Source organism: Megalops cyprinoides, chromosome 11 (assembly GCF_013368585.1).
Source record: "Megalops cyprinoides isolate fMegCyp1 chromosome 11, fMegCyp1.pri, whole genome shotgun sequence".
In the NCBI taxonomy this organism is placed as follows: domain Eukaryota; kingdom Metazoa; phylum Chordata; class Actinopteri; order Elopiformes; family Megalopidae; genus Megalops; species Megalops cyprinoides.
Window position 1 is genome coordinate 15,559,227 of NC_050593.1, and position 61,803 is coordinate 15,621,029.

General features: G+C 45.8%; 2 protein-coding genes across 2 annotated transcripts; one reads left to right on the top strand and one right to left on the bottom strand.

Moving 5' to 3' along the window:
- Positions 1-2,137: 2,137 nt before the first annotated feature.
- LOC118785704 (B-cell CLL/lymphoma 9 protein-like) lies at positions 2,138-54,344 on the top strand. The gene is given in 12 exon segments (XM_036540580.1): positions 2,138-2,488; positions 6,296-6,510; positions 20,628-20,708; positions 31,921-32,267; positions 35,807-36,141; positions 41,421-41,531; positions 42,581-42,767; positions 46,979-47,078; positions 47,530-47,586; positions 47,588-49,823; positions 52,120-52,404; positions 52,880-54,344. Coding segments are annotated over 9 exon segments (4,740 nt in total). The 5' UTR covers positions 2,138-2,488; positions 6,296-6,510; positions 20,628-20,708; positions 31,921-31,974; the 3' UTR covers positions 54,016-54,344.
- Positions 54,345-57,422: 3,078 nt separating this feature from the next.
- On the bottom strand, positions 57,423-61,083 carry LOC118785874 (cystatin-like). The gene is made up of 3 exons (XM_036540820.1): positions 60,916-61,083; positions 58,270-58,383; positions 57,423-57,530 (listed from the first exon to the last, which is right to left on the bottom strand). The coding sequence occupies exons 1-3, from the start codon at positions 61,081-61,083 to the stop codon at positions 57,423-57,425; spliced, it is 390 nt and encodes a 129-aa protein (XP_036396713.1).
- Between the last annotated feature and the right edge of the window lie 720 nt (positions 61,084-61,803).

Sequence of the window (61,803 nt, forward strand, 5' to 3'; positions counted from 1 at the left end):
CATACTGTACTTGCATTTTCATCTTCTACAATAGCATGGATAACGCACAAATGACGATCTGTTGTTGTTGCCTTTTTCCCACGTAACTGATAAAAACATTTGAAGCTTCACTCTGTGTATTCTCAGGAAAACAGGGAAAGCATATACATAGAAAACCAAATATTTCTGATTGTGGATGCTGCCTTCTGTTTTCAGAGTAATATAGCATAATGTGGGCAGTCATAAGTACAGGATTTTGGGCACTGCCATAGCCAGATGGTTGTGGGTTTATAACCCAGTTATCATAGCATTGCATTGCTACTTCCAGCAAATTGATTTGTATGAATTGTTCGAAAAAACCGTCATTTTCTTCATTTCTTGATTGGAGATTCATCTTATTCGGTCAATGACAGATCCATTGCATGTCCTGTCTGTCATTCGGATTATTGTGTAATGCTGGACGTACTGTCACTTCTGTGTTTGAGGCCTTGGACCATTCCTCATGGATTTCTCAAGACCAGGCATACACAACCTCAGTCTCTAGAGGTTTTTCTTTCCACCAAATGGCTTCCAGGCTTAACCTCCAAAACCTGTCTTGTCTAGATGGATGTTGTATCTCCCCCATGCTCTGTGGAGCTTTAAACAGAGCTGCACCGGAAACATCAAATACCAGGATTCAACACCCCCTGTTTGTAATTGTTTCTGTTATGCCCATTATATTGTTATGTTATGCCCATTTTAGTAAACGTTAATTGATGCAATAAGAAATTCTTTCACCTTACCGCTCAAGCCTGTTTGATAACATTAATTACCCGTAACTGTAACACAGTATCCTCACAGAAGCCTTATAAAATGTGACTTTTTTGACGTTTTAAAATTATTACTGCGATTGCTGTTTAATTTGGTTTGCATTTTTCCCCAAATTTTCATGCCATATATTTGTATTCAGCCAGACCCTTCACAGAAAAAATAGCTAAACATAATTATTACGTCCTTAGATAATGAAATAGTAATGACATAAAGTATCATCAGCGTTTGACCGCATTACATCCAGTCCAGCAACGAATTCTTTGTTGCTTGCTAAACTGGATAGACTCTCCCGTGCACTGATTGCGAGCATTTAATGTATTCAATGGCACACAGACCTGACCTAGAATTGCTACTTAGAATTTGGGCTAAACCAACAAGCAAAGCCAAACAGGGGGAGAACGGCAGAACGAAGGAACGATGTATTCCAGCATGAAATTAACCCCAGATTACGCCCTTGTTCTTTTAACGTGCTTTATAATAACACTTTCGCTCCGTGTATCCGCGCTCGTCTGCGTGGGGTGCGAAGGAACGTTTTTTGGTGAGGGCTCCGAGAGGGGGGGGGGAGTATTGTTATCACCTCTCGGGCACAGTGTGCGATTCCTTCTCCATGAAAACGACTAGCGACTCCCCCCTCCTAACCACCCCAGCACAGAAGTAGGGGTGATACGTGCGTGCCGTACGTTCGGTGTGGAGGAGCAGAAAACACGACGGCGAGCAGAATGGATGACTGAAGATTCCAGAGGAATATACCTCCAAATATCGATGCGCCCTAACACAAATACGCGGGGGATGGCGCTAGCAAGGATATGGCTTGGATTTTTGAAAATAAAATATTTGCTTCTTGTTTGAAACATTGCAGCCGTAGTGATAACAAAATACATCAATGAAACAGAAGAAAGGCGACGCTTTTAATGGACATACTTGTATGTACTTTAAAAGGATAACTGTACCGTACCTTTAAATCACTTAATATTACCAAATTATTGCACGCCAATTATAGCATGTGGAAAAAAGAATTGGAAAACGCCAAAGTACTAAGTTAAATATTGAAAAACAAATAAATAAATAAAGTAGCCGTGGATCACACACCTTATTATTATCAGCCTGAAATACTGAAAAATAGGCAGAAGGGTTTTACCGTTCAGTTAAAGGTGTATATTTTGCCATTGCATGTAGCCCATATGCAGTTTTACCCTAGTGGATCGGCACCGCTTTCGTTCACCTACTCCTTTGAGAGCTTTGTCAGTACTGTCTAAGCTTTGGCTTGCAGACTTTTGTGCGCTGGCTAAGGTTGTGAGCTTGCTGAAAAGCTCCCCTCCCCCAAGCTTTGGCGAAACAGGAACAACTTCTCTCAAAGAAAAAAAAAGTTGCACAAGTTTGAAGCGTCTTGGAGATTTTTTTCTTTTTGGGTCATTTGGCGTATCCTCGTAAAGCGCTGAGATTTTTTTGGATTGCCGCTCTTGGATGTTACAAAGAAAACGTATTCACAGCCTGATTCACTTTTATTTTACTGCATAAGATTTTATTTACCTCGAAGATTATAATTGAGTGAAAGCTTTGTGGAACAAGAAGCTACCTCTTCCTAAAGAGCGAGGATGGGATTCGTGATGCTGCGATTGGTGATCTGTACATAAAATCTTTCGCTGGAATGGAGGATCTTTCTTGTGGAATGCGGACTTAATTTGTTTGGCACAAATGGGTAAGTTTTGTTGTATAGTCCCTATCCAGCGCATCCACTTTATCTTTTTCCTGACGCCTGCTGGCCGGCAGTAAACACGCCTGGCCTTACTCTCTGAGAAATCGTTTGTTTAGTAACAAAATTAAACTATATTTCCAACATTTGAAAGTGGATGTTTTATTCTATGTGAGGTAAAGGTCCAACGTACAATCTCTAAAATGGATGGAACCTTTTGAAAGGGGTAACGTTGATTGCATGAGCCATGTTTCTAGTGACTCGGGCTATCAAATGTTTCAGGGATATGCAAGAAATCCATTATCTGGCTATCCAGCCAGTAGTCTTCAGCAGCAGTGTTTCTTTTTTCACTTCGCAATCAACATCGATGTGAATTATTTTTGTGTTTTGTTTCTTTTCAATAAATATTGGGCCACGTTTGTACACGTGGGTTAAATCAGTGCAATACACTGATTGCAGGCGAAACGGAAACTTTTTTGGGGGAGAATGTTTTGTTGTCGCTCTTCGGTTTCACCAACTTTGTTCTGGCCGTTTTTTGTTCTCCGTGCGGTATTTCATTTTACTGTGAAACTGGGAGCGCAAGGGTAGTATTCTGTTACAACCTTGTTCCTCCGTTCATCAGTGTACAAGCTTTTACAGTGGGGCTGGAACTCGTTATGAAACAAAGCAAAGCGAGCACACAGTGGAGGCGAAACTTAGAATGTTAAAGGGTAAACATGTTGCATTCCTAGCGAAGTCTAACTGTGGATACTTTGCAGTTCTAAACATTTGCTGTTGATTAGCATATCCAGTTGTTTTTTTAAAGAAGGGGCAAACGTCTCGTTTACCCGTCTTTACTGGTGCTTAAATGTGGATTTAATGGTGAGAAATACCAAATGAAAAGTTACTTGATTTAATTGCTCTTATATTGGAGTATTCGGTAGAAGAAGGAAGAGTTTAGTAATTGATTCACTTAATTTACGGAGTTCGATAAACAAGTTTGTCATTATCTAAAAGCAGCTAGATTAACTGACAGATTGTTCTACATACTGTGTTAGTTTTTAGTGGTACATTTTCAGAAACAGAATCGTATGATTACCCAGTTATTACTGGTATTACAAGTTGAAGTGGCACAAAAGAAAAACAACACAACCAAACTGGACCCCAGTCTTTCAAGGTTCACTTTTAAGAAAAAAAAAATCATTACTTGCCCCTCTGCATAAAACACTACTTGGTACTGTGAACTCCTTATAAAATGAATCCCAAAATTGCAAGCTAGGCAAAGTTGTTGATCTTCAGATGTAACATGGTGGTCATTATATGACACAGATACCCAACTGTCTCTGTGTGGTGAAATTAGGGTTGATCAGGTTGGTTTGTGCACCCTAATCCATTTAAACTGAACATGTTCACCATGTCAGCATAGCTGTGCTTTGAGTTTGAGTTTGCTGTTGCCTTTTTTGGCATACCTGTTGAATATATACCGTTCCTGTTTCACCTGTGGTCCAAAGAATTCTGGGTAATTGCCACCCTAGGTGTCTCAGTTGAGTTTAGGTAGATCCATTTCAACTTCAAGGCCTACAGTCCCACAGGTTTTCCTAGTCCTCTGTAAAGCTGCTGACTCTCAGACCTGGAAAGTGAATCAAATTTGTGTTGCTGATACCCAGAGCTGAGAATTGAATTGAAACAATTTTGGTTAAGAGGATATTGTATTAGAAATTGCTCTGATGAAACAAGGAGTACCAGAAGCCTGGGCCCTCTGGTATGATGGACTCTGTTGCACTCTTAGGCCAGGTTCTTAATCTGAATTGCTGCATCTGAAATTTCAAGCATAATTGCTGTATGATGTGTGAGATAAAAGGTACATAGGAGAAAGGAAGAATTAAAAACAACAGTGGAGCTTGACTTGGGCAGTTTTTCCCACCTGAGCCTTCACTGTCAAACAAAGGATTAATCCCAAGCAAATCATCGTCTTCAGCTACTTTTCATTTGGTCCAACTCTAGGGTTCAAAGCATCAAAATAGGACTTTCAAATTTGTGATTACATGGTTCAGATTTTGTTTTTGGTACATATTTCTGAACTGAGTTACACAAAAGTGTCCAGTGCAGATGATAGTCTGTCCATTCTGTAGTCCACACTCAAGGCTCCTTGTGGCAGTGACTTGTGAAAGAGTGAGGCTCTCGCACAACTTTTTCTGGCTGTTACTAGACAATCTTTATGTGGGTGTTTGTCAAAATTCTGTTGTCAGTTTCCGTGAAGAGTGCAGTGAACTTGTGACTTCTCCCTAACTGAACTGGTGAATTACTGGAGCTTGATTGGCGGTTCAATTTTATGATGATTTCAGAAGAGAAGATACAGAGTTCACCTCTCAGGCTGTGATGTTCTGAATGTTCCTGGTAGCAAGGATGGCAGTGGTTTGACGCTTGGATTATCTCTGAACGTGATTTGGCTGGGCTGATCTCTGACAGTTGTATCTTTTTGTGAACACACTAACTAGAGCTGAAAATAATGCATGTTATAGTATCTGCTTTACTTTATTATGGGATCCTTATTGTCTGATGTTGTATGCAGTCAGCAGAACCCAGGTGGCTGATGTGAGGAACTCTCACAACTGACCTGAGGTCAGGTGAAATAAATTCACACAGAAGTGCAGCCTGTAGATGGAAATGTCTGTTTTGGCTAATTGTGCTCACTTGTGGTCCATTCAGAACAGAGCTGGCTTGTGGTACATGCTGCAAAAGTGTTTGTCCAAAGGTGTTTGTCAAAAACTGCTAATAATAAATGTTATCATATTGTATTGTAGGTTACAGCAAATATATACATTTCATATTTTATTTATATGTCTAGCATTTTTAAAATTAGTTTAGCTTGAACTCTTCTATTTTTAATTGCTGTTTGTTATGTCTGAATGCACCGTCAGGATTGCTACTCAATTTCTTTGTACTCTGTGCAATGACAATAAAGGAATCTATCTGTCTATCTTCAACTTTAGAATCACTCGAGCCCTTCTCAACCCTACAGTCAGATGTGCGACTTTCAGACCCTTCCCTTACACAGTCCATCTTATATGACTCTTACTCAAGCATTTGCACCTTTGGTTTCTGTACACCCCATAAATGTGGGTAAAATTGTTGTATGTTATTTGTTGCAAAGGTGCAAACATGGTGCATCAACTGTCCATACTCCACCCACTATACATGTAGAAGATACTTCCGTGTCGTTGGACATCATGTCAGACCCTCATACCCTCATACGTGTGCCCTAGTGAACCACCTCTTGCTTCCACAGTTGTTCCAAAAGAATTTGTGTCAAAATATGTTCAAAATGTGTTCTTATACCTGGCAAAAACAGATCCAGAAGACAAAATCTGAAAAGAGCAAACAGAGGCTTTACTAAAATAAGGAGAAGAATGAAGCATAGGGATCACACATTTATAAATGTGTATTTATGGAATGATTTAGTGTAGTGGAAAGCTGGGTGTGTAATTGATATTAAATCTGGTTGTTATACCTTATGACCCGTAGCTGAAAGAGCTAAATAATGTCTTAAAATAGATCTACATCTAAATCTGTGTTTTCGCTTTCGGTTTGTGTTGCTTCAGTTTGCTTGCAATACATTTCTTGTCTTTATTTTAATTTGATGAAATGATTAGTAGTGTCACAGCTGAATTTTTAAATGACTGCACAGTTTATTGTGATGCTGTTATTAAATTGAAATTGAAATTCTACGTCTGAGATGCGTTGACTCTGCCATCGTTAAAATTATTTTCCCCAGTTTCTGCAGTCTGCTTTCCCTAACTAGTACTCACTCACTGCCCCTTTCTGTCTCTCCAGGTTTGGGAATGGGAGTTGTGACCTGCTCTTAAGGAGGAGCTGTGGTACTGGAGGCTGGGCAGCGGCAGCGACTTGCGGATCAGCTCTAGCGCACACAACCTTCCTTTGTCTGCTGGGGAAGGGTGAGAGGTCAGAGGTTGTGGCCCAGGGGACCTGTGGGCAGGCTCTCCCGATGAGGAACAGCCTGGGTCTGTGAGACCTGGGGGCCATTCAAGGTAACGACAGACGCATGTACACTCTCGCTCACAAGCGAGTGCACACACAGGCTCATATGCACACACACATTTTTTTTGTCTTTGGTGCTGTGTGGTACTTCCTTATCTGAGATGAAATGCAGAGACTGTGTACAGATGATGGCAAGCAAGTGAGCTTGTTTTGTGGGATTTTCAAGATGGTGGATGGAGTTCAAGTCTATGAAGAAGGAACCGCGAGGCAAACATGCTCTTGATCTGTTCAGTTTGGTGTTTGTGCTGGCAGAATGGTAATGTGCAAAAATCGTGAGAGAGTGCATTTTGCCTGGTGTATGCAGTATACTGTTATTCTGCAGAATCATTGGGGTCTCAATAGTGTGCATACCTCACAGGTTTTGAAATTGAATCTTTTTGTGTCGCCACCTCAGCCACTGTTATGTGCTGTGGTTCTTCAAGAGGAAACAGTTGCTCAAGCATTATGCTGCCGAATGGTAATTTTTTGTTGGCTATTGGCAGTCCTTCTTGTAGGCTCAAATTTTTAATCACAATTCATACATGCTTGATAGAGCAATTACTTTAGCTCGTAAGCATCTGATGCACAACAAGCTTTGCATTGTGAAGACAATATAATTTCAACATGCATACACAGAGTTTCAACAGTAATTATGGCAAACTCTAAAACAAACTATTGTTAGAGCTAAATCGCACTGTATCTCAGGCTTCATCAGGCATGCTGTTCTTTACCTGTAGTTCTTGTTCACTGATAAAAATGAGTGGTTAAGTTCTGATTCTTAATGCCAAGGTGTTGATTCTCAAATTGTGAAAGGGCACATTTAATAAATAGCAGTTAGGTTTGAATGTAATCTGCATAGAGGTTTAGATCTGTATTAGAAGAATTAGATCTGCATTACCCAACTCGAGTTCAGCTGGACCTGACACTAGCGTTTGGGGTGGGTGGGTGTTTCACATTTGTTACTGGAGCTCAGCTCTGGTCAAGTATCACTTAAAGTTAGTTATGTGTTTACATGAAATCAAAGTGATGCAGGGCTAGTTTGGAAAAGTCTAAAAAAAGACTTGAAAAGTTAAGCTACTAAATATATGTATAGCATGCCTTTTTACAAGGAAATGCCATTGTAAAGGGGGGAAAAAGCAGACACTAAAATTTAGCACTAGCATCAAAGCGAAATGCATGCTGGTGCAATCAAATGACAGCTCTCATAAGGGAGGTAATTGTGCTAGTGATCCAGATCAGTAAGTCATCAGTTTTGAAGATGGTTCCGGTTAATGTGTCGGCTAACATGGCCAGCCCAAGGATAAACAATAAGGAGAGAGTGGGTTAGGTAACCGTTCACCGCTAACAGTTGGTACATTGCCTCTGAAGATACTGGGTTGTTTGTTTTTATGTTAGCCAACAATACTGGTGTGGATATTGTGTTTGCGTTCTGGTGCGGATGTCTTGTTTTCTCTCTTATCCATGTTTTTCTGCCATTCATTCTACTTTTCCAGTTAGCTGGTAAGATAATTTTAAGAAAAGAAAGAAAAGTGTTTATATTTAGTATGGTGCCTCTGGAGCTTGTTTGGCTGGGGAAAATACCTACCTATCTTGTCAATCTATGGTTTTCTTTTCTCTTTCATATGCATAAATATATAACATTTCTGAGTGATGATCCGAGTGAGTAACCCAGTCTCCAGGCAAAAATGTAGGTATGATGTGGATGTCCAGGACCCAAAAACATTGTAATGGTTGTGGAAATGCTACTCTGCCGTGCTGCACTTCCTTTTTGTCAATGCCGCCTTATTTGTTACCATCTTATGGTATCTTACGGCCAGAGATCCGTGTATGTACCATTAATTACCGCAGTAAAAACTCAGCTGTATACATGGAGAAAGATGTTAGAACATTAACACTTCATTTACTCTGAGTATGAACAACGTAAGGGCAAATGTATTGTAATTAAGTCAGGGCACAAAGCAGGTTTTTTTTTAGCCCCCCCCTTTGACAACTGCTCGTTCATTACATCAGAGCGAGGAGTGGCCTCGACCAGAGGGTCGCTAGTGGCCCATGTTGCAGTTTTACGTTTGAGCAAAGTACTTAACCTGATTTGCCTCAGTACAGAGCCCTCTCTATAAATGGGAGATATATTAAACGTAAGCAACGTCACTTGTTATGTAAAGAGGACAGGGATACTAGGATGAAGGAGCAAAGGAGTGTGGGAAGGGAGCTGGGCTGTTTGTTTCTCCACTATCGGATGTCCCTCGTTTCATCCAAAAATGACAATGAATCAGAAGAGGGAGAAAGTCATGAAGATGCAGAACTGTGGGAGCCTTAACTTTGGATAATTACCATTTAGAACCGCTTATTATATTTCAGACAGTTTGTTTATTTGACCTATTTTGACATTAAAACCTCGGATCATGGTTTAACTTCTGAAATTAGTGAGAAGTTTGAGAAATGTTGGCAGTATTCCTTTTAATGGAATATAAGGACATAGCTCAGCGGTGTATTAGTGTAAGTTTGTAGTCAATGTCATATTAACAGTGCTGGCTAATTCAGATTAGTGTTTAAAAGCAGCTACCTGCTGTGAGTCTCAGTGCTTGCGCTTCATAAACAAGCTACCTTCCCAAATAAGAGTTACCATAAATTGTTCAATTTGTCACCCTGTGTCCTCAGGACAATGCATGACTTGCATAGAGTAAATATACATAGTATGTAGAATAATAAAAATGATCAAATATATTTATTGCTTCTTTTTCTGGTAAGGAACATTAGGCTTACAGTAATGTACACAGACTTGCCTTTTTGTACGAATAGGCCAATGTATATTTCATTGTGTTTTTAATGATGCACTAACTGTAGTTCGTGTCAGCTGTGGGTCAGCATGGTGATTGTGTGTTTGTTTAAAATTTATTTTAAGGAATGGCAGGTTGTTCGTAGAGAGGATAACTGTGTAACTGATTGCAGCTGTAAGATACGAACAGGGAGAGACACAACAGCTGTGACCGAAATGTTCACGCAGTATGTGGGAGTATTTTTCTTTAATGCACGAGCTTCTGAAATGGAAGCTTGTTACTTTTTATGTTGTATTTGCTCTTTTGATGCTTTAGTTTGATTAAAATTGTGTTAAAGCAGCTTTCGTATGTCTCATGGATAGATAGGTTGTTTACACAATCAAGGTTGCATTTGAGAAGGGAAGGTTGGGCTTTGAGTGCGTGTGCCATGGAGGGTACCTTTCCCACCCCTCTGCTCTCACTACAGCTGTCAGGGTCAGTGTGGCGTCTCTCTCTCTCTCCTCTCTCTCCTCTCCTCTTTCTCTCTCTCTCTCTCTCTCTCTCTCCTCTTCTCTCTCTCTCTGTGGGCTGAGTGTGCCCATCAGTGGAGCACTCTGTTTTTCCAGGCCCTGGGAATTGGAAGGTATCCAGGAGGGTCACAACACCCCTCCCCTCCTTATCTGTCTGTATTAGCAGGGGTGAATGTGTCAGAGCCTTTGCGGCCTGCTGCGTGTTCCGCTGGTATTGGCCCCTTGGCTGTAGCAGAGTTTCGGCATGCCCCCCCACCCCCCCCACAGCCCCTCCGCAACTCTCACAGGCAGCGGGACAGCATGCGGCCGAGCCCTGGGCAGAGGGACGAGTGTCCCGCGGATCCGACAGACGGGCCCGGTCTGCGGGGCCCCGCATTCATTACTGACAGAGAGGCCGCGGCGGGGCAGACGCATGTGGAGACATGGCCGTGAGTCACACGTGTCTTTCTGTTCAGTGGCCACATTCAGGTCTGGGCAGATGGTACCATGAGGACTCGGAGCCATTCAGAATGGTAGTCTGTGTTCCCATTTAATTTCTGTGGATGTGCCTGATTCCAGAGCTAGTCCAGCAGCGTCAGGGATTTACTGCCCCTCACTCCACCCTGGCTTTGCCCCTGCATGCCAGCTGTTAAGGTGACAATAGTGTTTTTGAATTGCATGCAAACTGTTTTCGGTTGTCTAGATGGAAGCTCGTGTGGAACCTAATGAGACACTAATACTGAGGCAGAAAGAAAATGATTATGCTTTTGCTCCTCTGCCTTATTTTATGCACCATTTTGATGTGTTTTGTCTATTGATAACAGTTGCCATGCTAAAGTTAAATTGAATTCTAATTAAGTTATAAGCAATAAAATTGCGTGTAATTATCATTTGAGTGTAGTTTGACAATTTGTTTGAGGTTTGTTTAAATTGACTCGCTTGAGGAAATGAAGGGATTTAATGTGAAGTAATTAGTTACATGAACATTTTAAGGAGCGAGTTTTCCACAAATACACGGGCATACACAGAGCTCCCATCATTCAGCCGCGTGTCTCTTATACAGTGTGCAGAATGTGCAGACCCTGCAGCTGTCCACCTACAGAATAATACCTTATGTCAGTCACCTGTGTGAATTCAGCCATGAAAGGAGCCCCCTGTATCCCCGTGCGCTCGGAAAAGCGTCATTCGCATACAGTGTTACATTACCATTGCTTAGCCGAAGCTCTTATCCAGAGCTACTTTCGTGGCGCACAATTTTTTGTTAACCTTGAATTGCCTCAGTAAATTTCCAGCTGTATAAATGGATAAGTACCTTGCCCAAGGGTACAACAGTAGTGCCCCACCAGGGAGTCAAACTTGCAGGCTGTTGTATACTAGCCCTGTTTCCTACCGCTGTACCAAACTGCTTCCAGTGTGTTTGCGTTGCTGAAAATTCTTTTCCGTGTACTTTATACTTCTCTTTCATTTTTCTATTTCTTGCTGTAATCACATAAAATGCAAAGACCTTTCTTTGCTGTGTTTATTTTTTAGGATGCATGTGCGGACGGAAGCGTCTTAATTCCTCATTCCTGGGGTCAGGTTTAGCTGGAAGTGGAGTACATGCAATGACAAATCCTGGTCACGCTGAAGTATAGCTAATCTTGGGGTGGTGTAACCTGTAATCACCGTCATCACCCTCCTGCTGTCTACTGTCTGACCTCACAAAGACTCTAATCAGAGGCCATATCTGGCAGCCTGATAGTACAGAAAAGGTGCATTTGTCTTCAGGAAGGTGAGTGCATGTGAGTATTCGCCTTTGCTTTAGTGTATGTGTGAATTTTCTTGGAGGTTCTAATGGCACAAGCTGGAATGTCGTGTGTTGGGCTGGTAGATCATATGACGTGTGTCTCTGAGAGCGTAACTCTTTACGTACAGACATGTACATTTTCAGTGCAGGTGCCCTTCCGTGCTGGTTGTCGCTGTCAGTTTCTTGTTGTACAGTGTGTCTGTAATTGTGCCCATCACGTGTGGTGTACCCTACAGTGCATTATGTTACTTTATTGATTTGTTCAGCATAGCTTGCGCTTTTACATATCCATTTGCACCATCTGGGATTTGAACCTGAAACTCGCTTGTGAGTCCAGCTCGACTGCGTAGAACCAGGAACATCAATTGGTGAAATCTGGCTCCTCCTACTTGTCCACTGCCAGGCAGGAATACAGGCATGCGTAGTATTACATTGTTAGTTCATTTCTGTGCTAATGGAGCTGGTGTTAGCTGACTGAAGTTGGGAGACATAGGCAGAGTTACTCCAGTCTGCTGCAAGGCACAGCCAGTTTGGTGAGACCGAGAGGTAACAGCCTGAAAGTACACATTTACTCGCTGTAGAGTAGATACTTTGCTAGATTCTAAGTTGGCCAATATGGCGAAAGCGCTTACCTCAACGATGATTCACCACTTACACAAGGGAAGAGTTAAAATGCTGGCAGTGTGAGTTTTGCGGTGAATGACTATTTTACAATTTTAGCAAGCTGCGAGCGCATATTTGAGATGAGCAAGCTGTGAGCATGTATTTGAGATGAGCAAGCTGTGAGCACATATTTGGGCTGGCTAATCTCAGGATACATGAATAGATAGAAAAGATAAATACTTAGCTGTTTGCAACCTAAGAGCTGATATGTTTTTCGAGAGTAACCATACACTTGCTGTGTTCTATGCCAGTATATAGTCTGTCATCTCGATAAAGAAACTTGATACTTGTCAGTCTCCCTTGATAGACTTGGTGAGATAGTGGGGGAGGTGAGTGAGAGCCAGGGTGACCCTGAGGAAGGAACTGTAGTACAAAAATGGACAGTATTTGCCAGGATTTGCTTTGGTTTGTGGCCCTTTTCAGTTTCTGATAGAGGGAAAGCTGAATTGATGCAATTTACAGTATGGTATCTGACACTGACACTATTACACAGAGAAACTACTAGGTCAAGATCAGAGTACTGTGGTTTCCATTGTTCCCAAAGAGACTCATATGTATTCACTGTTATGGGTCAAATCCCCACACTTCATACAGAACTATATATTTTAATTCAGAATTTTGCTGTGACCATATCATTGCAAGTTCTTGAATTACGTAAAAGGAGAAAAATGTTGGTCTTTAGTTTTACTAGCATAAGTTTTAAGACGAGTGGCAATGCTTGCAAGGTGTATATTTCCCACCAATAATTTCCAAACTTTGTAATTTCTCTGATACTTAATCCCAGGGCAGTACTCTCTGCTGCATCTTAGAATCACTACCATAAACAATGATGGTTGAATTCCTCATGGATTACCTAGGCTGAAATAACGTTGATTAAAATTGTGTTTGTACTCTTGATGATTGATGTACTCTTACTAAATACATGAATGGCAATAAATGCATGGGGTTTTAATTGGTAATTCAGAACCTAATCATGAATTTAGTAATCCTGTATTTACTAAAAGATGTTCCAAACCACAGATTCCTTTTTTATGAATGAGACAAATGAGCTTTTAATGGAGTTCATTTCCAGCGTAAAAATAAGTTAATTTCCCTGGTTAATTACTCAAAACCTTGTAAACCACTTTCTCGTCAGACCTTCTTCTGTGTATTCCATTTGTCTTAGTTGGTCGTAGGATTCCAAATACCTGGACATTTATGTGGCAGTGAGGTTGCCCAGTGTACCTTCATATGATGCTGGGAGGCTGGGAGTTAGATTTCCATTTAATTTAATTCCAGATGAGTTTTCTGTCAATACATAGCATATTCAAAGGAGTCACTTTTTTACATAATGTGCTTTATAAATTAAAAGCTGAGAGGAAGTGCTGTCTGAACTCTTTTCTCTTTAATGAAGTGAATTGTCCTTCCGTGAATAATTATGTTTCCAAGCCAGAGTGCACACGGGTGTTAACTGCATGTACGCGTTTCTCTTTTCCTCTTGTCCTTGGTTTTTCATCAACTTTTTTTCCCTGACTATCAGGTATAAGAGCGTGGGGAATGTGGAGCTTGTTTCTGTGAAATTACAGGGGTATCATTTGTATCCCAGTGAGAATGCCAAAGACCAGAGCGGTATCTGAAAATCTGCGCTGGGCTGAGGAGGAAGGTGAAGAATTTGTTGATCTTCATCAGGAGCTTAAGGCTCTATTTAATCCATCTGCAGATAACTACTACTAAAAACAACAATAAATAGAAAGAAGTAGCCTAACTGTTATATATAGAAACACTCTGTGACTTTGTGTCCTGCACTTATGGAAGGTGTTTTATAGGTCAATGTCAGTGACCAGTGGCACCGCGGCTGAGAAATTATCTCCTGAGGTGGTGACACACTCGCTTTCAAAACTCATGTGATGGGTCGTACCTGGCTCTGCCTGTTCCGTCCAGGTTCACTCGCAATGCTCCTTCCTGCAATTTCCACAAGTGCAACATGTGTTTTCGGCCTCGTGGTGGTCCCCCTGCGACCCAACTGACCTGGGTACAGTCCTGAGGCAGACTGGGCCATCTGTCACAGCAGCGGTAGTAAACTAGTTCAAATGAGCCGTTTTATTGTAACAGTTATCCAGATCTTCCTGTGTGTTTTCATCGTTCCCCAAAAAGCTTTTTGGAAGACACTCTGTGTCTCTCTGTTTAATTAAAGTATTTATCTTCCCTCCATTTTTTGGTGTGGGAACGGTGTCTGTTCTCCCTTGTTCTCACCAGCCTCTAACGAGCTGTCAGAGGACGGGCATTCCTGGCACTGTGGCACTGCCTCCGTTTTCATCTATTTGATTGTCAGATGTGGAAACGCAGGTGATGGCATCATCAACTTGATTGCACCTCTTCAGAAACATCCCGGATGAGGGGTTACCTGTGCCCAGTCCAGTCTAAAGGGTAACTGGCAGCCGTATTGTATTTGGTATGCAGTGTTTAACATAGCAGGAATGGTTGAGGCTCTCTTCGTGTGATCAGAATGGTGTGGGCTTGGATCCCCCATTGTCTGGCTGTAGTTTTTCAGGAATCTATAAGGGGTTTCTGGGTTTGTAAGTATGATTTGCCATGTACAGAATCAAGCTTCTGGACAATGCTGTTCATGCTCATTTCTTAATTTAGATTTGCTTCGGTTTTGCATAGAGGTAGATGGCTAATTTGTATTTCAGGAAAAAGAGTAGGTCTGTGTTTTGCCTCTAATCTGTCTCTTTGTCCACCTCCTGTGCCTAAATTAATCTTGTGTATTGCCTGTGGCTCAAATGTAGGAGAATGAGTCGTGCAGCAGAATTTGTTCCTGAGACCTTGCACTCTCTCGTTCCAGTTTGTCTGAATTCAAACGCAGACAGTTTTGCTGGGAAGAACCTAGTGGCAACTGACAGATGCGATTTGGATCCGTCATCCTCCGAAATACGAGAGAGCTGGGACTAGTTCCCATCCGCTTCTTTTTCGCTAATGTCTTTCTTTTGCTAACAAGGCAGTTTTTTATATATTTATCTTCTCCCTCAAATGGCTCGGTCGCCCTTTGCCAAGGCAGCACAGCCCGGTGCCAGATTAATGCTCTGCCGAGCCTGTGCCAAGTGTGGTGTGTTTCAGAGTGCCACAGCTGTGCCAGGCCAGCGTGCGTGGCGATGCCAGCTTTCCCCCTGTGCTGGGGCCAGACTGTGTCAGTGCACCGCTGTGCCAGCCAGAGTGCTGCGCTCTGCCAGGATATTAAACGGATAGTTTTTAGCGGTGGGCCTTTCTCCTGGAATTTTCTATACCGCCAGTCTAGGATAGCCCAGGGGCTGGATGCAGTTCATGTTTAGCGTGGTACTAATTTTAAGGTGGGATTGGGTTGGTAGTATTTTGGGGGGAACTTAGTGGTAGTGGTTTTGAGACAGTAGGCGCTCGAAATCCGTTACCAAGAGGTGAGGGGGCGGAGTGTCCGCTTCTCCTTGGCTGTGGTTTAAAAATGCGCTTTTGGACTAAAAACTGTAGGAATAAAGTAGTCTGTTAAACCACTTCAAATGATGGCTCTGCTTTGTTAAATAGATTACGGATGCTAGAGGAGCATGGTCACTCTTTGCTGTTTCTTTCTGTGTAGCTGCGGTGATAAAAGAGGGCTTGAAGCATCATGCAAATCCTGTCGCATTAAAGGAGCGGTGTCGGTGAGCTCCGCTGTCACCATAGTGACCGGTCCGTCAGGCTCTGTGCACGTCCGCCGGCGTGCATCGCTCTGGAGTGACGTCACTCAGTTGTTCAACACGGCGTCCGGCAAGCAGGTGACGTCAGTCAGCAGGAGCAGAGAAATCAGTTGCTCTAAGGTCATACAGCTGTAAGGAATCTGATTGTGATCAAGGGAGGGTGTAGACATGATATAAAACTGTACCGTGGTCTCTGAGGCAGTGTGGTGATGGCTGCTCCTCCCCTCCCTCTTGCCTCCCTGCTGGTGCTCCCCCGCCCCCTCCCACCTCCCCGTCTCCTCACTGAGCGGGGCCCGGCCCCTCACGTCAGACTCCTGCTCTTCTCGCCCCGGACTTCAAAGGTTCACCCCAGGGCGGGGAGAGGGGGGGGGGGGTGTCTGCGAGCTCTGAGGAGACGGGAGACGAAATTAGGCTGTTCTCCTACCTGACGGCGCCCCGTTCCCCCGCGCTCGGTGATGTCACTGTTTAGCTCGCGTCAGCAAGCACCTGCAGCTTCTGTCTCCTCGGCGCGCGCAAGGTCTCTCTTAAAAGCCTAATGATATCCCCCCCCCAATCTCTGTTTGTCAGAAGTGCCGGTTCTTGCAGGCGCTGCAGAGAGATCTGGGAGGAATCCGCCGGGGCAGGGTGAACGCTGTCCTTCCCCGCAGAGGCGCTGGCTATGCTTGTTCATGTTTGGGGCGCTGACACCATTTTGTAGGTGTTACTCCCAAACGGCATGATAAGGTGCCGCTCCTGTCTCCCGCGGCTGGAGGAGTCCGCAGGGTTAAGCCGGCGCAGGGTTCAGCGGGAGGAGCGAGGCTGCAGATCACCATCTCCTCATTAGGAATGGGAGCCGCATGTGGCACCCCACCTCGCCCGCTCCGCCGCAGCCGTTTTGCTTAGTAATGCAGTCCTTGTCACTGCGATTCTGATTGCTTTTTCAAGGACTGTTGGTCTTTGAGGGCGAGCACAAACAGACACAGTGTGATATGGGGGAAGAAGGGAGAAGAGGCGGAGAGGCGAGGCGTGTGCGTGTGTGTGTGTGTGTTTGCGGCGCACGCTGCGAGGGAATATGGCGATGTGCTTTGGATTCTTAAAGCTGTCGCATTGCCCTGCATAATGCGATTCAGTTGTTTTCGTTTTCCGGCCATGAATGAACCGAGCTGACAAGATCCGGCCCGTACAGTTCTCTCTCTCCTTATCAAAATCTCACAGCAAAAACCGGGCTCATCTTGTGTATGGATGTTTATGCAGGTGTTTAGTTTGAATGGGCATGTGTAGTGTTGATTGCAGCCTTCCCCTTGTTACGTCTCTCTTCTGTTTTTGGGGGGGAAGAGCTGGGGTCAGTAAAAACAGAAGTTGAAATTTATGGAGGCTTTGTGCATCCTGTGTTTTTTGGCACAACAGCTGAATAACAAGATTTATTGCAGCAGAGTTTTACTCTTAAAGGGCAGTTCTCTGAAGACAAAAAAAGACAGGGAAGTGTGTTTGGACCTGCTAGCTAACAGTCAGCATCTGCATCTCTTCTTGGTGTGCACTTTCTCTCTCCGCACAGTTAAATTGTTGATTACTGTTTGAATTTTTTTTTTCAGAGACCTTTATCATTTGAAGCTCAAATTAGCCTAGCGCAGTGAATGAGAACAGAACGGTACACTATTGATTACTGTTTAGATGGTACCCCTAAGGGGCAAGTGGAGAGATAGCAGAGAGTGATTGGAGGGGAATCCTCTGCACTCTGTGTCTGCTGTGTGAGGGAGGCCTTCTTTACGGCACTGCACACACTCCAACATCCAGCGGATCACTGAACTCCTGCCTGCAAGACATTTCTGATTGGAGGAATCCTCTGCCATTTTTTTTTCTCACCGTTCAAGATGTTGAAATAAACAGGGTAAAAAATAATCAGGGTAGTTGGTTACCAGTAATGGGGGGGTGTTCATCTTGAAGCTTGGCATCCCTGCAAATTAAAATGATCTTCACTTATCTTCACTTATATAGCAGTCTCTACCGGCGGAATGGTGGCAGTCAATGAGCTTTGATGCTGACTGTTCCCCCTCTGTGCTTGGTGCTCATCCTAGTCGATTAGTAATTGAATCAGCAGGCTGTTCTCTGTCAGACATGACTAACCATACCCCACCCCCACACATGTACACACACACACTTCTTGTCTCTCCTCTGGGGCACAGCTACAGTGAATCACAGGGGGAAATGAAAACCCGATTACACTATAGGGGAACAATAGGGGCTCAGAGCCCCTGAACCAACTGACCATTGGGGGATTTCCCATAATGCCTTCAGCTCTAGCCAGGGAAATGTTTGCACAGCATGAGTGGAGGAATGTGACCATAGTATGGGAGCAACCACTCAGGGTTGAAAGGCGGGGGGGGGAGGAAGCTAGTGAGAGCCCTCCGGCTCTTCAGGCAGTCTCTGTAAAGGCTTAGTCTGTGTAACCGTACATATGATATATTATTGCACTGAAAGGAATAACCGGAATGACTAAAACATATAAAGTGGTAATCAGAGTGGTTATTTAGGTGAAAGGAAAATCTAATGGACTGAGGCTGTAACTGGGAAATCAGCACCTCACTGCACAGGACAGGCCACTGTTTGGTGTTGGGACTCTCAGCTGTCGTAATTCCTTCTTCAGCTGTTTAATGCAGAAACAGACAACAGAAATAAAGTTAAAGAAAGTATCTGGAAGTAATATGGTAATTACTATAAAGGACATATTTCAGTTATCTCAGTAAATAGGGGTGTGCAAAAATGGATTGAAGAGACCATGAAAATGCATTTGTAGCTGTCCTCCCCATGTTGATTTGTCTTTAAACTGGTACAGGTGGAGCACGTGGTGTCAACAGCGGCATGAGGAAGGGGAGGTGTGATGACCAGAGTAAAATTGTTGTAAATGACAGCAAGCAGGGGACACACTGATATTCTCAGTTACTGTTAGTAGGATGTGCAGTGGACGTAGGCTGAAACGGATTAGGTTGACACTGTGTTGCAGACAAGCCTTTAGAAAATAACCACCAGGAGGTGAAATTGGTTGAGTTACAGTGATGGTTAGTTGAGCCAGTGATGTGGGGGAGGGATAAACAGCAGCCTGTCGGGGCCAGGCTGCCGCCCTTCAGAGGTGCACTGTGTTCATTACATTACCTTACATTACATGCATTTAGCAGACTTCCAGCACAATAGAACATAAGTGTATCCATTCAAGATAAATGAGCAACAGGGTCAGACCAGGCTAACAACACTGACAGACCAGTGGAAGCCAAATACACTGCGATACATCAGTCACTAGAGCACAGAATCCAAAATGCATCACAGTGCTGCACGTATCGTGTTCATTTGAAGCCTGCGTAGATCGGGCTGCAGTGAAACAGCTAAGCAGCCGAGTGGGTCCTCATCTGCAGCGGAGCGCAGATCACTGTAGCAACTGTGAAAACACAGCACCGGTCCAACTCAGGAGTGCCGCTTCCAGGAGAGCGCAGCCGTTTTGGGCCTGGTCGCGACGCGCCGGTTCCAGGAGAGGGGAGCCATTACAGGTCCAGCTGGCTGCAGCCCGATTCTCTCTGGCAGTGGATGGAACCCACGGAGTCTCAGAGGAAGTGGGGGCTGGGGGCACTGAAATGGGGCCAGATGTGAGTCTCACACATACTGTAAAACCTATATGGATCCTCAGCAGTGAGGACAGCCTGTCTGAAAGGTTCTAAGAAGGAGAACTAGAGGATGAAGAAATGGTGTGCTGTGTATGTGCATTTTACTCAGTGACTTCGACTGAGGGGGGAAAACATTGTTTAGTGATGGGAGCTGATTTGTGTGGGCCACTGTTTGTCTCTGTCTGCTGGCTGTAGTAAAGAAACAACCATGTTGATGACACCATGTGACATAAACTGAACACAACAGGGATCATTGTGAGGCGCTCTCCGCAAAACACACACTCAAACGCACAGCGGTTAGCAGACGTGAAATGCGTTAGTCCCGGGAATGACCTACAATCCTCATGATCCACTGTGGCAGCGATGATGATATTCAGGCCTGACCCTGAGACTCACTAAGCAGATTATCCCCCCCCCCCCCCCCCCCCCTCCAGTGAAAGGTGGGGCCGCTGCTCAGGCCCAGTTAGGATGGGGAATCCCCCCACCCGCCTCACTCCACCCCTGACTTATGCCAGGACATGTTGTGTTGTCATCACCATGCTCAACACCTGCCGATGTGGTACCAAATCCCAGCATGTTGTGTGTGCTTTTGGTGCAGTGTACAGTCCGAAGAAGTAAACTCACTCCATTAAACACATTGCACAACATTAAACACACAATTGGGATTGTGTGGCTAAAAGACAAGTGTGTATTATTGGATTGTTGCCTTGGTAAAGGGTATTGGGTAAATCGTAGAGTTTTGTTGATATATTAGATACCGTTATAAATAAAAACACAGACACATACACCTTTAAGGTAAATCTTTTTATGAAAGATCAAGCTCAAACGATTGTCACAAAACTAGCTTCTTCCATTCATGGCTCTCTGATGAACACTCCTAACTATAAGCATGCTGCTCTGTGGTTTGAGAATAATGATGATTTTAGACTTTAGAGAGAAAAACTAATAAAACCAGGTGGTTTCTCATGCTGAGAAAGCATGAAACTGCAAAACTTGCCTTAAATGAAGTGGAAATGCATTGTTCATTAGTGGTGTTGGCTCATACTTTGCAGTGTGTTCAGCAGTGTGTGATGTCTTTCCTCTCATGTTTGGGCAGGTTTGGGAGTTTTCGTTGTGTGACCAGTTGCAGTGCCGAAGCAGAGATGGCTACAGCTATATCGTGACACAGAGGGACATGGTAAGTTCAGCCCCAGACCCCCAGACACCAGGGGTAATTAGCAGCTCACATGCTAAGAAACATGAAGATTGTATTCAGTGTTGTACAACATCTGTCACGTGTTCCAGTTTGTTTTGTGGGCAACCTTTCAGGTTTCAACTCATGCCACTTGTGGAAAGACAGAATTACTGTTCACAGACTCACTGCTGCATTTTTCTGATGTAAAGATGATTATGTTAATAAACTAAAATTTATGCTCTCTGCTGACCTGCACTGGATCCCCTGGATCCTCCATATGCATACACACTTGGGTAGACTACAAGTTCATCTCAAGGCCTTTTCTCACCTTTCACAGTCTATAGATTGCCATCATGTAGTCACACCTTCTGAATGCGGTGTATGGTCAGAAACACTCCACTCCAAATAAAACCATCTGGATGACTAGTCGACATCTAAAATTCAACCTCGCCAAATCATGCCCTTCTACCTCCTAGGAAAAGCCTCACCAATTTAAGATCTCGCCAGTATGTGCATCTCTTTCTGACAGAAACCTTGTTGTGACACTGAGCAACAGGCTCAGGCAGTCCTGAGAATGTACAGTATCGGCCACTCAACTGTAGATTCTTCCTCTGCAGCATTAATAAAACCTCCGCATTTCACCCCTTCCACTGAACCCAGCTCCCAGTCCAGGCCCACATGCTCTCCAGTCTGGACTGCTGTAACTCTTTACGTGCAGACGCCCCTGCATCTGCTACAAGGCCTCACAGCTTCTTCATTACAGTGTAGCTCAGCTTTTTTATAACCCACCAGCACACTGACATTTCTCACTGCCGCCCGTCTTCATACCCTACACCCCCTCTCAGACTTTTCTGCTCACTATGTGAGTCTTCGGTATTGTTTGCAGTGTATGCTAAATTAAATGTGTTCAGACTTGCGTAGGGCTGGGATGATTTTAAAGTACCATCAATGGAAATATTCACTAGCTCAGAGCGTGTTGTGTGTTTTGAGATGACTAGTTTTGTGAAATGAATCTGTACCTTTAAGGTTGCTGCAGAAATCATAGTGGTTGTACATGTTACAGCACTAGTTTTGAGTCGCTCCAGTGAAAATGATAGTGACTGATTTCTAGTGAAACACAGGTCTGTGTTCACTCCCAGGAACGTGCCAATGGGCTATGGAAAGTAGGCCTTCTGCCTGAGAGAGATGTAAACAGTAGGGATGTTTTTGAGAATGCGGAACAGTTGAAAAGTTCACAGTAAATATTTGAAATGGCTGGCATTCAAGAGGAAAAGGAGCTCATGCAAAAGTATGTTTGTCTTAGAAGTGTAAACGTATGTAATTCTGCAAGCCAAAGGAGTCAAGGCACTATATTTAACCACTAATCAGCAGGGATCTTTAAAAAAAGCAGTGGCCCCATGTCAGAGGTATTATCATTGCGCCATCAACTTTCAAAATGGACTGTGTGGAAAGGTGTTTCTGAATGTCTGTTGGTGCAGGTTTTACCCGGGAAGCTGGTGGCAAAGGAATGGTGTGGTCACAACAGAGAAGAAATGGCAGAACTTCTCAAAGGCATTTCATGACTCTTGGCTCATTTCACATGGCATACTAAATATCCTAGTACAGACTAGAGCACTGAAAAACCCCTGTTGGGCAGGCCAGTACTGGACCATTCATTTGTAGAAGTTGTGTTATGGGGTTTTAGTGAAAGAATGAATTCTCAGTCTCTGCTAATGCTAATTCTGTTTGCATTGTCCTCTCGTTTGATTCGGTCTTGTTTTTCCACTGAGGATTGTATTCCAGTCGGTTTGTCGGTCCATCTGTATGTGTGGCTGTAATTCGCATCTCTGTCTCAAGGAGGAGTGGTCCTTTTGAATTCAGATTTTCATGCAGGGAAGACTGTCAGTCAGTCCTTCTCACCACAGGTCTAATCAAGATCTGCCATCCTGATGAATGTCCAGCTATGAGGTCTTATATAACTGCAGGTGGAAGCGCGTGTAAAACTGAATTGCATAAAAGCCATGAGGTTCTCCAATTTGCGCTTGTTATTTTGCAATCGGGTCTCTATGTTGCACTGCTGTACAATGCAACTGTGTTTCCTGGGCATTGCCTGGAAGCGTGTGTTTTTCAGAGCATGGTGAAATCTGGCAGAACTGGCAAAAATCAGGAAGCTCATCTGCCGACAGGCTCAGATTTCTTGAGGGTCGAAATAAAGGACAGCTCTGCGTAGAGGGACCGCAGGAGAGGCTGAAGGAGAGAGGCCGTCCTCCTCCGATGTTGCCGTGGACACTGAGGTCTCATGGCGCTGGAGTGCTGCGCTGCTCTCGGATAGCTGTCTCAAAGGGGCCACTGCTTGTGTTCCGTGAGGTGGAGGAGGTGGTTCTGAGTGTGTGCCGTGATCCATATAAACAGTTTCCTCTGTAGACCGAGCTGTCTGCTTTGCACCCACTTGCAGTGGGAAAGGGGAGACACAGGAGTACAACTGTGTGTGTCAGGTACTGCCACATACTGACAGGATACAGGACATTCTTGTCCTTACTGGTAAATCTTATTTATTTAACTAACTTTTATCAAATCATGCCCGTACATTAATCGTACCGGTGCGCCCTGGAAACTGACGTCAATTCTTCGTTGCTTGGATTGCCAGGAGGGCGGTTTTATGTAACGTTGAAAAGATTAAAGCATGAAATTTACAGCCTTCCTATCTTTCGGTCTGCCCAGAGGAGACTAGGTTATTTTCCTTGTGTCTTCTTCGCAAGCAAAGTATTACATGTGCCGGCCATGGGATGTGCAGATACAGGTTTGGTGAGTTAGGAAGAAATGTAGCGCTTCAAAAGTACAAAATTACAGCAGAATACAAATGCTGTGATCAGTCCATCCATGGCACCATTTTTTTTCTCAGTCAGAGTTTTTTTTGCAGCAGGGCCAGCGTCATGGAAAAACCTAAGATAAACTTTGACTTGTACCTAATTACTGATCTGTAATGGACGTATGGAAATCTGAGGATTGTGTATGCACAAGGGGATAGAGCGAGAATGAATAGACGCTAGTGCACTTAAGCATCTTGGCTGTGGTTGCAGCACAGAAATAATGGTGCCTATTTATAGTCTTGATTTCCCCACCTGAAGTACTGAGAAGTTCTGTTCCGGGAATGTATTTGTGGATAAGGGAGTATTATTTTGTAACACCTTCATGAAGCTGTTACTCTCTTCCCCACTTTGTGTCACTGAACTTTTGCCTTCTCCTCTGCATACTGTATGTTTAAGTTTAAAATGTAACTTCACAATGGGAAGACATGGTAGAGGATACAGATTATGCAAACAGTGGCATTATTAACTGACTGTTAATGGTTTTTAGGTTGGCTGAACAAGTTTCTGCTGTGTGGTTATGACGCTAACTAGACCTGGGAATAAGCAGTAGTTAGCCGAACTTTGTTGTACACTGCACATCAGAATGGAAGTGTTATAATAGAGTTTTATGCAATATACACTAATTAAATGAGTAATGGGGATTGCTTAGGATTGATTTCTTATTACCTGATAAACTAATCAGTATGTTGTTTTTAATGTGATGAAGCTAGTTGTAGCACTGCTGTCTTATGACATGTACTGTGTTGAACTGCTGATGGTCTTAGCAGCTGGTTTTGATCTACAGCTCAGACCTTTTTTTAGGTAGATATTAGGCAGTGAATGCTGTAGCTGGTGAATCTGTGCGGCTCACCTGTGAGACAGTGAGTGTCCTCCTCTAGTACACTGCTGAGGGGGAATGAGTGTTCTGAATCATTGTCTGAAGACCACACTGCCGAGTTCAAGCAAAGCCTTTTTAACTGAGAGGTGAATTTCCTGTGGGGAAATGTTTACAGATGTTTTCCCTCCTTCAGATTCCGGGCTGCATGCTCTCCAGCAGCTCTTTGCCATTTCCTCCAATCCCCCCCCCCCCCCAAATGTGTTCCTCTGTGTTCAGATTTCTGTGTACAGAAAAGCAGTTGTGGTCATCCCTGGTACAGAGCCCTGGCCAGACTACCTTCTCAAGGGGACGTTGTTCAGAGAGTGGCTGGAGCAGTGCTCTGAGTGCTTGTGTCAGAGAGTTCATCTCTGAAGGGCCACAGAGACACACTTCTCAGTGAAAAGGACTGGTTGAATACCTCCAAACAAGGATAGGGGTATGGATAGATAGAGTTGCTTGGGACCTGTGGAAGCCACACATCCTGGGATTGGTGAGATTTTGGGGTTTGGCTCTGAACAAACAGATGGATATGTGAGAGCAAAACTCTTAAACACCAGCTGCTTGTATTGAGACAGTGCAGACAGAAGAGATGAGTGGCCTCTTTCTATTTTTATAGCACGAGATTTGCAGATTGAAAAACCTCTATGTGAGATTTGTGAAGAGCTTTTCTCGAAGCATAGACTGCATCAGATGATGCTTGGAGAAGCTAGAACTGTGAATGGAAGATTTTGGTTGAGGTACAGCAGTGACCGGAGGATGCTGGGAGAAACTAGCACCGAGAAAGGAGGATTCTGGGTAAGGCGCAGTGGAAACTAGGGGATGCTGAGACAGAGCTGACAGAGGAGAAGAGTAGTGGTTAAAGATTCAGTCTGTTGTTTATTTAGTAAATCACTGCTCTTCACACACTGCTATCTGGTAATGCCATCATACTTCGTAAAACATTTTGCGTCAGTGTGCGCACATGTATTTGCATGTGGCTGAGTATATTCAGCTTGCAAGACCGGTTGGGTGTCTGTGGGAATGTGTGTGCATTTTTTTTGTGAGTTAATGTATGAATGTGTGCGCATTTGTGCATGAGAGAGAGAGAGAGAGTCTACTCGGGCTCCTAGTGGCTGGTCAGCCTGATGTGGCCTGGCAGTTAGTGTCCGTAATCCTGTAATTCTGGGAAGGATTGCATGCGATCTAGGCGAGCCTCTTGTCCCCCCAGGCAGCGAGAGTGGGGAAGAGAGTTTATCACTGATGAGCTGTGGCTTTGCCTCAGAATGAGATTTGTGTAATACAACTGGTAGATTGGTGGTCCTTTTCCTGCTAGTGGGTACAAAGTCTTGGTGTGGGAGAGAGGGGGTGGAGGATGTGTGATTTGTCTGTGGCGGGGGGGGGGGGGGGGGGGGGTGGAGGGTCTCTATCTGTTCCTCTATGTAGAGCATCGTAATGCAGCACTAACGAGAGCGAGTACGACACTGCTGTTAACCCAGCCTCCTGCTAACCTGTTAATTGGTGCCGAATGACTTTAATTTACAGCTTTTGTGTACGTGCAGTGTCCGCAGTAATTAATCAAATTCTACTCTGCTTTCTGTAAAAGTGAATGTGGCAGTAAAGAGCAGAATTCAGTGTCATAGCATACTTTGGTGCATTCATGTTATATTTTTCTTTGTCTTATTAGTACAAAAATTCCTCCACCGCAGCTGTCTAGATTTGAATGTCTGTTGAATGATTGAACCAAGCTGGTTAGGTTAAAATTGTTTGCATACGGCCTGCCTATCTGAAATTTAGTGCATTTGCAGCTTCTTAGCTATATTAGTTAGGGCTGAAATCAGCCTTAACCACCTAGGACTGCTGTCTGTCCTCTTCGAGGTGGGTTTGTGTCTGCCAGATTGAGTAGGAGAATTTGAATCAATTGGAATTTCTCATCAGTGTTCTGAAATACAAATAGACGACAAACATGGCAATCCTTTAACAACAAATTCAGTCATTTTCTTCTATAATTTTTTGACAACACCAGCAATAAAGGCAAAAGGTGAAACTATGCTACATATAATGGTTAACAAGTAATGTGTGCAGTTCATTCTGGTGGTGGTAGTTTTAACTATTGTTTAGTATTCCTGTGCAGACCAGTGTAAACCCTGTCATTAATGTGCTAAAAATAAGGAAATGCTTTGCCTTTACTGGGTGGGGTTTTGCATCCTTGCGATACTGTCAAATGATAATACGGAAATATCTTTTTACTGTTTTTTTTTCTTTTCCATTTCTATGAAAAAAAACTATTCATTTCTATGTGATGATTTGAGATCTAATTTCTCTTGAGCATTTCACACAGACAGAGAGACTAAATAGTGTCTTGATGAGTAGGCATGGGTTTTTACCCCTCTCCCTGTTAGCGGTCGTGGACTCAGTAGTGTAGAGGGCAGGAAGTTCTGCAGCATTCTGGAATGCTTGTTGGGTTACATGAGGGAAGCCTTAGACCCAGGTCTGGAATGCTCAATCCCCCCCCCCGACTCTCACTTCCTCTCTCAGCTGACCGCTTATCTGGGTGGCCTGGCTAGACATAATGTGTACGCACTCTGTTGAAAGGGTGGTTGATTAGCGCGAAAGAATTATCCTGCCACTGAAAGATGAACCTGACGTTGTTAACACATGAGGCTTTGGTCTATGGGCTGAAAGTACTTCTGGTGTTGTTTTTAATTTGTGTAATGCAGAGAAGACCAAAGCTCAGACCCAGCTCAACCTGGGGTACCAAAGGCACATACAGTGCTGGTATTTGACATACCAGCTGTGTGAGAGTCCCCAGGTCTGGAGTACCCAGCGCACATAGAATGCTGGTATTTCATACACCAGCTGTGTAACAGTATGTTATTTTCAACTACTTTGGCATGGACACAGCTCTCCCAGTTTAAGGAAAACATGACATATTTTTAGGACACAGAACAGCACATTTTATGTTTGATTGGTTTTGTAGATGTGGAAATGAGTGGTGTTGTCTCTGTGTGTGTGTGTGTGTGTGTGTGTGTGTGTGTGTGTGTGTGTGTGTGTGTGTGTGTGTGTGTGTGTGTGTGTGTGTGTGTGTGTATATGTGTGCTTGTGTGTTTCCCTGTGGTCTGAAGCTGACTCACTCCCAGGCAGTTGCGTTCCAAGTCATTCGCATTCAGACACCACTGCCGTTACCATGGCGACTGTCCCCCTGCATCGCCGGCAGTGATGTAGGCTCGTATTGGGTGGTGACAGAAAAAATAATGTCAGGTTTTTTTTTTGTCTCTGAGAATCAGAAAAATCCTGTGTGTTGCAAACTCTTGCCTTTTGGGAGTGGTATGAGTTCTGTGATGAAAGTAAGAAACTGTTCCTTCATGTCATGTATTGATGATGAGTGGTAATTTCCCCTCCTGTTGGGATGTTTTATTATTATTTGTTGGGTTGGAAATTCGTTAGGTTTGACTGCTAGCTTATTTTCTGCTCCCCCCTAGACTGAGTTCAAACTGAATTTAAAGCATGGATTACATTACGCAGGTCCGATTCTGAACAAAAAGCATGCTGATGTCTGTATTTCCCTTTGAATGTTAGTGTGATTTCTGCGTACCAGTAATATTGGCTTGTTAACGAGTGGTTGAAGTAAAATTGGTGGTACCTGTTACATCTCGAAGGTATTGTATGAATCGCACCCAACAAAGCCTCTTCTGAGCTGAACTCGGTGGAAATGCTCCAGGTTAAAGGGTGTGGCTACCAGATGGATGAAAATACAGGCTTGACTCAGCCCTCAGAACTAGTGCAGTGCATCTTTGGACCAGTTGCTAGTGGCACAGCCAGAATTCAACCCGGCCAAACTCATCAAGGCTACTGTGCTGCTCACTGTAGCTTTTTACGCTCCAAGCAAGTCCAGGAGACACAGACACATACCACCGCCATTGTGTCTCAGCCCAGATGTCGAATTTTCCACATAGAACGAGTCTGCTTCTGCATGCATATGCTATGGCTCTGGTGTTGGTAGCAACTCCGTTTTGTAGCATTCAGATTTTTTTTTAATTCTATATTATGTGTGTGTGGCTCTTTACATTGCGTTACATTAGGTTTGCTTAGCACACACTCTTACCCACTTAGCAGAAGGTCTAATAGCTTATGATTTTCATGTTTTTCACCGATACAGCTGGATATTTACTGAGGCAATTTGGATTAAGTACCTTGCCCGGGGGTACAACAGTGGTGGCCCACATGGGAGTCAAACAGCCCTGCTCCTTCCCGATGCACCACACTGCTGCTCCGCTACACCACACTACTGCTGCTTCTCAGGATAAAAGGTTCCAGCTTCCCCACAGGTCGGTCACACCTGTGGTTTTAAAGGCGCACGTGAAAATTCGGGTTATTAAGGCCCGGGCCGAGGGAGCTTGCTGTGTTTCCCCTGTAGGGATGGATCGAGGCTGCAGCACTGGGACACCCTTTTGCTGGCGTGAGCGTGCGTTATCCCTGAATAAGCACTGACTAAGTGAGAGCGGCTGCTGAGTGTGTAGGAAGCGGTAGAGTCAGCAGCCTTCCTGATCAATTAACGGAGCCGCGCTCCACACACGGAGAGAGGCCTGTCCCGCTCTCAGCCCGGGGAGGCTAGCACAGCCTCCTGAGACAGGACAGCAGCCATGCAGGGGGAAAAGGAGACCAACAACCCCATTTTTGAGGGCCTGTTTTCGCCTGTGCGAGCGCACACACGCTTGCTCTCATCTCCGCAGAGACCAAAAGGCACTGTAAAGGTTATCAGTCTTGCTGCCTGTGACGGGAGTTAATTAAAATCAAGTGGGGAAAAAAGCTATTTTGCGCGCCAGTCCCGCAGAAATTCCCACCCCTCACACATGTGCGCACACACACACACACACACACACACACACACACACACACAGTGGCAGTAGCCTCTTGCATCTTATCCCTCCACCCTGAGGAGGCAACCTAATTTAATGATGTATAAGAATAAGTAAAGGGAGCCTATACCAAAATAAAGACATATTACACATATGCTTTATGCTGCTGTATGCAGTTAGGATTGCATTATATATTCATATATATTCATACCAGCTGCATTCAGGCAAGATTGGGGGGTTCACACCTGCTTTTACGGACCGTGCTCTTTTAGCAATGGGTAGTACACACCTGCTTATACACCTGCTGTATTTCATTTTTGGTGTGGTACAAACAGGGTTATACCTGCTGTATTCCATAGATGCTTATAACCACTCTATTCACTTACATTTTTGATGGGTCATGCCTCCTTTTAAACCTATTATATTGAATGTATACCTGTATGTTGCTTCATGCCTGCTGCGTTCAGAACTGGGTCTGGGTGGATCATTGTGGGCCTCTGTGAAAAGAGGTGATACAGGCTAGAACAGATAAGGAGTTGTGACCATACGGGTCATGCCTTCTGAGGAAGGTACTTTGACATTCTCTGGAAAAAAAAAAATCTGTGTTACAAATTTACCGAAGATATGAGAATTTTGATGAGGAAAAAGAATTGAGAAATCGTCTGAAGCATGAATTTAAATTTCACCACAGCTGATGCTAAAGATCAGCAAGCATGTCGCCAACATGCGGTTATCGTAAGCAGTCACAGGCCCTCTAGTGCGTTCCAGAGGCTGTGGCTAGCGTTGAGTGACTCATTGGCAGCTTGTTAATTGGAGAGAAATGCCAGCTCCCAGGTGTGCCGTGGAGCTTGTGCATTGCGGGGCTGCGCCGAGGCAGGGGAGGGGTCCTCCGTAACCGGTGATGTCAGCAGACACTGTCCGCCTGTGTAGGGCTGTGGAGCTGAGGCAGGCGCTAGTGTGCTGCTAATGGACGGGGGGGAGAGAAAGGGAGACTGGCGGAAAGAGCGGTCGATGAACATGGATTTTTAAGGGCCGACGCACGTAACCACACGAGGGAGATGGACGCAGAGCTGTCTTTTGCTGCACAGGTTTCAGTGGTGTCTAAGCATCATTTTAAAATAATTGTGTCACTGAGATGGTTTTGAGTCTATATGTCTATGAGATGAGATGTATATTATATAACATACACACATATAATAATGACACACATATACATGCATACATAAAAATCTCAAGTTCTCTGCTGTGATAGTTTCCATCTTAGATACCTCATGCTGTCCTCTGTTTCTTCCACATCCACTGTTTCTGTGTTTATGTTGCTATGGTCACAGCCTTTTTATTTTGGGTTACTTCCACATTTGTACAAACCTCCTTCATTCACTTCAGCAATAGATCTCCCCCCCACACTCCACATTGCCTAAGAAGACTGAAAATGGTATGAAATGTCAGGAAATGTGCCCACGCCCGATATGTGTATTCTCACTACACAAATCTCAAAGGATGTATTTGGGTTTAGGTGTAAAAGGGAGTTAGCTGAGCTTTAAGTCTCTGGGTTTCTGTTCACGACAGTCCCCTTATGACTCTAGCTGGTTTGGGTCCCCACCCCTGTTCACCAGACAGGAGTCTGAAAACCAGTTTCATCCTTGGAGTATCTTGGAAGTGTTTCTTAATAATTTTTGGATGAATGCAAACTGACAGTGTAGCTTTTTGAGATGTTTCTCATATTGCTACCAGAGGCAAGAAAAACCCGCTGTCACACCCAGTTAAGTTGTAAGGATTGTAAAATTACTGGTCATTTTCCATTTTCAAGAGGTACACTTTCTATGGGAATTCAAGGAATTTTGAGTAAGCATTGTTTACCTCTGCAACTTTTAGAACTATGTCATTTCTTTCCTACCCCTCCTTTTTTCAGTTGTACGCATTAGACCCGTCTCACCCCGACAAATCTCTGCACTCACATGAGAGTACAGAGCGAATCGAAGTCCTCCGATACACACGCCATCGCGACTATTTTTCACACTGCAAGTCCCACAGTACACTCTTTACTGGACTAAAGGTATTTGCCTCAGAGATTGTAGATTTTGGGTTTTATTTACCGTAACTTAAAAATGACTTGCAGTAAGTTGAGAAGTGCTTAAACAGCAAAAACCCCCAACACGTGCCTCTAGACTCCACAGCGGGCATTTCGAAAACAGCTGGCTTGTTTTTGTTTGCTTCATCGCCACAGGAAGGCTGTATTTGCATTTCAGATGGCACTCTACAGTTCTTTCACCGGTTTTCAGTAGTCGTTCCCTTGCACAGCGCATTGTTGCCGCTGCTTGGAACGCAGTGAATTGAATTTAATTGCCAAAATTACCAGCCTTTGAAAATTCGTGAAACTTTTGTCACTAGTAAGATTGCAGCCTGTGACCGTGTTTGTCCCTTCTGTTGTGCTGGAAAGCAGTGACTGTGTTTGCCCGTTCTGTTGTGCTGGAAAGCCATGACTGTGTTTGCCTGTTCTGTTGTGCTGGAGAGCTATGACTGGGTTTGCTCATGCTGTTGAGCGGGAGAGCTGTGGCTGTGTTTGCTCACGCTGTTGTGTTGGGAAGTTGTGTGTGTGTTTTCCCATTCTGTCCTGTTCGGAAAGCTGTGACTGTGTTTGCTCACGCTGTTGTTTTTGTCTCCGCTGTGCGCAGTGTGCCCGCGGGCTGTGAGAGCTCCTGGGGAGACACCAGGCACACACGCAGAGAATGCTGGAGGTGCAGGAAGAGAGAGCAGCACACTTCAGCAAGAAAGAGCGCGCCAAGAAGGAGCGAGAGGAGCCCAAGGACGGCCGTCCCGCCAGCAGCAGCAGCAGCAGCGGCAGCAGCAGCAGCAGCACAGGCCTCAGGAGCTCCCGCAGCGGCCAAGCGCACGCCAAGGCCACGCCCACGCCCAGCCCACACCAGCACCTGACTCCGCCCACGGCCGCCTCCCTGGGATCTCCCTCAATGCATTCCAGCAATCCCAAAGTGAGGAACTCACCGTCGGCAAACACTCAAAGGTGAGCTGCCCTCTGCCGTCCCACCGTGTCGGGGCTGGATCGTGGATGTGGTTAGTCTCCATTTTCTGCTGAAGGTTCCATGGAGACATGGAGATCATAGCTGGGCATTGATGTCGACCATCTTTTATTGCACAGTGCAGGTCTGTTAACACAGGCAGTCACAAAAAAGGAAGCTGTACCTACAGTTGTGGCACACAAAAACAGACCAGCTAATGTTGGCAGTCTGTAAGAGGTCGTGATAGGGAGGAATCTCTCTGCTTTCTGACATCAAAATGTTAATGAGCACTCAGAAGAATGTCTTTTTTTTTTCTTTTTCTCAGTGTGAACATATCAGTTATTTTTTTTTTTAGAAACAGGCTAAAGTTGGGAAATAAAAAAGCGCCCTTTGGATTTGGTGTGGCGTGAGGTTGGGTTGAGAGAAATGCGGTGTGACTCCTACCCGCGGGGCCGCTCCTCACCACTCATTCCGCCGGACCGTTCCGTCTACTGCTCCCCTGTCATCTCACATCTGGGGCTCTATTCGTCTGCGTTCCGCTGTTTCTCTACCCATCCATTCTGATTTGGAGCGTTCCAAAACGCTTATTTGGGAAGCAGCGAGTTGAGTGGCAGATTGCGGAGGCAAAACAAAAAATGTAAGTAAAAAAGTGTAAGCAAAATGGGTGAGAGAAATAGCTTTTTTTCTTTACTATTGAAATATTTATGTTCTCTAAAGGGAAAGCAAATACTAGTGGCCTCATATATTAAACGGTAGGTGGTAAATCATTTATAAGGTAATCTTGGGTGTGGGAATTAGTTTGTAAAGAAATGGAGGCTTGTTCAGAGGGTACACCAGGAAGGGGCGCGCTTGGTCTGCGCCCCCCCTCGACCTCTTCTTCCAGTGGCTCAGCTTGCTTGCTGATTCATGTTTTTGGAGCCAGCGGAAGCGAGCGTCTGGACCGCCAGTGTCCTGTGGTGCCTATCTCTCAGTGGGGGTGGTACAGCCATGTTGGCTCAGGCACCGGAGCTTCCCTGTCTGTGTGCGTAGGTGGGTGTGGTGTCGGGTGTCCTGCTGCCAGCTGGACTGCTCCCTTACAGCCACACGCTTGGCGTCACCGTCCTCTACCTTTGTTTCCCAATCTGTGACCAGCACCGATCTGTTACTGAATCTCTCATTTGGCCAGTCACCTGGCTTATTTATTCCTGGGTCAGAGTAAATCGGTGTCTATGGAAAGTACTCGTAGTGTAATTTCAAATTAAATCTGAACAGGATGGTGTTGTGGTCCATCTGTCTGAGGGCCCGGCTCTTTGTCCTGCTCATTATGTTTCATAGAGCTCTGGCCTTTCCGGTACTGTCAGGTGTGGGGCAAGGCGGGCTGGCCCCTTTACTGCTGATTGGTCCACTTTCTTCCCTTGCACTCACTACCAGATATCAATGTGAAATTCACTCAGAGCGGCTCTTCCTCCCAATGGAAGCCTTTTGCTTTCTTCATGGATTGGAGAAAAGGTGGCGTGTATGTGTGTGTGTGCGCACATTTGTGTGTGTGTGTGTGTGTGTGTGTGTGTGTGTGTGTGTGTGTGTGTGTGTGTGTGTGTGTGTGTGTGTGTGTGTGTGGGTGTGAGCACACATGCATACTTGTAGCCATATTTGTCATATCTGAGAATAGTTGTCTCCATCTGCTCACTCTTTACCTCATATTGTTTACCCAGTTTCCGTAGAAACGGCTAGGTTTATGGGCAGCTTGGCCTGTTTACACAGGGCTTACACTGGGATTACAAATGAACTCTTGCTCTGTCAACAGTGGGGAATCGAAAAACAAGGTTTGACACGTTAGCAATCAGCATGGTTCACGTAATTAGTCATTTGTTTGTTGTGCATTTCACATCCTGGGCAACTGACTGTGTGTGAATGCTGTGTTAAACATGCCTTTGTTGTAGGGGACTTTTGACTGGGGTAATGACCTGGTCTTTTCTGAAGTAGAAGTTCAGGGAAAAAAAGAAAATAATTAGCTCCCTGATTTGACAAGTTTTTTTTTTTTCTTTTTTCTTCTTTCCCCAAAGAGCATTTTTATCATCATGATTAGGAATATTTTATTTTGTCTGCTGTTTTGGAGGCTGCACTTTGGCTGATAGTGCTTCCCTGCTGTTTAGATTTGGAGACGTTGGGAGATTGGCAATGTGAGGGTTGATCGCTAACAGGAGAAACTCGCCTCTCTTTTTTGGGGTTAGCCTCTGATGGTGTGATGTTGTTAGTCAGGGGAGAGCGATTGCCAATGGGAGGAAAAAAGGAATTTATTCCCTGAAACACTACAGAGTTACTGACCAGCTCACACCCTTGGCACTATCCCAGGCCTTGCACTGTCTCCATATCCTCTCTTCTCTTCCCCTTCTCTGCCTCCCCTCTCCCTGACTCTTTCAGATTCAGTTTCTTGCTTCATTGGCATGAGAAACACAAGGTATTGTACTGTTCAAGCATATATTTAATACACTAATTTTTTAGCAGATGCTCCCATCTAGAGCAACTTATAAAAAGTGTCTTCAATAGGGTTAAGCGTGTGCCTGTATAAGCACTGAATCACTAAAACCCTATTTGTAATACAGAACCATTGTGGTGCTACAATGAAAATTACATAAGGCAAAAAAAGAGTGATAATAATTATAATGGCAATAATAATGGTGTTAACAGTGGTAACAACGATAATAATAATAACATCAATAGTAACTCATTTAGTGGGATGTGATTACCTTACTTGCCAACTCACTGTCCCGAAGGGCATGGCACGGTGCTGCATACCAGGCAGCTGGTAATGTTTTCTCCCTCCCTCAGTAAAAATAATCTTATTTTTGTTTGTCAGTTTTTTGTTAATCTTTTCTTTACATTAGTCATCTCCTACTTTGGCAGTCATCACTTTTTATGTTGGCCTTTCTCATTGGCCACGCTAGGCCATGGAGCCTGTACTATGTCAGTATATATACAGTCATGTTTGGGGTCTGATAGCAATTGAGTTTGCTTGGTGCTTAATTTTTTGCTGTCCCGATGTTTCAAGTTCCAAGAGCTTCTGCTCCATAATTTGGTTTGTGCTGGAAGTCCTGGTTAAAGGTTCGTGTATGTTAGTATGGGTTATTTGCTTAGCAGGTTGAAGAGCGATTGACTGTGAGGAGCTCTTGGGTTTTGCTTCAGATAGTGGTGTCTTACCATCACTAAACATCTGCTGTTGCATTCACTTCCAGGAAGAAACAAACAGCTGTGAGATCAAATCAGGCGGATCTGTAAGATTTCTTTGAATGCTAATTTCTAAAGTTAATGATGCAGAAAAACTTGGTTCTGGGTATTTGATACAGAATTGGCCTTGCTCAGGTCAAATGTAGCTCTTTATTTTCTGGGGAGACAAGGACTCATTTGCTTTTAGGTAGCCTTCAGCAAATGATGGCATGGTGCACAGTATTACTTTGCAGCGTTAGAACTTTTTTTGATTGGAAACATATCATCACATGGTTCCTGAGCAAATCACTTTATCAGTATCTGAGTTTTTGATCTCAGTGTTTCTCTCTTCCCCTGACAGCAGCCCAAAATCCAAGCAGGAGGCTATGGTGCGGTCACCCCCTGTGATGTCTCCTTCCAGCGCCGCCCAAATGGACTCCAAACTGCCCAATCAGGGAAAGCAAGGGGGCACGGGTGGCCAATCACAACCATCCCCCTGCGACCCCAAGGCTCTGAGTGGGAGCCACGCCCCCAAAGGCCCACAAGGCACAACAGGCAATCTGGGACTGAAAAATGGACAGGGCCTGAATTCGGGCAGCGGGGCGAAAGGCAAGGTGAAGAGAGAGAGAAGTACTTCAGTGGAATCGTTTGAGCAACGGGACACAGGGACCCCCAGCAATGAGCCTGACCAGAAAGGTAAGGACCTTCCTGAAACTGATCTTTCATAAATTCTTCTTTTATTTGTGTGTGTGCAGGTAGGGTGATATTAGCATGGCTTCTCTCTCTGTTGTTGTTAGGGGCATCCTTGCCCATTTGCACATAGGTTCATGTGCTTGCTGTCTCTGTATCTACTATATATAGCATTTTGGATCATTGGCTGTGGAACTGGCCACTCTGAGAGAATGTCCTGAGTTTCCCTGTCTTACAGTTGTGTTTCAAGTGTGTCAACTGTGATATTGGATTGCAGTGTACGTGTGCCATATCTTGTTGCCTTTTGGAAATTGGATAATTTCTCCCTTTCTGACATAGGTGATGGCTTTTGCTTGAATTTTAACCCAGCTGATCCGATTGATCACAACTAGGCTAACGTCTTTTTTGATTTGAAAAATAAAATATTAATTCCAAATACTAAATTTTTCATTTGAAAGAAGAATGTCACCTTTCTAAAGTATTCCATGTATGAGTTTGAGTTAACTGAGCATTGAGCCTGATAAACATGTGTCACAATACAGTGCTTTATTAGTGTGAAAAATCTTATCCTTATCCAATTACCCTTATCAAGAAATTGATAATTTAATGTTTTTGATATTCAGTGCATGTTTTGGAATGATATGAATTAGTAAAACATCCTTGGCATGAATCATTGTTGCACAGTGAGAAGAGTAACATGCAGTGTGATTTGGGACGCTGGTATCCCTTTCAGAGAGGTAATGTAGTGTTGCACTCCTCTATCCGCCTGTCAGTCTGAGTGAGTTTGAACTCAGACAGTAGGTGTAATGCCTTCCAAGCCTTTAGAGTCATACTGACATTTTCAGACTCCCAAGCCCAAATTGAAGTGCTTGATGTGTCTCTCTCGCAAGCAAACACACGTCCTACCGTGATTTCTTTCAAGAGCGGAACTGCTGTCATGGCTTGGTGCCTGTCTCCAGACTTCACTGAGTGCCGGATTGATTGTGTTTGGCGTAGCGGTTATTGCAAAGGAATATTTAAGTGCTCCTCTGCGGTGGCTTTGAACACTGCTGTGTCATTGGCTTTGTTCTCGAACTCATGGATTTGTCTTGCTGAGGGGAGCAGTTCCAGAGCTTTTGTCATTTTGCTTTCACTTTCATAACTGCTCACAGGGCCAGAAATCAAAACGGAAGAGTCAGCCGGAAGAACGTGACTCCGTAGAAGGGTTCCAGCTGTTGATAGAGAGGTGGATTAGAACGTTTCTTGAGCAGCTTTGGATCCTTGTGCCAAGACAGAGTTCGATCACGCTTGGTGATGATTTAAATGTCAATCTGTCATTCAGTGAGAAATTATATAACCTATGGATCTTAAAAATGAATTAAAAAAAAAAATAATCATCACAGAGTGGATTACACAGGAACAGTGTGAGCTACAGCAGATACAATATGGGTTGGGTGAAAGGGAAAATTAATATCTTGCCAACAGAAAAGAAATCACTGAGTGTTTTTGAGGCAGTGAGATGTGTACACACCACATTTGTGAAGAGGTGATGTTCTCACAGAACACATTTCAGGTTGGCCTTTGTGTATTATGTTCTCAAAAGGATAAAAACACAAAACCTCCCTCAGACATTAGCGAGGAAAAAGTAGAACACCTTAGTCCCTAGAAGGCAACAAAAGATAAATTTTACAGATAATATTTTGTCTCTTTGTTGTATCTGGAAATGAATCAGACCTGAAAAGAAGGTGAGCCGTAGCAGATGGATGCGTATTTCATTTGTTTAGAAGAACGTAGCCACGGGTCTGGAGTAGCACAGAGGCTGTGTGCTGATTGGTGGGTGAGGTGCTTCTCTAGATCTGGTGTGGAATGGGTGTTGAAGAACTGTTGCTGGCAGCTCAGAGGAGGCAGGGGAAGCCAAGCCTCCTATAAAAACTAATCAAAAAGTCTCTTGAATATTCCTTCCTTTGTTTCTTGTTACATAATTAAAAATGGGCAAATATAAAGCAACATTGCGTGTCCCAAACCAAAGTCTTAATCAGCCAAGAAACATCCTTCATCTCTCTCTGTTAAATTGGCCTGTGGATGAGAAGTTTTAAGTTTTAATATATATGAAATAATATTAGTCATGCCTGTTTTAAGGGTAAGGATTGGATAGGGGAAGGCTACAGATTGTTTAGACACATGTGCCATTTTTTATGTTGCCCTCAGATAAACCACAGTAGTGCTCGCACCCTCGGTGACCCCATGAATGGATATGTCCTTAAAATCAGAATCCTTTTGACATGAAATATTGGGCAAAATAGTGGCAGCTATGAAACATCTTATAATCCCCCCGTGTTCACGGAAGCTGGACATCCCATTGAAATCTGAAGAAAAAAAATGGATTTCAGTTGAAGACAATGAGGTGCTTTTTCTGGGTCCAACTGGACGATGACAACATTATAACAGCTCCATGTCTACTTGTACAGAGCTCGTCCTGCAGGGGCTTTTGCCCCCACCCCTGGCCTCCTCAGGTTTACAGCCCACCAGCCGCCACGGTGGAGAACATATGGGATCTTGACAGCATCTGGCAGCTACAGACAGGCAACACTTCTGTCAGTCTGAGAGGAGCTTCCCTTACACGCTTCCCCCTTACATATTCTATATATTTTGACCGTAATGCAGTTAAGTCCCTGCCCTTGTGTTCCTGCTGGGAAACGGAAGGTAGCACCTCTCAGAGAGACCTCCGTGCTGGTGGCCTGCTGGTGTGACTCGCTGTTTGTGCTGTAGATTGTTGTCTCTTACATGCAGTCCTCCTCCGGTTCTGACATGCCCTGAGGGGCCAGAGGGTCCTGGAGGCATGCCGCCGTGCTGCTGGAGACGCACAGTTCACGGCTACTCTGTGCCCCCTCTGGAGTTCAGCGAGACAGGAGTAGTGCATTAAGGCATTCACACCTCTGCTTGACTCCCCCTGTGGAGGCCTCTCTCTGTTGTGGGCCCTCAGCCCAGGAGCCACTAGCAAGAAATTATCAAACGAGACTTTGAGGCCGGGTTTCACGTTCCTCGTTTCGGGGAGTCTGCCCCTGACAGGAACCCCCGCTGATGAATCTCGGAGAGGAATCCCTTTTTGGAGGAGGCTGTGGAAAGTGTATTTATATCACCCCCTATGCTAAAGTGCTTAAGTCAGTGGAGGCTTCAGGTCTCAGACACACGTGCTGCGGAGCGCTAAAGCTTAAGCCTTGCCGAGCGCTCTCCCCTGGATATTGCTCTCTGCTCTTGTTATCTTTTGCTTTTCCATTATTTTTGCTTATGCGCTTTACATAGTTTCCGTTGGATGCAGGGAGGGGAAAAAAATCCGCTCGACTTTCCTGCCTCCCACTTAGAGAAGACGGTCTGAACTGTGTAGTGATGCCAAGGACAGCCTTTGTGCGAATCTGCGGGGCCCTCCTGTGAGTGTGGGTGGGTGGTGCGCTGGTGGGCGAGCGTGTGCGGGCGTGTTTGTTTGTTTGCTCGGCATGTGGGATGGACCCAGAAGGTCGTCCGAGGCTCCTCCCCCCTCCGCCCCGCTTCCATATCGCTTTACTAATGAAATGTTTTGGTAATTAACTTCCCCTGTGGAAGTGACGTGGCCTGAATGGAGCCCCCGTGTGTCTGCGGGGGGCTGGGGGGGTGGGGGGGGGCACGTTTGGTGAGGTACTCGTTGAGTGTAATTGTTTGCAGTGAACGGTCTGGAAGTGGAAAGAAAAGCCCACTTGACTGTGATTCAAGGAGGGAGGGGGGAGTGGAAGGAGGGGGAGATTGGAAGAGCTCTTTAATTACCAGGAGGATCTTAAATTGCTCTGTGGTGTGTGGTTAACCACATAGAGCACCGGGGGAGCTGCCTGGGAGACAGTGGGGTGCTGGAAGGGGGGGATGGCACCCAGGTCACTCTGTGGATCCCAGTGCCGTTGCTGCATGCAAAGAGCGGGAGGGATGAAAGGCCTGTAGGTTCAGATCTAGGCTGTGGCATTGCTGTGCCCTTTGCTAAGGTACTTGGCCAGCTGTGCAGTTTTTGATACGCCGAGCAAACACCAGATTGATGTATCGGTTAGGTTCACTCTCTTTTTCAGAGCCCCTTGCAAATGCCCAATGTTGACTTGTAAATTCCAGATTTTACATCGTGTCCTCCCTGGTGTGTGTATGAATGAACGATGTTTATCTTGTAAGCAACGCACATGGTCTCCGGATAAGGACATCGACAAAGTAAATAATGAATAACACTGGCTGCTCTCTAATGGCGGCCCGTGGGGCAGGAGGAGAGTGTGTTGTCACTGTCAGCGACAGAAACGGAGTGAACAGGCGGATGGGAAGTGGAGGGGGGCAGACAGATAGAGATGGAGAGGGAGGCAGAGGAAGAGGAATGATAACCGCGTGTCTGAGATAGAGGCCTGTCTCCGATAGACGTCGGCTTGATGTATGCCGGCCGAGAAGTGTTCAGGAGTGTTTATTTCTCAATTGATAGAACATAAATCTGCCATATTAAATTTGGCTCCTTTAAGTCATACCCATAGCTGGGTCTGTGTGGAATAGACAGCTGAATTATTCAAAGTCCACTTCTTGTCAATATGGATTCATCTTAGCAGTGTGGACTTCAGCTCTGACAGACGTGCATTTGACCATCTATTCCAGCATGCTGCGTGCTTCCTCTTCCTCTCCCAAGATGAGGCACCCATTGATTGGGCAGCTTCTGTTAGACCGGAAGACACAGGGTCCGACTGCCTCCATCGCCAACGGCCAGCGTCCTTCAGGCCTACAGTATACCATAGTCTGCCTTTTTTTCCCAGCAGGTTGTACAGCTGAAAACTGGACAGGTTAGATTTGAGTTGACGTACGATCGGACAGTGATGTATTTGCGCTGTCTGAAGAGCTTGTGTCTCCTCACTGAGGCATGAGCTGTGGAGAGCTCTCGGACTAGACAGGGTGACCGGGCCCCCTCCTCATCCTCCTGCTCAGCCACACTCGTGTCCTGTCCTCTTTCAGGGTGGGGCTGCAGGAGAGTGTGTGTGTGAGAGTGTGTGTGTGAGAGTGTGTGTGTGAGAGTGTGTGTGTGAGAGTGTGAGAGTGTGTGCGTGTGTGCGTGTGCGTGTGTGCGTGCGCGTGCGCGTGTGCGTGTGTGCGTGTGCGTGTGCGCGTGCGCGTGCGCGTGTGCGTGTGCGTGCGTGCGTGCACGCGCCCACATGCAGGCACCATATCCAGCTGCAACTGGGCATTTCCCTCACATGCACAGGACCCCCCACCCCACCCCACCCTTCAGCACCCCGTCACCCTGTTCTCTCTCTCCGCCGCAGACGCCGGCAGCAGGGCCAAGCGGATGTGCGTGGCGGAGAGGCGGCAGCCGTACAGCGGGGCGGACTGGTGCTCCGGGGGCGAGAGCGATGAGGACGACCCACGCTTCTTCAGTGAGTCTCTGCACACTGACTACAAAGTCCGGCACATCCAGAGCTCAGCAGAACCACCCCCTTGCATCAGGCCCTGCGCAGGGATTACCAGCCAGCAGATGTCGGGCGTTGTGAAGTGGTATATGGGCGTTGGTGGAGGAGGTGTTACGTTTTCTGATGTGGCATTAAAGCGAGGTCCCGACTCGCGGCAGGCGTTAAAGATCCCGTGGCAGAGCTGAATGTCGGGTAGCCCTGGAAGCCTGGCCACATTCCCAGCCTGTCGCTCTCTCTCGCCCCGTCAGTCCACCTGTTTAATTGGCTTATAAAATCCTTGCCTTTCCACCGCAGCTGGGTGTCGTGAGTATTCCGGAGCAGAGGTCCCGTTCTGCCGTACGGCACTACATTACCCAGGTGCTGCTACACGTTGGGTGGTGGCTGCAAGTGAAAGACGCAGAGCAGTACAGTAATAGCAGTGGTGGGAATGTAGGTGTTTGCCAAAGGGCAGCGGATTTCAGCTGCAGAATGACATTTTCTAACTATGCCATTCAAGAGCACTTAGAGTGGTGGTGCTGCAGGAAAATTTTAGGTTTTGCCTCATTTATTTTTCATTGGTTTTAAAGGTTCATTTTCAAACTGATTTACTTGTCCCAGTAAATGTAAAATGAATGTCAGGCTCTTGGAAGGGATGCGTGATAACCCTAAGGTAAAGTTCTAAACATCTCTGTGATTCAGTAATACCAGCCATAGTGAGTCACAGTTGCTGAAGTGGTCAGTACAGTCCAGAACCCCCCAGTCGTCTATTTCAATGTGTAATGTTCTGTTCCACTGAAACCGATTGGGTACCAGTGTGCTCACTGTACCTTATAGGCCCCTAGTCTGTGTTTCCTTCCAGTTGCACTGGGAGGGGATCCCTAGCAACTGGTTTTCAATCTGTGTTTCATTACAAAATACAATTCAAAACATATATGTACATGTGTAAAAGATTATTTTTCACACAGCAATGTGTAAATGTCTAATATAATATATGTCTAATATGTCTAATATATTCTTCATTTCATATCCCCCCTCAGACTGTAACTCCAGTGATGTTAAGTCCCAGGACTCCAACTCCCTCCCTCCCTCCAGCGCTGGAATCAGTCGATCTTCCACGCCTTCCCACAATGCTGTAGGAGGACAGAGCACTGTGTCCGACCCAGCCAGCAGTCAGAAGGCTCCATCAAAAATTGTTTACGTCTTCACCACAGAGATGGCCAACAAGTAAGAGCGCTAATGAGTCTGTTAGTGTGTGTTTCCAAGTGCGTGTGCCTCCCTTTGTGGCTGCACATGTATGGTTAGTATGTTCAGTGTGTGTTCACTCCTGAGTCTGAATTCTGTGCTCAGAGGTTCTTGTCCTGGTTCACAGTTTGTTTTGAGGAAAGGCCCCACTGAAACATTTGAGAAAAGGACCTGAAGCTTAACCTTTCAAAGGCATGCAATTTTTTAACAAAACTTCTTTGTTCATCTTCTTTGATGTCAGCCAGTCTAAAAGTGAACTGGTTGCTGAATACGTTTAATTAAAACGTGTAGGGAATGTTTTTTTGCTGACCCTTGAAACAGCTTACAGATGTGGAGTTCATTTTCATATAATTTTTCTCTCATAAAACGCACACCCCACCCCACTCCCACCTGCAGGCGGTTCCCTTCTCAGGGGGAACCACACCACGCTTTCAGCCTGCATAATACCCCACCTGTCACATGACCCGCTGTGAGCGGCACTTCTGCTGATCCACCAGCAAACCCATGCCGGTGTCCTCTTCAGCCTGCTGTTTCTGAGGGAGATGAATGGAGAGCAGTGACACACCGAGCCGCGTGATGATTGAGACCGTCGGCTGTGAGCGACGAGGGCGTCACTCGAGCCCCTTATTTCGGAGCCCAGACATGAGTGACAGAGGAGGATGCGGTGTGCCCGTTGGAGTAGTCGCGTGTGAGGCAGAGGCCTCGGGAGAAACTCTTTCAGCCTCTGTGGCTGCCACTGGAGTCCGGCACATTCCGCCCCCCATTTCGTGTCCAGCCAGGGCTTTCCTCCGTTCGTGTTCCCGGCTTTCATTGGTTGGCACAGGAATAGCTGCTTTTGTGGCTCCTCTTGGAGGAGCTAAACAAAACGAGCACAGCGGCAGGCAGTTTGTGGAAGAGGGTCCGACGTAGAAGTATGCAGCGTGACATTTTAAGTGAATTTTCTTTCTATTCCCTGTTCCATTTTCAGCTGCTAGCTAAATCAGAGTAATCAAGTGAATTTTCCTGGGGTTCTAAACGCGCGCGGAGACATTAATCCACCTGACAGGTGATTCTCCTGGCAGCGTTGGCAGGTACTGCAACGGAATGCCTGTGCTGTTGCCCTGCTTTCTCTATCACAGTAAACAGACTCATTACCATTACCAGACGATTACCCCCAAAACCAGAGTGATTGACAGGCAGACATTGTCAGCTTCAGTCATCCTTGCCGCAGTTTGCCGCTTTCGCCAGAATCAGAAAATTATTGGCTATCTGCAAGTTTCAGCAAGCATGTTATTTTTGTTCACACAAGTTAAAATCATATGCCATCTCAGTTTTGACAGTGGCAATAAGTACTCAGATTGCTGGTGATTTTTAGTCCGTGTACCCATGCCGGTGTTGGTAAAATTCAGTTTGGGGTTCTTAACTGAGATCTTACGGATTGAGAAACGGGAGTGCATTTGTGGGTTAATAGTGACCGCAGCCTGCCTGAATTCCCTTGCCCGTGCGGAATATGCGGGGAGAAGCCTCTGGTGGAATATCCAGTCCAGCAAGGGGGGAGTCCCACTGTGACATGCTGAACAAACAAGTTCCTGCATTTTTTCCACCTCCGCCAGTACGCGACACACATATCACTTGACCCCTTCACTGTCAACACGTAGGTCTCCGCCGCCCTTGCACGCAGATGTCATCTGTTTGCTCTGGGCTCAGAGCCAAGTAACCTTTATGACGTATACGTGTATAGGCAGGGCATTTTTTTTTTCATTTTGTGGATTTCCCTGAAGGGTGTGTCCTACAGTCAGACAGTGAACATTTCTGAGCCTTGTTAGATAGGTCATTTACTCCAGTGAAAAGCTTGAAAAGCTCCAGTGAGCTGTGTGCTGAGGCCACATATCCAGCAGGAGGTTCTCGGTGTTGTGTGCTGACCTGCGGCTGCTGACCTTTTCTCCCCATCGTGCTCGGTGCCACCCCGTGTACGTCTTCACCCTTTTTTTCCTTGTCATGAGCCGTTCGGGAGCCTCCTCGGGGCACACCCAGACTCCCTCACACAGGGCAGAGAGGGGGCAGGTCAGGGGTCGCAGCTGTCTGAGCCAAAGAATCTCAGGCTTATGAAAAAGCTGGCATGGGTACAGCAGCAGTGTCCTGCAAGGGAGTCCACTGTACTAGCCACGCTAAGCCACGCATTACCCTTGCTAACAAGACAGGCACAAATTAATGCTGGGGCCTGATTTTTTTTTCCCCAGTCATAAAGCAAATGGAATACAGAGTGAATTGTATTATGCTGATAGGCTGCAGAGCAATGTAACAAAAAAGTCATTTTGACCTGTTAAAAAAAAAAAAAAATACGCGATCCAGGGTAAGGTGTTGTGAGGGCGTGGCCATCTGCTGGCCAGTCAAAATGTAGAGTGACACTTTAAGTCCACATTGAACCATTTGCAAGGCAGGAACTTGTGAAACCTTTCAGCTCACAGTTGGATAAAGTGTGTTATATCTGCACTGTAATTGGTGTAGATACCCCATTTGATACGCCTGGGCCACTTGAGATGAGTGCATGTTGTAGGCAAAGGGAAAAGCAACCTGAGCTGTGGGATTTCATTTTAAATGGTCTGTTTCAGTGCATAAATATCTCTAAGTAATTTTGTTCCTGTAATGGCCTGTAAGATACCAGCAATTACAATTTAAGATACAATAAGATACCAACAATTATATATCTACAGGTATAAAAACACTCATTGATCAGGCTTATCTTGTGCTTTGACCAAAACAATTGGACGGTTTTGTCAGATTCTTGACACCCAAGAAGCAAATTGCCTGCAGCAAGTTCATTTTTCTCCTTGTCATTGATGAAGAGCTAAGTACGCTTAGTAAAGCTGACCTTGTATGCATACATTCTTAGTATAGCCACATAGCTGTATGTGGCCATTCTTGAAATAAGTCATTTTTAAATGGGTAAATTATCATGATCCTTCTCCTAATAGAGAATAATATATCAGACTGTAGGCTTGGCACAGTGATTGTAGGACATTTAAGGCAATAAAAGTAGCAGAAATGGTCTTTCTGAAAACAAGCATTGTTTGTGACAGGATTTCAGCCGGTCTCCTGCCACTCTGCGATCACCCTATTCAGAATGAATTATATGGAAATGGAAAAAGTTTAGACTTCTTTTCTGAAACGCTCAGGCTTGCTTATTGGATTGCTTAATGGAGTTGCTTGGGGCGTGTGCTGAGGGAGTTACACCAACTGACCCACTTGGTTAATGTGCAGTTTGGATAAGAATGAATATTATTATAATGAATATTATTTTCCTTGACCTCAGTGTTTGATGGGTAATAGGCAGTCAGTCTGCCTTTATATGAGGTGGCATCGCTGATCTGGGGGATGGCCGGGTGATCGCTGTAGTTGTGCTGGCTGTCAAATAATGCCTGATTGGCACAGACCATTTTATATTTCATCCAAACATCTGTCACTCACATTAGGCAGTGAATGAGACACAAATTACTTTCATAAATTGTGGGCATGCATATGATTTCAAATCAAGGAGGGCACTAATAAGCACTTGTTTTTGGAAAATAAGCCTATGAGTTATTAGTGCTTTTTATTAGTCTGAATATCCCATATATATACATGTATATAATTATTGAAGGTATTACTGTTTATTTTGGGGGTGAATCGACAACATAATGTGTGGAATAAATGAGATTAATTTCTTTATAAACACCCCCTATGACATTTGGTGGAATTACTTTACTGCTTAGCGATTGGAAATAAACAGGTTTTGGCAGACATTCACGGTATCACCAACAGAACTATTATGAGCTGAAAATTACATTTAATGCAATGTTCAAGTGACTATATCTCAGAAAACCTGTGCATCTCTGGTCCTCACTTGCTCTACGAAGTGAAACCCTGTGCAAAATCGATTTGAAATTGCAGTGTCTTTCCGATTTGCATGTGTTTTAATGCGAAAACCCTTTCTGTCGCTGCGCTAACCTGTTGCGTTGTGTTTCAAATCGGGCTCCCTGTGTTTATGGGTGGACTCAAAGAAAGGTCAGGGAGTTTTTTTTTTTTCTCCTTGGCTCTGCTGTAATTGTTGCCTGTCCACATCTTGCGTGAAGGTTATGGAGTTGTTTATTCTTTGTCTCGAATCCGGTTTCCTCTGTGGACTGCACTCCCACTCACACACACATGCGCGCGTCTGTCTGGTCCTCTCTCCCCAGGGCAGCGGAGGCGGTCATTACCGGCCATGCTGACACTATCATCGCCTACCACATGAAGAACATCTCCAACAGCAAGGGCGACAAGCCCCACCTCCCGGTGGTAAGGCCCGGCCAGACACCAAACAACACACACACGCGCAGACAGATATAGGACACACACACACACACACACACACAGTGACCCGGGAGCCAAGAGTCTGAGTCTGTCTTTCTCCTTCTCCCTATCTAACCAGACAGTGTATGATCAACACTGTTAAGTACAGCTGAATCCTCGAACATGCATCTGCTTGGCTTCATTAATGGCTGCGTTTTAACACTGCGCTCGAAGCAAATGCACTAGGAGTTTAAGCGCTCCCCTGGGCCACTTCTTATTAATGGAGCCCGAAATTAATGAGGACAATTAATATATCCTGCACGAGAACTCACCAGGTGCTGGGCGTCAGGAGCGCTGTGTGCAGTAGCTCTGCTAAGTGCTTAGTTTGAGCTCAGAATTGTTCTGGTTTCAGGAAACGGGACTTCTAAAATTTCTCTCCCTACTGTCTGTGCTTCAGAACAATCAGGTGGGACCGCTCCGAAACGAACCAAAGCCCCTGCAGCAGGGTGCCGCGCCCCCCCCAGCAGCAGTCATCTCATCCCTCCGAGCAGAACCACCAGGCAGCGTCCAAAGCGGCGCCCCTCGGCCAGCAGCAGCCGGCCCCGACCCAGCAACCCCCGCCGGGGGCCAAACCTGGCGGCCTCCCGGACGGGGCCCCGGGCGGCATGGACTCCAAGAGCCTGCCAAGCGGCAGCCCCCGAAACGCCACGCCCCAGGACGGGGGCAACCCCGCCGGCACGCCCGGGGCCCCGCCGCCCTGCGCGCCGGGCGCCCAGCCCGGCTTCCCCCTGCTGGAGCCCTCCAAGGGGGGCGACCCCAAGATGACGGCCCAGCACCACCAGCAGCTGGCCAACGAGATCATGTCCAGCATGGGGGACAACCCCGAGGGCCTGTCCCAGGAGCAGCTGGAGCACCGCGAGCGCTCCCTGCAGACCCTGCGCGACATCCAGCGCATGCTCTTCCCCGATGAGAAGGACTTCTCCCTCAAGGACGTGGCGGCCATGGGCCAGGGCAACCCCGGCGCTCCCCCTCCCAACCAGGGCATGATGGAGGGCATGCCCAAGAAGCCCGACCAAGGCCCCCTGCAGGCCATGATGGCCCAGTCCCAGAGCTTAGGCAAGCCGGGCCCCGGTCCCCGGCCGGATGGCCCCCCCTTCGGTCAGCCTGGCCACAGAGACATGCCGTTCTCCCCAGACGAGCTGGGGCCCCCGCCGCCCGGCCCACCCATGAACTCGCACCAGGGGCCGGAGCAGGGGGACCACATGACGCCGGAGCAGATGGCCTGGCTCAAGCTGCAGCAGGAATTCTACGAGGAGAAGAAGCGGAAGCAGGAGCAGATGCAGCACCGGCCCCTGCCCGACATGATGCTGCACCAGCACGGGCCCCGGGGCATGATGCGCGGGCCCCCTCCTCCCTACCAAATGAACCCTGGGGAGGTGTGGGGTCCCGGGGGCCCCGAACCCTTCCCCGAGCAGATGAACATGGGGCCCCGGGGGATGCACCCCCCGCACCCAATGCAGAGGATGCCGGGCTTCCCAGGAATGATGAACCCCGACATGGACACGGGACCCAACCCCATGGCCCGGCCCGGCATGAACTGGCCGGACGACATGCCCAAGATGGGCGACGGCCGGGGGTTCCCGCCAGGGCAGGGGGTGTTCGGTGGCCCGGGAGGTCGCGTGGAGAGGTTCCCCAATCCCCAGTCCGTACAAGAGGCCATGTTCCAGCAGGGGATGGGAGACAAGCAGCAAATGGGCCTTCCCCCAGGGATGGTGATGGACATGAACAGGATGATGGGAAACCAAAGACCCATGGACCCCGGCAGCAACAACGGGGGCGGAGGCATGTTCCCCAGGATGCCAGGAGACGGCCCCATGAGCCCCTCCTCCCGGATGGAGTTTGTGAAGGGGCTGGGGCGGGACATGGGAGAGTTTGGCATGGGGCCTGGGAACATGAACAACATGGGGCCCAACCCGCAGATGATGCCCTCGAAGATTCGAGAGCCGCCCATGAACCTGAGCCCGGAGGAGATGATGAAGATGAGGCAGGGTGGAGGAGGTGGAGGGCCCCCGCCCGAAAACATGGGGCCCCAGCAGAAGATGATGCAGGGACCCCCGTTCCCCGACCAGCCTCAGTCAGGGGACTTCAATATGGGGCCCAACCGGCACTTCCCAGGCATGCCCCAGGGGCCCGGAAACATGAGGGGCCCAAGGGGCGAGGGGCCCTTCGGACCCGAGCAAAGAACTAACATGGGTAGCAACGCTCGGCTCAGCCACCTGCCGCCACTACCTCCGAACCAGCCCCCCAACCCCGCCAATCTCAGCTCAGGCCCACCCCCGAACCAGAGGAACCTGGGGCGCAAGCCCTCGGACCTGAGCGTGCAGGCAGGCCCCGTCAGCTCGCCCAGCGTCAACTCGCTCAAGTCGCCCACACTGCGGCAGTCTCCCATGCTGGGCTCGCCCTCGGGGAACCTGAAGTCCCCGCAGACACCCTCTCAGCTGGCCGGCATGCTCACGGGGGCGTCCGCGGCGGCGGCGGCTGCGGCGGCGGCCGCCGCCTCCATCAAGTCCCCGCCCATGATGGGCTCGGCCGGAGCCTCCCCTGTCCACCTCAAGTCCCCCTCGCTCCCCGCCCCCTCCCCTGGCTGGACGTCGTCCCCCAAACCGCCCATGCAGAGCCCTGGGATCCCCCAGAGCAACAAGCCCTCTCTCAGCATGACCTCGCCGAGCATGATGGGAAACGTGGAGCCAGGTACCAGTACATTCATTTCTCTCATTACATTCAAGGTATCAGTACATTAATTTCATTCATTACATTCAAGGTATCATTACATTCATTTCATTCATTACATTCAAGGTACCATTACATAAATTTTATTCATTACATTCAAGGTACCATTACATTAATTTGATTCTTTACATTCAATGTATCGTTATATTCCTTTCATTCATTACATTCAAGGTCCCATTAAATTCTGCCACACCCCAGCTTGTGCAGTTTACCTGTAAACAGTGGCATCATTTGGTGTATAAGGCCTGCTGTTTCAGTTTTTGATGCAGACACATGAAGTAAGGATCAGTCCAATCTACAGACTCAAAAAATTTTGATTCAGCTCAAATTTCATTTTCTTTTGTTGGCACAGCTCAGACGCTGCTGACAGGGTTGGTGTGAGCCACGTGGCTCACAGTGATTGTGATTAGCGGTTATGCTGCGATGCGCACGTGCCTGTATTGTGTTCCTCAGACAGTGCCACCTTCCTTGGTAGTGTTCACTGCCCCCATATACACATGCAGCTTAATAAATCACCCCCATCTGCAAATACTCCAGTTCGGCATAAGATACATGTGACACACTGGAGCAAATTTACACCACATCCTAAAACTAATAAAAACACTCATCGAGGGGGATTTGATCTATGAGCTGCAGTGAAAATTTTCTCTGAGAACGCTGAGCAGATGAAAAAAAGGCATAGCAGCAAGCAGGTGCTGTACTGGAGTCAGTGCATGAGCGAGGGCTGACCGGGGTACACTCTCACCCAAAATTTAGAAGGGTGCACCCCTCCATAGCCTCCAATGGAGAGCACGGTTGTGTAGCTTTGATGTACCACAACATTAGAATCAGTCTAATTAATCACTGCTTTATAGTCTGTTAGCACCCTTTGATTTGTTTGATTTGTGCATGAGTCCTCTCACATTTGGCATTTAAATTGTAGCCTGTCATCATCCTCGGATATATCGCTCAGACGCAAAACAAAGTGTAATAAATTAGTTTCACACTGGTTAAATGCTACCTGCTTACTGCACTACAGACCCATTACATTGTGTCTTGAAGTATCTAACATTCCCAAGATGCAGATAAACTGCTCAGATTGGCATATTGAAATTTAAAACCTACATTTGAACCGAATTGAATTTGCCTAAATTTAATTAATAAAGCCTCAGCTTCAACACTTGTTACCAGATCATGTGACGTGAACACTGGACAAGAATATGTTTGAGAGCACATGGTCACAGCCATGCTTGTTAACTTTAACACTTTGAGGTGTTACGTTCACACTTTGGGGAGTGATTTCTGCTCAGGTGGAGGAGGGTTCTGCAGACATGGCTGCCCATGGGAACGTGGGCTTTGTCCTTAATGGTGCATTGTGCTGGACACTGCTGAAAAACTGTCTCTGAGCCAATACAGTAGCTGACTGTAGATAAAGTATCACAAGCACAGTAGAGTGCAGTATGATATGAGTAATATTTCACTAATGTTGTTTCTATTGTGGCAAAACAAAAGTGTTCCAGACCTGCATTTCAGATGCTTGGAGTGTGTGGAAAAAACAGTAATATTCATCTGCAGTGCAAACTGTGCTGTCGGAGACAATTGGTTGGAAATGACATCATTGGCTACATGCAGATGGTTCTCCCTGAGCCACACGCTATCATGCTATGCCAGTCAAACAATCACAGGCACAGTGCACCTTCTGCCTCACAACTGCGTACGCTCCTTTACGCATTGATCTCTTATTCATATGCTTTTTACTCCTCAGTGAGAGAGAAAGTAAAGCAGCTTATTCTTTATCCGCCTAAACATGCGTCTCCCACAGTTCTCGGGCGGTTTTACAATTGCAGAGAAATGGCACCTCCCTGTGGCCACACAGTCGTTTACCCTGGATCAAATCACGTAATCATAATCAAAACATTAAAGCAACCTAATGCCTTGTACAAACTGTCCTGGAGTTACGTGCTGTTAATGTGTACATTTTAGAACTGCAAAGCTATGAAACTGACGACAATGAAGTATTTGAATATGACAATAGTCAGAGATTAATATATGCACAATTCTTGGACAACCGCTGTGCCTTGCCATGCTAATTGATTGACCCGCATTTGATGCTATGTCCTTTGTTCAATTCACAGATGTGTATACATTATCAGTTAATGTCAAAATGCACGTGCTTATAAGAAATGTTCGAGGCTTCACTTGCGGTGTAAAGAGTGCTAGAAGGGTCAGGTGAATGACATGGCTGCTTTCTCCCCCCCCCCCCCCCCCCCCCCCCCAGGTGGAAACGGCCCTCCTTCAGCCCCGCCCCCCTCTAACTCCTCCGGCCAGCCTGGAAACATGAACCTCCCTGGAAGTCTTCCGTCCGGCAGCCCCTACAACCTCCCGCCAGAACCCACGCTATCCCAGAATCCTCTGTCCATCATGATGTCCCGCATGTCCAAGTTCGCCATGCCTAGCTCCACCCCTCTGTACCACGACGCCATCAAGACCGTGGCCAGCTCCGACGACGACTCACCGCCCGCCCGCTCCCCCAACCTGCCCCCCATGAATAACAACATGCCTGGTATGGCACCTTTCCACAATCCCCACTTCTCTGATACTGAGGCACATACACAAACACCTTTAATCTCTTCAGCATGCAAATGCATTCACACAAATACAGCATACGCATGTGTGCGTCCTTCAGATTTGACGTCTTGAACACCTTGGACATTATTCTGGGCAGTCTGAAGACTCACCTTTTCAGACTGCATCTTGGTTCCAGCTCAGTCCCCCTAACATCTGCTACCACTAGTACTTGCTGTTTATTTTACGTGTAGTATTGCAGTGTGTTTCAGATTCTGTGTTCTAGTAACTGGGCTTGAATAGTGTTATGCTCACACGGACTGGTCTTGAGAGTGTTGTTGGCCTGGTCTGACACTTTTGCTTATTTAATTTGAATGGATACACTGTTCTATTTTGCTGGAAGTCGCTCTAGATAAGTGTCTGTTAAATGAATGTAATGTAATGTATTACTGTCTCTCTTCTGCCCCCTGCAGGTATGGGAGTGAACCACCACCCGGGCCATCCCCGCATGATGGTGCCGAACTCCTCCGGGCACATGCCCTCCCTCAGCCCTATGGGCATGAACACCATGGGCTCCCAGCCCCTGTCTCACGGCATGCCAAACCAGATGCCCTCGCCCAACCCCATGGGGCCCAACATGCCCCCTCACTCCGGCGGGCCGATGGGGCCGGGCATGATGTCACACGGCATGATGATGCCCCCCGTCTCCCAGGATCCCGGGATGGGAAACTCCCAGATGATACCTCAGCGAATGGGCTTCCCCCATCGGCAGCAGGGTTTCCCCCCGGGGCAGTCCCCTCCACAGCAGGTCCCCTTCCCACACAACGGGCCGGGCCCGCAGGGTGGCTTCCCCCACGGCATGGGCTTCCCCGGGGAGGGGGGTCCCATGGGCCGGCTGGGCAACATGCCCCATGGCCCCGGCGGGGAGCCCGGGATGTGCAAGCCGAATGCCCCCGGCGGTCAGGAGTCCTTCAACAACATGCCCAATGTGTTCAACGATGCCGACCTGCACGAGGTGATCCGCCCCGGTGCCTCGGGTATCCCGGAGTTTGATCTGTCCCGAATCATCCCGTCCGAAAAGCCCAGCCAGACTCTCTCCTACTTCCCGCGGGGCGAGGCCTCCGGAGGCAAGCCCCCGCACCCTTCGGGGCCCCCGGGCTTCCCTCAGATGCAGGGGATGATGGTCGAGGGGAACCCCAGGATGGGCCTCCCCATGCCTGGGATGGGCGGCCCGCCAGGTCCCGGCCACATGGGCCCGCAGGACATGCCCATGGGCAACCCGGGCCACAACGCCATGCGTCCACCGGGCTTCATGCCTCAGGGCATGATGGGACCTCAGCACCGGATGCTGTCGCCGGGTCAGCCCGGCATGTCAGGGCAGCCGGGCATGATGGGCGGAGCGGGGATGATGCAGGGCAAAGAGAGGGGCCCCCTGTACAACCACCCCGGGCCCGTGGGCTCGCCCAACATGATGATGTCACTTCACGGGATGGGGGGCCCCCAGCAGACTATGATGATGCCCCCCCAGATGAGGCCCCGTGGCATGGCAGCGGACGTTGGCATGGGCTTCAACTCCGGACCTGGGAACCCAGGGAATCTAATGTTCTAAGCTGCTAAAGAAACCAGATACAGTACAAAACAAAAAATAACGAACGACATCCAGAAAAGAGAAGTACAAGAATAATCAAAGAGGAATATAAATGAAAGACTTGTTCTTACAAGCACACGTGTAGCTTAGAACTACAGCAAACAGGCAAGCGCTTACACTCCTGTAAGTGAGAAGTGGGAGGAGACCACCTGCATGCTTTGCAGTGTAGCTCCGGCCTGCAGGGGAAAGGCCAGTGTGGATGTATACAGAACAAATAGGGTTCCTCTCGAATTCTTTTTGGTTTATTTCGTTTCAGAAACTCCAGAATGTATCGGATACATCTACATCATTAGCTCAAGACTGAACTGTTCCTAGGATATTTTTAATCCATTTTGTTCAGACTCTGGAGGCTTCTTTAAAAAAAAAAAAAAAAAACAAAGAACATAAAAAAATAAAGAATGCTCCAGGAGTAGAGGTCTCTAGGTTTTTTTGTTGTTGTTGTTGTTGCCATTTTTTAAGAAATTATTCATCAAGAAAATAAATAAAAAATCACAAAAATGAAATAAAGACAAAAAAAAGACAAATTGCAAAGGATCTCCATTTTGTCCCAATTTGCACCATTTTCGCTGTATGTTTACGTCTCCTATGATCTGTTCCCTCCAGAAATAAAAGCTCTTTGTATTTGTGTAACGTTACTGTAATTGTATTGTAAAAGGGATTTTAGCAGTGACTTCTATATTTTTTTTTCCATCTTTATTTTTAAGTGGGGGGGGGGAGCTGGTGCAGATGCACTGCCCACCCCCCCACCTCTCAGTACTGTTTACTATGGATGGGCTCGGACAATTTTTATTTTGTTTGATTTTTTTTTTTTTTTTTTTGCTTTGTAACTCCAGTTTATAACAAACCAAACTATGACCTCATACAGATAAGTATTATCAAAAAAAAGCACAAACATGGATTAACTAAAGAAAAAAAGTGTCTCTTATTGTAGAAAAAAAAACACTATGGATACCGTAAATAGAAACCGTAATCTGATATATGCAGTGTGTTCACTGGCTTTTGAGCTTTTTGACCATTTCTTGTTTTCTTTTTTTTTTTGAGGGGGATGTCAGTTTAAGCCTCCCATAGAACTGCCAGTCGGCTCTGGCTACAAGTTCGAAATTGTACCATTGTACCTTGTTTCCACAGCAAATATTACTATCGGTCTTCATTATTTTAAGATTTTACTGTGTATTGTTACTCAAGACTACCCCAGGTGTACAACGCAGCCAGACAAGGTCTGGGTTAAAGGAGGTCAAATCTAGAATTTTGCTATAAAAATATATGAAAAAGAAACAAAAAAAAAAACCAGAAAACTTGTTGTTTTGTTATCTCCCTCCCTCTCCTGTGTAAATTTGTCACGTGTAACTTCATTGACTTTGGTACAGAACCACTTCCTAGGGCTGTGGTGTTGGAAGACAAATAAAATATATTGTTTGGTATAAAATATATTCATGCCCTGTGTGGTTTCTTACTGCCTGTGTGCTCAGGGCAGGTGACAGTGCTCTTTAAAAGGTCCAATTTCAGTTAATGTTCACTATTGGTATTATTTATTAGGTTAGGCAGGATGCTGTCTAAACTGCAACCAGCTAACGGTATGCTGTTGCTAACATTGTAGCTTGATTGGGACACTTCTGTTTTCCTGATGGCATCACTGGCTATGTTTTTAGTCTTGAAATCAAGTATCAAGAGTAGGTCTATTAAAACAAGCTCATCAGGAACAGCTGTAGTTTGAGTTTAACTTGAGCTACCACTCAGAGTGAAGACTGGATTATGTAATTCCACACCTAGCCATTTGTGTCATTTGTGCGTAAAACACTTTTTTAATGTTTGTCTACAGACTTGTTAGTTTTAATTTTTATTCAGCATATTCTGCCCTTTTTTTGCAATTGCAATTGCAAATTGCAAACAGTTCTCTTTTCAGGTTTTGGAAGAAATCCTTCATATGTGTATGCTCACATTCACATGAACTTCAGTGGAGAAGACAATCATTCAATGCTTTGATTATCAGTTTGCAATTTCAGCTTCGAGTGACTTTATGCAAATGCATGAGATCAGTGCATCTAAATGGGGTGTCTGTGTCGTCAGATCACAGTCCTGAACAGATCTTGAAATGAAAACGGAAAAAATTAGCATTGTAGAAGAATAACGAATCTGTGACCTTATCTTGAATGCTACACCCTGATTTAACAGCAAGACAAAATGAGTTCCAACAGTTTGAGGTGAAAACAGTGTAATGTCCAATTTGAGCATATAACAGGCAAACAAACCAAAACAGTTAACGTCCTCAAAGTCCTTGCAAAATCAAGTACTTGTCGAAAGACTTGTAACATTTATATGGCTATATTACCTAAGGCCTACCATTTTCACTACATTTGTGACCACTGCATGCAGTATTTGCACAACACTATGACTGTTTTCACTCTCCACTCAACTGGTGCACTTTCTGGCTGTGTGTTCTTTTGCCATGATACATTTTTTTTAATCTTGGGAAGCAATTTCCCTCAATTTTCCATGTAAGGAAGGGGCTCTGTAAACAAACTTTGTTTATTGAAAGAGGAATTGGATAAGTGAGGAACTGAGATTATAGAGTGTGAACAGCAAATGCAACAAACAAGAAGAAAGGTATGAATTCCCAGCCCTAAGGGGAGGACTCTGTCCTTACCTGACTTGGATTCGGATAAAGGCTCTTTGTTAAAGATATCACCCGATGATGCAACAGGCAGCTTTAAATTCAAAAGGTGAAGGAATATATGAAGAGATTTACATATTTTTTTTCCTGCAACTCACTTCTGTGTAACCCACATTCATGCCTTCCAGTTCTGAGCCAAAGTTAGGTCTTATTAAAAAGAAATGGATGCTAAATTTGAAAAAAAATACCTAACCTGGGTGGTGTGGGCCTCCACCAGAAAGCAGAAGGGAGTGCAGAAATGAGTGGTGCAATATTGTGTTTGTACCGTGTGGTGCCACCCACTGCCGTGCAGAACAGATGCGCTCACCAGTCCTGCAGCCCAAAAGTAATCACGCACAGATGTGAGGTTCTGTATATTTATAAGCAAATGAGTTGCAGGCCACACAGTTTATGCCTACATAGAAATTGACTGGGAAATCTATAAGGAAACAGAAAACCACAGAAGCAGCAAGGGAAGGGTGTTCATCCTTTAATCCATGGTTGAAACAGTGAATGGTAACAGTGGCAAACATCTTCTTTGCTGTCCTCCTGCCTCTGGGTTTCCTCTGCTTTTCACTCAAAAGGAAACAAGGTGAACTGTTTACCTCTCAAATAGGTGGTTAACATACTCAAAGGGATGGGATGTTGGGTGCAATGACAGCTGGTGCTTTGAGGAGAAACGGGTCCTTTCGAATGTCTGCGGAGTAGGCAGTTTGGTTCACTGGGATTCTGTTCTACTGTTGGCCACAGGGGTGCACGTGCTCCGGAGTAGAACCCGTTGATTCTTCCACGGAACACTCAGAACCACAAACTGACACCGGAACACCTGACATTAAAAGGGAACACCGCATGATGAGGGAGGCCCCTCTTGGAAGGTACTGTAAGAGGGACTCTCTTTGGACAGCACTTCAAGAGAAGCCCCTAAAGCACTATAATTGGTCTAGTTTTAGTTCAAATCCAAGATATGTCACTTAATGAGGGAATAGTCCAGCAAAATTCCAGCTCTGTTATTTTAATGTGTGCATGTGAAAGCATCTGTGTTACCCTGGATAAGGGTATATGAAGGTGTGCAATATTACACTGCAGTTCCATTTAATAATGCAGCAACCATGCATCCACCCTAGGGTGTGTTTTGTGTATACAAAACCAAGACCATAGACAGTTGTACTGCATTTTCTTAAATATTAGATTTGATCAAAACAACTTTTCAGCTAAATGAAGTACCCTCACAAGTGCTGAAACTCAACTCTCAGCCAGATTCAAGACTTAAAACTGACACAGCAGAATAAACTGCAGACAAAGGCATTCCAAATGGGAGAGACCGGTTATAGCGCTGCCCCCACACTTTGAAATGATGCAAGCTCTTTGTGACACTGATTATTTTGCTTTAAAAACAGGCCTACAGTGGTTCGGGGTAGGAGTGTAGGAGAGGCTTCTGTTTCTCTTAATACTGTAATTGTGGCCATATGCTTTTGGTTGTAAGTTAGAGAGGAGGAATGGCCAGGGCCTGCATCTCTCCCGGCCTGCATTTGCCCCAGCAGTTGGCGGGGACATACTAAGGGTACCTGAGCTTCCGGGGAGGTCAGAGTGTGGGAGGAGTCTCTCTCTGCTTGCTCCTCTGTCATAGTCTGAGCCTTTGTCACCTCCACGTCCATGTCGTACTGGCCCCCGCCAATGTTCTGTGAAATGTAAATGTAAATAGGTTAGATTTGAATCTCCATAGCGATCTTCACAGTTGCCGTGCAGACTGAAAGGAAAAGCTACAGGTCTGATAGTTTTCTGAAATATGTAAAACTGCCTCTGGCTATTTGTGCCTGGAATACAATACAATAATACAATAAGGGAAAAGATTAAAAGATTAATGATTTAAAAAATGTATATCCTATTACAGTTTTTCCCAATTACTAACACACTATAACCAGTTCCCTCAGCAAGAAAACATATAGCCTTGCCTCATTTCTCACAAGATACACACTTTTCCCATAACCGTAAACACTATTCACCTGTTTCCACACGTTTCAATATTCAAAACCCTTTCTGCAAAAGTGGCCAAATAAATCATTCATTGCACTATATGTTCATTCAACAAACGCATGCTCTCAATATAATTAACTCAAGTCATCACAACCTAAACTCAAAGACCACACCTTTCTCCAGGTGCAAACACTAAGCCTCGTTAACACCAATCAGAATTGCAGGGTCAATAAATAGGGCCAAGAGGCATGTCCATGTGCTTTAGAACAATGGATCCTAACAATCCTGAATTTGCAAGACAACGGACGAGGACGAGGACGAGGACGACGAGGACGAGGACGAGGACGAGGACGAGGACGAGGACAAGGACGACGAGGACGAGGACGAGGACGAGGACGAGGACGACAACAACAAAGACAAGAAATCCCAGATGAAATCTGTGCCACCCTAGTTCATCATGTGCTCATACATGGGAGGACTATGAGAGAAGCTGGACAGCTATTGCAACCCAACCTAAGCTGTTACACGGTTGCATCCATTTTCCGTACTTTCAGAAGGGGAAAAAAAAGGGTCTTGCAAAAATTTGCCTTGTTGTTACTGTGATACATGTAATGTTGTAGTGCATATAGACTGAATCTCCACTGTTCTCAGTGTAGTTTTTACTATTTTGCAGTAATGGATGACCATAGGTCAGTAATGGTCAAATTTCATTTTTGCAGAACTGAGGCGGCCATTGGAGGTAGGCGGAGACTTCTCGCAGGAGACTGCCCGGGTGAATATGGTGATTGCCAATAATGCCATCTGTTTGAGGGAAATTCAAACCCAAATATTTGAAGACCAGGTAGTCTTCCAAGGAAGAAGAACCACATCAGGACAAAGCAGCTATACCGTGTGCATTTTGAAAGGAATTCAAACAGAGTTAAGGAGCAATGATTGTAATATGTGCAGGTAATTGCTATACTGTACAGATTTTTTACAGTATGTAGAGTACGGCCCATCTTTCCAGCATGTCAATACTGTACTGTATAGTACTGTAATGTGTTATAGTAACTGCAGTACACAATCTTTCATTCCAGTACAGTAGTACACTACAGTACTGTATTTGTAGTAAAATGTGTGTTTTCTGACTTCTGTAGAGAATCTTTGAGATGGATGCCATGGATGACCCACATGAGTACATCTTCATCGACGAGGCAGGGTTAAACCTAACAAAAAGGTCACAAAAGGGGGCGCAACATCTTTGGTCACTGTGCCATCATACAGGTTCCTGGCCAGAGGGGAGGCAACGTCACCCTGTGTACAGCCATCAGCAATCGTGGCGTCCTCCACCACCATGTCAAAGTGGGTCCATACAACAATGCACAACTCCTTCAATTTCTAGATCAGCTGCACAATAACATTCTTCAACAGGAGGGGGAGCCAGGGCAACCAGAGCAAGCCCAATATGTTGTCATTTGGGACAACGTGAGTTTCCATCGGGCTGCTCTGGTTCACGCCTCGTTCAATGACCACCCCAGGTTCACCATTCTTTTTTTGACAGCATATTCCCAATTTCTGAATCCGATTGAGCAATTTTTGTCACCATGGCAGTGGAGAGTGTATGACTGCACCCCCTATGCACAGCAAAACCTCCTAAACTCCACATATTATGTGCTGCTATATAGCTAGCAAACGTGAAGGAATTGTTCCAGATATACTTTCTATAAATCCTTATTGGAGTGATGCAAGTGTACAATGACTAGCTTTTGACAGTTACCACTATCACTCACCTATATTGCTAAATATGGCAAGGCTGAATGTCTAATGAGAACAAATTTCAGTGAGTTGCTTAGAATCTACGTTTCAAATCACCATGTTGTGAGACCCAACATCATTTTTACCAGCCCGCTTTTGGTCTGGTCTTACTGTCTGAACGTTCTTACTTCCATACCCACATTGATATCACAAATGTCATAAGTTCACGAAGGTACTCATCTTCTAACTTGCATACATTTGAAATTCAACTACATGCAGATTGGACAGGAGAAAAGTTAAAGTTACTTTACTGGGGCAGAAATGGGCTCTGTAAGCATTTCCCTTTCAAAGTCACTTCAGTGAGTTATCGCCCTGAGTTCAACAAGCTGATACCTACCCACTCCCACCCTTATACACAGCCACACCCGAACACACACAGTTCCCTTTCTCTCCTTTCATTCTGAAGGGCAAATATGACGCGACAGAACAGAAGTGTAACTCACAGCTCTCTTGACAGAGTAGAAGTTGGTGATGGAGTACAGGTGCGGGTCCTGCCTGAAGTGGCTGAAGCTCTCCAGGGCGAAACTGGCGCAGGCCTGGACCTCGGGATCGTTTGGGTCCACGTCCTCTGTTGCCTCTGGAGGAGCGGGTGTGGGATCGGCGGCAGCCATGCTGGGCACGGTGAGTAAGACTGAGGAGGGAGTGGTGAGCAAAGGGGTGGCCCCACAGTTACATAACGCCTGCCACTGCCTCTCAGGTCTGTGCCACCTCTGTGGCCTGTGACGTTGTGCTGCCCGCCCTCTCAGCCGCAGGAGCCCCTATCAGGGCTCTCAGTTTCTCCCATCTTATTTCTTGATCGGTAACATTATTCACTGTATTGCTGCCAGGCTAAGTTCATGCGCCGTGCCTGATCTGATGTACTGTGGTGGGAGCCTTGTATATGAGGGCTCCAAGTGACTCAAGGCCACCGTACTGTGGTTTGAGTGTCTACCAGATCTAAATTCAGTGAGCACACCACTATTGTTTGTGACCCCTACCAAGACTGAGCCCTTGTGTCAATACACTATAAGCATGAAAATGAGGCTTTTGTTTATATATATATATTATATGCTGCCATGTATACTTTATCTACATCTATACATATATACTTTCAAACAGCAAAAACCTTGAACAACAGGCACTTGGACATCATAATCCAATAACTTCAAATAATAAAAAAAACCTATTTCAGCCCTCAAGACCAAAAATGTCTATGTCTCTGGTTCTGAGAACAGAGGTGTGAAGTTAGTGGATTTTACAGACTCCTTCAGAAGATTCTCGCTACAGCTGCATTTGGCAGTTGGCTTGTCTGGTCATTCAGATTGAGTTTGTTTTATGCTGTCCCTCACAGA

Coding starts and splice junctions, on each gene's coding strand:
- LOC118785874 (XM_036540820.1), bottom strand. CDS start 61,083: ATGGCTGCCGCCGATCCCACACCCGCTCCTCCAGAGGCAACAGAGGAC. Junction 58,384..60,915: donor TCTACTCTGTCAAGAGAGCT/GTGAGTTACACT, acceptor TACATTTCACAG/AACATTGGCGGGGGCCAGTA. Junction 57,531..58,269: donor TGACCTCCCCGGAAGCTCAG/GTACCCTTAGTA, acceptor TTTTAATGTCAG/GTGTTCCGGTGTCAGTTTGT.